General features: G+C 31.5%; 6 protein-coding genes across 7 annotated transcripts in view; 4 read left to right on the top strand and 2 right to left on the bottom strand.

Annotated features, from left to right (window-relative positions):
* LOC137822812 (uncharacterized) overlaps window positions 1-10,988 on the top strand; it is an 11,128-nt gene extending 140 nt beyond the window's left edge. The window contains exons 1-5 of one of the 2 annotated variants that reach the window (XM_068627814.1): window positions 1-417; window positions 8,618-8,654; window positions 8,881-9,117; window positions 9,218-9,265; window positions 10,410-10,988. The exon at window positions 1-417 is cut by the window's left edge and continues 140 nt beyond it. In XM_068627814.1, the coding sequence (XP_068483915.1) occupies window positions 119-417; window positions 8,618-8,654; window positions 8,881-9,117; window positions 9,218-9,265; window positions 10,410-10,676 (888 nt within the window). In that variant the 5' untranslated portion in view covers window positions 1-118 and the 3' untranslated portion in view covers window positions 10,677-10,988. The remainder of the gene's footprint in view (window positions 418-8,617; window positions 8,655-8,880; window positions 9,118-9,217; window positions 9,266-10,409) is intronic. The other variant, XM_068627815.1, reaches the window with a different exon arrangement.
* An 8,239-nt stretch (window positions 10,989-19,227) lies between these two features.
* On the top strand, window positions 19,228-24,452 carry LOC137820788 (two-component response regulator ARR12-like). Its single transcript, XM_068625032.1, has 6 exons — window positions 19,228-20,110; window positions 20,476-20,628; window positions 20,882-21,283; window positions 21,406-21,482; window positions 21,745-22,920; window positions 24,139-24,452. The coding sequence occupies exons 1-6, from the start codon at window positions 19,963-19,965 to the stop codon at window positions 24,211-24,213; spliced, it is 2,031 nt and encodes a 676-aa protein (XP_068481133.1). The 5' UTR covers window positions 19,228-19,962; the 3' UTR covers window positions 24,214-24,452.
* Window positions 24,453-28,019: 3,567 nt separating this feature from the next.
* Window positions 28,020-29,808, top strand: LOC137821670 (temperature-induced lipocalin-1-like). Its single transcript, XM_068626379.1, has 2 exons — window positions 28,020-28,604; window positions 29,521-29,808. Exons 1-2 carry the CDS (start codon window positions 28,230-28,232, stop codon window positions 29,704-29,706), a joined length of 561 nt encoding a protein of 186 aa, XP_068482480.1. The 5' UTR covers window positions 28,020-28,229; the 3' UTR covers window positions 29,707-29,808.
* A 1,865-nt stretch (window positions 29,809-31,673) lies between these two features.
* On the bottom strand, window positions 31,674-42,969 carry LOC137823167 (FIP1[V]-like protein). Its single transcript, XM_068628319.1, has 9 exons — window positions 42,102-42,969; window positions 40,675-40,928; window positions 37,849-37,975; window positions 37,707-37,775; window positions 37,457-37,600; window positions 37,156-37,257; window positions 36,220-36,566; window positions 34,397-36,026; window positions 31,674-32,878 (listed from the first exon to the last, which is right to left on the bottom strand). Exons 1-9 carry the CDS (start codon window positions 42,834-42,836, stop codon window positions 32,315-32,317), a joined length of 3,972 nt encoding a protein of 1,323 aa, XP_068484420.1. The 5' UTR covers window positions 42,837-42,969; the 3' UTR covers window positions 31,674-32,314.
* Window positions 42,970-50,857: 7,888 nt separating this feature from the next.
* Window positions 50,858-53,824, top strand: LOC137821001 (uncharacterized). Its single transcript, XM_068625387.1, has 3 exons — window positions 50,858-51,296; window positions 51,417-51,440; window positions 53,286-53,824. The coding sequence occupies exons 1-3, from the start codon at window positions 51,089-51,091 to the stop codon at window positions 53,585-53,587; spliced, it is 534 nt and encodes a 177-aa protein (XP_068481488.1). The 5' UTR covers window positions 50,858-51,088; the 3' UTR covers window positions 53,588-53,824.
* Window positions 53,825-58,537: 4,713 nt separating this feature from the next.
* Window positions 58,538-62,415, bottom strand: LOC137820417 (uncharacterized). Its single transcript, XM_068624500.1, has 3 exons — window positions 61,675-62,415; window positions 60,735-60,891; window positions 58,538-60,288 (listed from the first exon to the last, which is right to left on the bottom strand). The coding sequence occupies exons 2-3, from the start codon at window positions 60,883-60,885 to the stop codon at window positions 58,871-58,873; spliced, it is 1,569 nt and encodes a 522-aa protein (XP_068480601.1). The 5' UTR covers window positions 60,886-60,891; window positions 61,675-62,415; the 3' UTR covers window positions 58,538-58,870.
* Window positions 62,416-72,089: the final 9,674 nt, after the last annotated feature.

The following is a 72,089-nucleotide window of genomic DNA, read 5'->3' as shown; positions in this document are numbered from 1 at the left end:
ACACCAACTAAAAACAGACGCAAACATCTTTTCCGTTCAAATTCTTTTCCACACGCAAATCTAACAAAAACGAAGAAGATCCAGGAGCGCAAGATCCTTGGAAATGCTGCGTTCTTGAATGGGCAATGTTACGGCACCGGTGGCGGCGAGATTGGCGTTTTTCCCGCCGGAGCCAGCGACCTATGAGATTTCGCGGGAGCCGGGCGGGAAGGTGGTGGTTTCCGGCGTGAGCGGGGACAAGAACTTGGAGGCGCACGTGCTGGAGACGAAGGGTGGGAACAAGATCGTTGCGACGTTCTGGAAGCATCCTTTCGCGAGGTTCACCTTGCTCTATTCCCATGGCAATGCCGCTGACTTAGGTCAGATGCATGATCTCTTCCTCGAACTCAGGGCACACCTCCGCGTCAATATCATGAGGTTTCTTTTCTACCTAACTTTCTCTCTCAAACCATAACTGCTTCTACTTTACCCTCTCTTTTTTTTTTTTCACTCTAAACTTTATAATGGAATCAGTTCAATTGGAGTTAAATCAAAATCAATGTTTAGTGCTTTGTTTGGATTAATTTTGGAGATTTTTAAACTTTACTCAAATTCTACTTCTTTTCTATATTTTTAAAGTATTTTATAATAAAAGGAATTTACTACTTGGAAGTTAGAAAATTCGTCCTTTAATATGTTGACTAATATTTAATTCTACTTTTTTATTATTATAAAAATTCATTCTTATAATAATTATTAAAGTAAGAAAATATAATTAGATTTGAGAAATATGTTCATAAAAATTAGTTATAAAATAAATTATTTTTATAATTTTATCATAAACAGATAGTTTTTTTTTATTACAAGTAGTTAGTTGAGTTTAAATAAATAGTTATAAAAATAAAATAAGATATGTTGAGTAAGAAAAAATTGATAAAACAAAAGTTAAACTATTCGGTTTAGGAAGAAAAAAATCTAAATTAATTTTAAAAAGTTTATTTTGATAAATTTTTCTACAGTTATTATTTTACATTGGTTGGATTTTGAATATAATTTATCAGTTTATTTTAAATGTTGTACTAGACATGTTGTGAAATTATAATATAACAAATTATTCAAGTCTTATTATATGATTAACATTTATTCAATCACATTATTGATAAAAGATTAGTCTTTAATGTAAGAAGAATGTTATTTAAGGTGAGATTTTTAACGAGAAAACCTGAGATTGTTGAGTCATAATAATTTATTCATTCCGATAACTTATATTTTGGAACTCAACTAATGTGATTCTTGATTTATCAATTTTTACCCTACTTTTATTGTCAATCCACTTATACTTGAAATTAAAACAAAAAACTTAGTATAATCAACCTCTCATATCTATTCTATGACACCATAGTACAACATTGATCCAAGTGGAAAATTGCATCGCCTTGGCCTCAAGAGTGACACCACAATTTTGAATTGTATTTTTTTCATCCAAAGATGTAAAATGTACAATTGTTGATTTCGTAACCTGTACAAGAAATGACATTAAACTTCAATCAAGATTTTCGATGTCGTTGAATCCTATAACACCTCATCTTTAAACCAAGCCATGAAAGTGCTATTATATTCCATCAAGACCCATTTCTCTGGTTGTCTTTGGTTATTTTCCTTCACAATGACTTTATGAGCAAATAAGTAAGGTATAACCTCATCAGTGTCATTCAGTATATACAAATGTGCATGGAAGACTTCCAATTGAGATTTTCTTAACGTATGTACACCACCTAAACACTTATAAAACGTCTGTTGTGCCATGAGTTGGCTGAAAGACCTATTGAATTGTCTTTTCACATGTACTCTGAACAAAACTCTATACTTTCTTTTGCTATGTACCTTTCAATCATTGAAGCTTGTGGACGATAATGATTTTTACCATACCCTTTCAAAATTTTCATATATTGTTCAACAGGATACATCCATCATAAGTACATTGGTCTGCACAATCTAGCATCTCTTACCAGATGCAAAACTAGATGAATCATGATGTACCAGATCCACAACTAGATGAATCATGATGTCAAAAAAGACGGAGGAAAATACATCTCCAATTCACACAAGATAACAAAAATTTCATCTTCAAGTTTATCTAACTTTACCGAATCAATGACTTTATAATAAATGGAAGAGAGGAATGAACACAAACGGATTATGGTATGTTTAACATTTTTTTGGTAAGATCCCACTAATAGCTACCAACAACAACTATTGCATTAAGATGTGACAATCATGAGAATTCAATCCAATTAGCTTCAAATCTTGCATAAATAATAGTCTTTTCACATTTGATGAATGTCCTTGAGGCACTTTCACACCCTTTAGACATTCGCAACAACTTATTTTTTCTTTCGACATAGTGTAACAGGCTAGGGGCAAATATATATGTTTACCCACCTGTATTGGTGTCAACTCACCTCGTATATTCATCTCAATCAAATCCAAATGAGCATTTACACCATCATTCGTCTTTCCGTTAATGTTAAGAAGTATACCAATTAAACTATCACACATTCTTCTCCACATACATTACGTCAATACAATGTCTGACTTCTAACTTCGACCAATACAGAAGATCAAAGACTTCATGATTCATTTAGTTGTGCATCTTCCACATGTTTGTCGCAAATGACTTCTTTTTCGACTTTTCAAAGGTGTGGTCTATGTTATTTATCTTTTCATAAATCTCAACACCAGTCAATGGAGTTGGTGCAATGTCAGTCTCTTGATGTCCATTAAAGGCTTTTTTCAATTTCCGGTAAGGATGATGACTTCTAAGAAATCTCTTATGCGGAAGATATATTATCTTTATTCCATGTTTCAATTGTTGAGAAGTAGTGTCTTCTTGACATATTAGACATGCTTTATGACTCTTGACATTATGCCCTGATAAGTTCCTATATAACGGAAAATCCTTGATGGTGCAAAATAACATGACATGCATCTTGAAATTTTCATCAGCAAACCCATCAAAGGCTTCAACACCTTAATCCCACAACAACTTTAAATCTTCAATTAGGGGACTTAAATAAACTTCTATGTCATTTCTTGACTATCTTGGACCGGATATAATCATAGACAACATCATGTATTTTTGCTCCATGCATTATCCAGGAGGAAAGTTGTAAATAACTAGTAAAACAAGCCATGAACTGTGATTCGTACTTAAATTACCAAGTGGATTCATTCCATTTGTAGCTAAACCAAGTCAGATATTTCTTGACTATTTACAAAACTCGGGAAACTCATTATCAAATTTCTTTGATTGAATAAAATCAGCTGGATGACAGTGCATGCCATCACATTTCCTCTCATCTGCTTGTCATATGAGATTTTTAGCATCATTTGGGTTTGCAAACAAATATTTCGTCTTTGGAATGATTGGAAGATACCACACAACATTTAATGGGGGTCCATGCTTTTCCATATCTTCAATATTATCATTGTTTTTTTGTTTCAACTTGTAACGTGATAACCCACACCTCAGACAGTTTTTCAAGAATTCAAATTCTTTCTTAATAATATACAATCATTAGGACATGCATGTATATTTTTATACTCCATACCCATCAGACAAAGAATTTTTTTGGCGTCATAATTACAATTAGATTGAATATTTCCCTTGGGAAGTCTTTCCTTCAACAACTGAAGCAATTTTGTGAAGCTTTTATCGATCCATCCATTTATTACATTCAAATTCATCAATCTTAACATCACCAACAACCGTATGAAGTTAGTTGATCTAGGATACAATGGAGTTTTCGCATCACTTGACATACTTTTGTATCCATGTGCTTTTGTAAAAGACTCAACTACAACATCACAAATCATGTCATCCAATCAATCATCATATAATGCATCATCCATGGTGAATTAAACATATTCTTGGGATACAAACACTTGGTAAATGTAATAATTCACAATGTTATGTCCAAGTGGTTTAAGATCGTAGAAACTCATCACATAGAAGGTGCTCCCTGATTTTGTTAACATTCAATCTCCTCCTGTTCAAACAATTAACACAGAACATACCAAAACTTTACTCCATCACCACTATTGTTGGCATTATGTTGCGCAAATTGTATAAATTCTTCTACTTCTCTTTCGTACTCATCACTTATGTGGGATAAATTAATCCAATTTCGATCCATGTGTATGTTCTGTAATGGTCTCTCAATGAAAGTTTATTGATTTTGGATCTCTCAACCCAAAATGTAACAATTTTCTGAGGGTTGAACACCCACAGACTCAATACCAACACGTATTAAAGAATTATAAATATACATGCAATTCAATAAATAAACAATTTTAGTTATTCATCCTAAAATTATTTATAAAATTTTATTACTGTAATTATAAACCCTAATATTAATTATTAAATTTTAATAGTCTTAATTATATAACTAAAATAATATTAATTAAAATAATATTAACTAAAATAATATTAATTATAAATCCTAAAATTACTTATTAAATTTTATTACTTTAATTATCAACTCTATCAAATCTTATTCACAATATAGCCTTATCTTTCAAATCTTGTTACCATAACTGGGAATATGAAAATTACTTAGAAAAACTCAATTCAATTTTCTTTTGATTGTGTATGTAATTCTTAAAATCACTAAGTGAAATACTTTATTTATAGAGTTCATAAGATTAAAAATTGATAAGACATGTTTAATCGATTATCTAAGGTGTTAATAAATTATTTTTAGTTAAATTTTGAAAAATATTTACAACACTTTCTATTTTAATCCATTTGGCACGTGTTAATCGACTGTTTCCGCTTTGTACTAAATACTTAAAACATACTCCATTGATTACAAAAGATGTTAAACCATTAAAATCTTGAGACAGTGACTTGCTTCCCAACTCATGGTTTAATCGAGTAAAAACTCATGGTTTAATCGAGTAAAAAGGAGATAATCGATTATTCTGTTGTGAACCTCATCAAAATCAATTTAACTTATTATTAAAAAGTGTAATTTATTAAGAAGGCCATAAAACCTTTTAAAAGATTTTTTTTTTTACTTTTTAAAACTCATTTTGTTTTTTACTCATTTTAATAAGATTGTGTGTTGATTATAAATGATTGAACAACATACAATGAAATCTAAACTCTCTATAACATATTCAATATCTCCATCTTTAATCCTCATCATCAAAACATCTTCACATGAGGCTTGAGGCACTTTTCAAGTCCAACAATCTCTCCCATTTTGATGATGATCCACACTGCATGGTCCAGACTTGTATGTTGGAGATGATATCCAACAAATTTTATTGGAATCTTCACATTCAATGAAAACTATATCACATAATAAATCTTCAACATCTTCATCAAAACAACTTCTCTTGAGGCTTGACTTTATTTTTCAAGTCCAACACATTACAATGATTGTAGGAACAACTAGCTCCAAAAGGGGGTAGGGGTTGAATGGAGCTTGAACTCAAATCATGAATTTAAAGACAATATAAAAGTAACGTCTAACAGGCAATGAGAAGAGAGAAAAGACATAGACTTATATTGGTTCACCCTACTACTTGTGCTACGTTCAGTCCCCTTAAGCAAACTACTTAAGAGCTTTCACTAACCAAAACACTTGGTTATAATGAGTTTTAACACCTCTCCAGGAACGATTTTTCACACTTATCTAGGAACGAGTTTTCACACCTTTCCATAAACGAGTTCTAGCACCTCTCCAAGAACAATTTTTAACATCTTTCAAAGAACACCAATCTTAATCTCTCGCAGAAAATAAGACATCTCAAAGAAATGAGATAAACACTCTCAAAGAAAGAATAATGTAAGCTCACAAGGTATACTTCACAATGTGAAGGATTTACAAAGGTTAAGCACACATCCCAATTGACTAGTTGCTCTATCTACAACAAATATGAACTGTTGAAACTCTTTTGAAATATTCTTTATTGGTTCTTGTCTTCTTCTTCAACTTGTAAGCCTTTATATATATTTAGAAATGATGATCGTTGAAGCTTGTAACTTGTACTTCACCTTAAGCATTTGTATGTTAACATTGGACTTTGTATACATTTTGTACTTGTATAAATTCGAATGTTGAAGCTTGAATCTGCTACACTTGAAGTTTTCACAAAACTCGCACTATAGCACCTTTATTTTTCAATTATAAACTCTATAAGGAAACTATATATACAATATTTTTTGTGCGTCTTGAGTGATGTTTAACACAATGAGACCATTTAGCACGTTTAGCATTGAGACTGTCTAATTGGTTACTCAATGTGCGATCGTTTAGCATGTTAAAACTGTAGATTTTATCTTAACTCCTTTGAACACATTGGACATCTAACAAGTTTAACTCTGAGAGACCCTCTAACAGGTGTAACATTGTAACATTGCAGGATTGTCTAATAGGTTTAATTGTATATGAAGTAGCTTTGTTATAAACTTAACACACTTTATAGTATTTGTTATCATGAAAATCATAGACTCTCTTATCATGAGAGTGTATAATGAGGTATTAGATCATCTAGAGGTGACTAGATCGTCTTGCGTCTTAACAATGATTTGGCCACACAAAGAAGAAAGGAAAAATCAAGAATGATATCCACATCAAAAAGGCTTTGGGGCCTATTTTTTTGAAGAACACTTACTTTAATGTGATGAACACCTTCTTGTTTTTGGTTGATCTTCTAGTTCTAATGGCCACTTGATGGAATCCTTGAGTGGAGATGATCTTGATCAACTCAAAAAGTGTTAGAGAAGAGAAACTCCATGGAAGAACATTGAAAGGTTGCGGAAGCATGGATTCCATGGTGATTCATTTTTGCAACAATGGAAGAGAAAGATAAAAACAAGTACAAGTTGCAAAAGGAAATAGAATAAGGATTGCGAAAAGAAATGAAAAAGAACACACCACTTTCGAGATGATTCTCAAAGGGTAAGTGCAAGAAGATTCATCACTTGAAAAAACTTTTCAAGACAAGAACCAAAACAAGAGAAAAAATTTCTCAAGACTCACAATGATTTACAAGAGCATAATAGGCTTCTTTAGATAGAAAATGTCATGGTCTAGAAGAGGAAAAGACACCAAATAAGTGTTTAGAAAAATAAGAAAATCCAAATGTAAACAAAAGACTATACTTGAACTAAAATTAACTGAACTAGTCATAATGTTTAACAATTAATTAACTTCTAGTTAATCCTTTAACATGGGTGGTTCCTTGAAATTAGGGAACGACACATGGTAGTTCCTCAAATTTAAAAAAACTCATAACTACACTTCAAAAAAGTACACGTGACACATGAAAAACCTAAAAGTCATGTGAAATAGTTACAATCATAATTACACTTATAAAAAGTGACATGTGTTAGCTTAAAAACTTTTCGTCACTTATAAACTTATAATTTCAGCGTCCGTGTATATTTGCGTATATTTGGATTGTATTATATTATAAAAGAGTGGTATATTTGCGTATATTTGGATTGTATTATATTATAAAAGAGTCAAGGACCATCTACAAATTTCACAAAATTGAAAGTTTCTTTATTTATTCTTCTAGTTCTTTTAGTCTTTCATTCGTGAAACTTCCTGAAAATATTTCTTAGAATATCCTTTTTTATTAATTTTTTGTCATGCTTCTTATTTGTTCTTGAAGTTATTTTTCTCCATCTTCATTTTATTTCTCTCCAATCCTAGCTCTAGTCAGTACAATATCATAATAACCTACAATTCCTTCCGTGCTAATGAAGCTTAATTAGTAGTTTTTTTTAACCTTTTGCGTTCTGTATTTCAAAGAATTTTTGTGCCCTATGGACCACTCCCTTCAAACACGGGCAACTCTACAGTTTTGACTCAAAGGTGAAGTGGTACTACCTCCTCCTTATTAGATTCCTTATTAGTGTTGTCCTTCTCTTTCCTTTTCTCGTCACCATTGACCAAATTTTCTCCTCTATCCGACAAATTTCTACCTTTTTTTATTTCTAGAAGTAGTAGTTCCTTTATTTCTCTCATGTCTGATATTCTTTCTTTCACAAGATTCATGTCTGCTCACAAGTTTGCAATCTCCTTCTTCTATTCGTAGGCCCATTTCTCCGAGACACTCACCATCATGACACTCGTAGATCGCACAGGTTGGACCAAAATTGTTAGGAATCCACTATTTTTCTATGAAGAACAGTGAAAAGAAAATTATAACTTCTTTATTTCACCAAGTATACAAAGTATTACCAAGGAGCAGTCACCTTTTCATTGGATTATTCACTTACTATTCTCTCTAATCTAAAATATATATTCTTCCTTTTTCCTTTAAGCTTCTTATTAATAGCCTTATTTATACCTCTTAACTATAGTAACTACCATTGAACTGTAATTTTAATTTTTCATCTTGAACTCCTCTTGTGACCAATCTGCTATCCTACCTTATTATTAAATTGTTGTGCTTGCTCCTGCCTAAGAGGTGGTGTTTATTTCCAAACCAGTTGTTTGTGTGGTGAATTATCTATTTATTTGTTCATGCATTCATAAATGTTATTGTACATACTTTGAAGTAAAATAAGTAATATTCCTTTTGGCTTATAATTGTGAAACTTTATGCTACTATGCAGCTATGATTATTCAGGATATGGAGCATCTACAGGTAAGGTAAGTAGCCCTTGATTCCCTTGCACCAACTTCCACTTCTCTTTTTGTTATTTTATTGGGTTGTCCTTAGGTTTGGGATTGTGTATATACCATGAAACATGAAATAAAGAAGCAAGATTATTAGATTAGATAATCCATTCCATTTGAACTCTACATTTTCTCCAACCATTCTATCCACCAATCTAACTGGATGTGTTATGTGTGATTATCTCTGAAACCTTGATAGCCATCTGAGTTCAACACATATTATGACATAGAGGCTGTGTATGATTGTTTGAAGAAAGATTATGGAATTGAGCAAGAAGATTTAATTTTGTATGGCCAATCAGTTGGTAGTGGGCCCACAATACACTTGGCTACTAAGTTACGGAATGTGAGAGGTGTTGTTATTCACAGTGGAATCCTTTCAGGGATAAGGGTCTTGTACCCTGTCAAGGTCACATTTTGGTTTGACATATTCAAAGTAAGTTTTGTCCGAGTGATCTTCGTAATTCTCAATCACTACCTAACTTGCAATATTTATCAAAGTTTTGTAATAACATACGTCTCTTTACTAATTTCAGAATATAGACAAAATAAGGCATGTTGACTGTCCAGTCTTAGTTATACATGTACGGTTATCTTTCTATCTATTTTTCTCATTATAGTTTCTGCATTATGTTCTTGCAATGTTCAAAACAGCTCACTGGTTTCTTTCTTCAGGTTTCCCTTCTTAAGAGATTGTTTCTTTTACTTTTTGGGTATATGATAAAATTGCTCTATTTAGAATTTCATATTTGCATGCTATCTTTATCGACAAGGTACATGTGGAAACTTAATAAGGAGTTATTTCACCAGTGTGCAGAAAGTCTTCAGATGTTATTACAAAAAAATTAGTGAATCGGTTCATATTGTTAACAACAATTGTTTAGCTGAATATCTCTACAAAGTACAAACAATAGATTTTAGTTTTGGAATTGAAACTAAAATGGCTAGCGATGGAGACACAAGTTGGTATCATATTTTAAGTTCTGTTTTCAGGGTATCACTCAAGTTTTCCATTCTAACCTGAACTTAAAAAGCAGTCTATGATTCAGATAAAATTTGAAACATATGCTGAATGTTGAATATGAAATGTTACATTTGAAACACTTGTCTAATTATGCTTTTATTTGTCACTTGAGTTCTGCTGCTATTGGAAGAGGATGGATCCTTACAGGACTGTTTGTCCTAATTATTTTTTTGAAGAACTTTACCATGGTTGTTAACAAAGAATAAGATGTACATAGGTAGAACATGTTCATCAAGTTTTTGTATATGTATCTTTTTCTGCTTATGTTAGGCTATTTTTTTGGCTGTCTTCAATACTAATTTACATTAGAAGGAAAACAATTAACAGAATTTTAATTACAATAGTATTCTATTATGCTCTTGCTTTTGTTTCTTCATCTTGAAGCCTATTCATAATTTAATCAATGCATATATTTTGGAATATCAACCAATTTTTGTTTTCTTAGGTTGTTGTGAAACAATGCCCCAAGATAAGACCCTGCTGTACATAAGTTCTTATCAGATAAGGCCACAGGGCACAGTAGCCATCACACTATCATTGTAACAAAACATGAGTCAGAAAATTTAAAACTTAGATGTTAGGGTCTGGATTATGTGTCACTGTTGATGATTTGAGTAGGCTGTACAAAGACCTTATCTTTTATCAAATAATAAACTTTCCCTTCTAATAGTAGTTTTGTTTGTCTGGTTGTGTTTTATTGGCAGGGAACCAATGATGAAATCGTTGACTGGTCCCATGGAAAACGATTGTGGGAACTTTCCAAGGAAAAATATGACCCTTTGTGGGTGAAGGGCGGGGGTCATTGCAACCTTGAGGCTTTCCCTGAGTACATCAAGCACTTGCGCAAGTTTCTAAATGCCATGGAGAAAATCTCAATCACAGGAGAGACAAACAAACAACAACCAACCCAAAATCCTAGTAATACTGAATCTAAACAAAACAAATGTTTAAGATTTGGTCTAATAAGATAGTTGGATCCGTTTGAGGTTTTAAACATAGGAAATCAGAACCATGGTTTTTTACCAACACTACTTTCACTCAGGTCCAAGATTTGGAAGATATTATGTTTCTTAAAAATTGAAGGATGTCTTTGATCCAAATCCTGTTGAAATGACCTTTTTTTGATGGAGAAAGTAACAAGTGGTGTTTGCCTGGGTTAATTATAATGTAAATATCTAGCAAAGTTCTTTATAGCGAGGGCACTTAGGACCATTGAGAGTGGATAAACATGTTCTATGTATTCTCAGCATGCAATTATTATAAGGATACTCTTTGCACTCTAATATCTCTCTCGTAATCAGATTTTAATGATTCATAAATTTTAACTAGTGCTGATTAAAGTTTATTTACAAAAAATAATTTTCTTTTTAAAAATAATATATATATACATATATAATTTATATTTTAATCAGTATAAAATTACGTATTTTTTATGCCGTACAAATCAAGCTAGTAAGGGTTGCCTACAATTTAAGGGATAACAGAACAGCCCTTTTGATGTGAAATCATTAATGATTTCAAAATATACAACTGAATTTTTAAAGTTATACATTATTCGATGTTGACTTCCAAAAGTAACATTTATTTTGAAAAATCTTAAGTGGTAATACTAGTGGTCATAATTTATATATACCTCTTTCTAGATAAATTATAGATGAATGAGTGGTGAATGATTTATATATACCTCTTTTTATATGAATAAAGGTATATATAAATAAGTTATCAATAAAATAATTTGCCAAAAAATTAAAAAAAACTAATTAGTAACTCTAATTTTTAGCTTTTACTTACAGAAAAAAATTAATACTAGAGAATAATAATAATAACAATAATAATAGTATAGTAATAATTGTAGTAATATAGTACTGATATAATAGTAGTTCTAATAGTAATATAATAGTAGCAATAAAAATAATAGTAATAAATAGTAGCACTATCCAAAGAGAAACAATACAACTTTTTGGGAAAGTAATATGTTAATAGGGTGATGATTACTATATATTCAACCATATACAAATATCATTTCAACGAATAACTCAATTATAGTGGTTTTTCTACCTTAAGGAAACATGTTTATTATGGATTATTTAAGCAAGTTAACACTTGGCACTATAACACTAGAACAAAATGAAAGAGTTTTCTAGACCTAATATCCAATTGATTAGGGATAACAATCATAAAAAATTACCGATGTTGCACCTCAATGAGAGAGAAGTAATATAATAAAGAACATAAAAACATAATTTATACAAGTTCAATATAGTTGTGACTAGTCAACCTTTTCTAGATGAACTTATTCAAAAAGTCAAAGTCATCTATTAATATAATGTGATATGATGAAATCTAAAGCATAACTTAACTTTAATATCAGTATTACCACAAGCGAATTGCAGTCACATAATATAAAACGACCATGTAAAATTGAATTGCTCAATTCATAATTATATAAATTAATTGTGTGTTGATGAGGTTTAGTACAAGAAAGTAAAAAGTAATGAAATAGAAATCAATAATAGAAAAAAAAAATCAATTGTTATATTGACTAAATTAAATACTATTTTAAAAATTAAAAAAAAAATTTAAATTAGTTTCTATTATTATTAAATAGTTTCTAAATTGATATCTAATTAGCTACTAAGATTTTAACTACCAATTATTTAAATTCTAAATTTGGTAGTAAAAATCTTGGTAACTAGCTAATTAGATACCAATTTAGAATTCATTTAACAATAATAGAAACTAATTTAGAAACCAAATAATTTTATAATTTTTAAAATGGTTTCTAATTTAGTCACTATAGCAACTAATTATTTTTAGTCTCTAAAATTGGTTTTTATTTCATGATTTTCTTGTAATGTTTATACCTTCAAAAATATTTTACTAGGTTGTGTATGAGTTCATGTTTTATGAGAAGAATAGCAAAAGGCTTAAAAAATAAAGTTATGCTTCTGCCAAGTGAAAAGTCTCCATCACAATATAAAAAAGTGTTAGAATTTTAGGAGAATATAAATAATTATGTTGGTTTTGATTCGTGAGGAACTTTATAAGGAGACTATGGTTGGAAATTTTGAAAGACAACTAGTACATGATTTAGTGTATAACATAGCACAATTGCAAAGAAGTTTATATTGATTATTGATTTTTATATATACACTTTAAGAGACCATGTTTAACCTTTTGTTTAGCCAAATATTCATTACAAGATGGCATTATTTTATGACAGTCCTCAATCTATGTCACTATTCCATGACACATAATTCTCAATCTAGGAAAAGTGATTTTACATGTTGGTCATCATCCATATTATACACATTGAAAATTTGATCTTTAACTTCTCATCTTAGGTATACATTAGGGTCATAGTCTCTATTAAAAGAAATTAACTTTAAATCAAAATTATAGGGTTTGAATGGTGGTATTTGTGTCAGTCCTCATAGTGTTGCATTCTCCCCTATTTCTTATCTTCATCTTAACTCCCACAGTACATGGTGTTTCTTGGGTCTCTCCTTGCCCTCCCATCTACGTCCATGTTCATGTCTTCCTTGGGAGTCCTCCAATCTCTGCAACCTCTCCATAATTTTTTTTTGCATATTTTCTTTTTTTTGCCAAGTCTCTTTTTGTTTCCTCAAGCTCCAACATGAAATTTTCCTTATTGGAAGATGGGGGACTTTAGGGAATCCTTGATAAGTGCCTTGACATGTTATAAAAAATAAAACAAAATTAAATTAATACAAGAAAATACAATCACTCCCTAAGTGTATCTCTTGGTTTATTTGGTGAAGATTGGATGGCTCTTAAACATTTAAATGTAGAAGAGAGGAGTTGTTTATGTTTTCAAAGATTTCTTCTTGAGAAATAAATTCAAATGAAAGAGACGCAACTCTTCTAATCACTTAAGAGGAATGATGATGAACATAATTTTATTCACACTTTAAAGTTTTAATCATAGATTTTTGGACTATAATAAAAAATAAATCCACTATTTTAATTAAGATTCATATAATTAGATTTATTTTGACCTTAATTGTTATTTATTATAATCTTCTGTTTTAGTCGTAGTAGACGGTCTAATATTTCTCAAAGCAAACAACCTGACTAGAAGGTCTGATTGTAGCATTGATGGTCTAAATGAAGCGTCTATGCGAGTGGGCCAAGTCACATGAAAGTCACAGTTGCTTCTTTGAATCAAAACAAAAAAATGAAATCTAAGTTAAAGAATTAGATAATTAAATCTGCAATATCTCATAAATAAAATTGGAAGCAAATATTCTACAATGATATTCTATCAAATTTATGAAATTAAAAATCCCCTCTTAAACGCACCAAAAATAGAGCAAATCTCCTTCTAAGATATTGTTCAAGTAAATCTTCTGCAAATATCTCTGGCAGCACCATTGAGTTTAATTATAATGAATGTGCAAATCTGAATCGAGTTTGGAAAAAAAATATTTGGAAGAGAAGCGAGAACGAGATCTAGAATAGATAGAAAAGGAAGATAACTATTTGATAATTCGAAAGAGAGAAAATAAACATTTGATAATTGTAAAACAATATCCTGAGGTGGATTCTAATTTGTGCAAAGAAAATAATATTATTAAAGTGACTTCTAAGGAAGAACATGGCATTGCATTTCAACATTTTTCATAGTCGAATAAAACTCTTAGACCTATTTTTTTTTTTTTTTGTATTTTCTTGTTTTTGCTTTTGCATGGAAGGCCAAAACCTTTTGGGTTGACTCCCTTGTGATTTTCCATTGAGTTATGAGGTTATGATCAATAGAAGTTTTGTTTTCAATTCTGTGTAGTAGTTTGTTTTAAACTTATAATCTTTTTGAAATTTGGTTTTTGTAAAAGGTTGTTCTTGAATGCATGATGAATGTTCAATTATTTTCTCTAATTTGTATTTCTTGGTTATGTCGCATTGTTTTAATTAATCTCTTAGAAACATGATTTAAGATAAAAGAGAAGCATCCCATAAGTAGACACATGGATACAAGTGAGGTATTAAATACATCAGTAGACACATACTTTGTTGATAAGATTTGGTTGAATTGGATTAACACATGTTTGATTCAATTTAACCCTGTGTGAGAATTGAAGGATGATAAACTTTAGATAACCTATAAAGAATTCATTGGTGGAAAAACTTGGGACTCACATATTTTTCATTCATCTTACAACATCTACTCTATTTTCTTGTTAAACAACCACAAACCCCCATTTTACTTTACTGTTATTACTAATTTTCATTGCTTGTAGATACGTTTTGAATACCGATTGCTTTGATTCACTATTGGATTTGTTGGAAGATGGTTTAGGGTCATCTGACCACAATTATACTATCATCTATCTTACATTAGACGGTCTATCACTATGTTAGACAATCTACACTAGAATAATTTAAATTTGACTGATAAACGACAACTATCAAATGGTCACTCCAAAGCCAAAGCTTAAAAAATTTAAAGACAAAGAAGAAACATTTAAAGAAAAAGCTAAACCAAAAATATAAAAGAATTGTAAAGACAAAACTTGAATGAAGACAATCAAACAAAGCACATTTAAAGACTCAAAGAAAACTTACTCATACTAGACATGAAGATTTCAAATAGAAGTTTAGTAGAGTAAAGAAGATAGAAAAACAATCCTCAAGGATAAGCCCAATTTGTCACACTTCAAGAACCAAACTAATTAAGATTTAAGTTTAGAAAGTTACTTAGACTTGTACTTTGATTTTCCTTTTTCACTTGTTCAATGTTCACATTCGAATTTTAGTAACACAGTTCACTTTCAAACTTAAAAAAATGATTTAATTAGGTTCAAAGAAGTATGAAAACTTGCATTCTATGTTTAGATTTTAAATAAATTCTTTACTAAAGTAAATTCAATTTAGACACTTTCACAATTAGCTCATCAAATGTGGGATGACTCTCCTCAAACTCAGCTCATGGGTCGAGGTTAACCCTTTCTTTGACTGAGTCTAACAAATGTTGTTCAAGTTCAATGTTATGACATTGTTGTTTAACGTTGTTTTCTTCATCTTTAGTACCATTTGGAAGTTCCAACACTTCAGTCTGAGTCAACCTATGAATCAATGGCACCTTTAAATAATATACAGTGACCTTTAAAATCTAAGCATAACATTCACATGCTTCCTTGAGATCGACCTTGATTTTGATGATAACTTTGTCCTTGCTAGGGAACTTCATCGCCATGTGTTGACTAGATACTACCACTCCAAGTTGGTTGAATGTTTGCCATCTAATAAGGGCATTGTTAAAAGTATTGGCCTCCATAAGAATGTATGTGATTTAATGCTCAAGGTTCAAAATTGATCCTTGGCATGTATTCGCAAAAACGTGTTTATGCATTCACACATCAACACCTTGCCTCTAAAACTGAGGCCCCGATGGTTTTTCTCCTAGCATTCTTAGTAGATTTTTATGTCACTAGGGGCTCCTACTAGGGTTGAGATTTGATGACCCATTCTATACATTGAGCTCTTCTTTGTTGGTCCTCCTTGAAACTCTATGTGTGTTGATCCCAAACAAGTGTAACACAATGATTATGTAGAGTTTGCAACTTGGTCTTGTGAGATTCTAAATTGATCTGGTGTTGGTTGCACATGAAATCCAGGTCTTTATCAAATTTTCATGTAATCCCTCTTGTAATTGATTCTAGATCTATTGATTCTCTTTTGCTTTTTGTTGTTGCCGGTTGGTCAATGGACACCAAGTATTCTTACAAAAAAGAATATTGCACGTTACAGGTGAAAAAAGTGGTGCCTCTATGGAATTGAGTTTATCTCTTCAAGATATGGAAGTCGAGTTGTTCTTTGAAGATCGGAGTTGTTCATAGGAGACTAAGGAAAAATCCACCTACAAAAGATTATGTATCGCTCAAATTAATAAGAATTTTAATTATCATCTATTTATATATTTTTGAGTCCTTAAATAAAAGTTTAATAATTAAAGGATATATTTAGTCACACGAAAACTCCAATAATATTTCATAATTTTAAGTAGTACTAGTTACATAATATTAACTATGACTAACTAACTATATATGATTATTAACTACTTATTCTGAATTATTCAAATATAAAAAAAATATTATCAATTATATTGAGTTATGATCATATTTCTAAGCTAGTTAAACGAGAATGGTACAATTATTAATATCTAATTTTTATAAAGAAAAATATGTATGAATTTTCCCATTCAATATGTTTTTCATTATAATCCTTCAAACCTTTAAACATCTCATTTACACAATAAAAAGAAGAAAATTGGCATTCCATGTTAAATTTGTATTTATAAGAAGAAAAAAAATTAAAATCTAAAAAAAATTTATCTATTTGTAATTTTTATATTTAAAAACTCAAATTAGGTATCACCTTAAACTTTGACATTAGGATGAGATACTAAAGTTCAACTATCATATGCTTGTGAACCAATCCACTAAAAAGAAAAAACCAAGTACAAAGGTATGGGGACCAAACCAAACTATACTTGATATTTATCTATTTTAGTGTATTTCATGATATTTGGTATATAAAATATCCCAATTTGAATTAAAATTTGATATTGGAGTGCATCATCATGATCTATATATTTTATTTGAAGACATTAATGAGAAAAAAAAAGTAAAAAATATTAGCATATTAGTAATATTTAATATAGTTAAGTGATGTGATATATGAATTTAGTTGTTGGAAGTTATAAATGGAAATGGAGGAAATAGACTTTAACAGCGCAAAGGGAAAATGGTAGTTGCTGCTGCTGAGTGGTTAACTCTGCAATCACCACTTTCAATTTGGAATACTTCATAACAACCGACAAAGGTACCAGTTTAACTTTTACTTTAATAGGTAATTTCAAAAAACAGAATTATTAATAATATTAAATTGGCATAATTACACATTAATTATCATCATTTGCATTTGTTTAATAATTTGTGTAAGAGCATATGCCAAAGGAACACATTTGTGACTCACTGAGAACTTTCCACCTGGTTGCACTTCAGGAGAAAAACTCACTCTTCTAATTGAAATTAAGAATAAATTATATTCATGTTTTCTTTTTTTCTAGAAATTCATAAAAAATATCTACTTGCTTTATTAACAAAATTACACTGTTATCTCTTCTAAATTATACCAGTCTTTTAAATATTTAAAATATTACATATGTCTCTATAAAAGTTTTTCATGAAAGTAAGAAAAACAAGAAAATCATGAAATAAAAACTAATTTTTAGTGACCCAAAATAATTAGTTGCTATAGTGACTAAATTAGAAATCATTTAAGAGATTACAAATTTTTTTATTTCTAAATTAGTTTCTATTATTGTTAAATAGTTTTTAAATTGATATTTAATTAGTCACCAATGTTTTTCTACCAAATTTAGAAATTAAATAATTAGATATCAATTTAAAAACTATTTAAGAATAAAATAAATTAATTTAGAAATTTTTTTTTTAGTTTCTAAAATAGTCTCTAAATCTAAAATTGGTTTTTATTTTTTTTTAGTGATGGACAAGCTCAAAAGTAAAATTAAGATACTTTCACTGTAATTTACTGAATCACAATATTTTTTTAAAAAGAAAAAAAAATGTTTTTAGGATTTAAATTTATTAAAAAAGGAAAAAAAAAACATTTATTCCACTATTGTTTAATAGTTTCATATAACAATTTAAATACACATTTTTTTAATGTATTTTTTAAGGATAAAATTATGGTGAAATTTTGAATTCAAGAACAGAAAATTTTACAAATATAATGATTCATCTGTTATCTCAATAAACTTAAATTCATAATATTAAATAAAGTAAAAAATTAAAGATGAATCACGGTTTCCTATATAGAAAAAGAAAATGAAAGAGTAATTTCCCTTCAAAATAGAAACTGTGTTAGACTCTTGAATTTCAAAACAAAGAATAATTGTCAATTCAATAGATTAAATGGGAAATCGGTCCAAAATTTAGTTTAAATTTTCTTAAAACTAATTTTTTATATATAGAATGAGATCAGGGGTTCAAAAATATATATTTTTCTATTATAGTTTATCGTTTTAAGAGATGTTTTATTAGTAATGAATTTTATTTGTTGTTGAATTTAAATAAATAAGTTATATTTTTTTAATTACTTACTTTTGTCAAGTGTTACGATTTATGAGGTTTTTAAATAAAATATAAATTTTACAAATGTATGTTTACAATTAAATTTAATATTGGTTAATATACTATGCTATAGTATGAAAAGACAAAGTAATAATACCTTATTAAAACCAGTTTAATTCTGATTAAATTTTAACCTGTGTATTCACCATTTTGATAAAAAAGCATGGAATTAAAAGAAAATGATTTTAAAGGAAAATATTCTCCTGAAAAGTTTTTGACCATATTCCGTGTACAGAAACCTTAAAATGGTATATACATTTAAAAAGAAACAGTTATAGGAGATTACCATAAAACCAAGAAGATTCTTGTTGAGATTTTTCTTAATTTCAAGACAGGGTAGTTTACTGGGTTGACCACAACACCTACTTTGGGTAATCAATATTTAGTAGTAAATTAAAAAGCCATTAAACCTCAATAACCACGAAGAAGTTGTGACATTTATGTTTTGGATAATCATAGGAAGCATTGATAGTAGGCATGATTGAAATCATTTGGGAAAATGATGTCGTTAGTTTTTGGTTGACTAGGGCATAGGGGGGGCATTTGCATGGATGAGTTGGGCACATGAGGATTTCTCTATGAGTCCCCAAAAGGGTTTAATTGGGAACATGTCACACTGGCATTGGCGTGAAGAGGAGAGAGAAATTTGGGAATGTCATGTATTAAAAACTAGAGAGGGTGGAAGCAAGCTGCATTATTGTATTGTTTTTTGCATTTGCATCAGCGATTAACTAATAATTAAAGTCAAAGCCTTTTTTTTCCTGTTTCTTTGGTGGAAAAAGTGAAGGACAAATAACAGAGGAGACAGAGAGAGAGAGGGAGAGAGAGAGAGAGAAAGAGAGAGATTTCACTAAAATACTAAATGATTTATGTTTTTGTTTTGCTGGCTTCAAATCCATCACTGTCCATTTTGTACAGGTTTCGTAACCTTGTTCTCATTTCCCCCTTTCTCTCTTGCCCTTTTGATTCTTGGTGAAAGAGAGGCCTTGAGAGCAAAGTTCCCGTTTTCAAAATTGAAGCTTTTGGGTCTCTGAGTTCTGATCTCTGCATAAGAGTCCTGTTATTTCATCTGGGTCCCGACATGGCTGTGGAAAATCAAAGGGATCATTTGGGGGATGAAGATGGGTGTGTTGACCGTTTTCCTGTGGGTATGCGTGTTCTTGCTGTGGATGACAACCCAACTTGTCTCAAAGTGTTGGAGAATCTGCTTCGCAAATGCCAGTATCAGGGTTCGTTGCTTTTAATCATTTTTGTTAAGCAAAAAATTGTGTGTCCTCTGCTTAGGCCCCTGTAGGCTTGCCTTGTAAAAATTGGCATTGCGTATGAATACAGTGTTTGGTGGTTTGTATGTATTTACCTTACCTTTTGGTTTTTTTTTTTTTGCAAGATACACAAATTCTTACTTCTCAAAAAGTTGAAGGCTTTGGTTCAAATTGGAATATTTTCTTAATGAAGTTATTGGATTGTAACATTTAGAACTATTAGTGATCAATCTGTGTAGGCCTTGGTTATGGGGGAAATTGATCTGCTTTGATAGTTTACGATGTCTTTGACTTTGCCAAATCTCATATTTGATTTGTGGTTGTTGTTGCAGTTACTACAACTAATCAGGCAGTTGAGGCTCTGAAAATGTTGAGGGAGAACAGACATAAGTTTGACCTTGTTATCAGCGATGTGGATATGCCTGACATGGATGGATTTAAGCTTCTTGAGTTGGTGGGACTTGAAATGGACCTTCCTGTGATCAGTAAGTTTTCACTCCTTTTATCTTATCTTGCATTTGACATGAGCTTTTCCTAATCATATTATGAGAGTTTGGTGTATAATTGATGAAGGTTATCCCAATTACAACTCAACTTGTGTAAATAGTGTTTCTTTTTGTTTTCCCCAAAATTAGGGAGTTGATTTATCCTAAGGAAATAACTTTTATCATCCAAATCTATCGATAATGGGTTGAATGTATTCACTGACATAAGCTATTATTGTTTATGATGTTCCAGTGTTGTCAGCACACAGTGATACAAAGCTGGTGATGCAGGGTGTTACACATGGGGCTTGTGACTATTTACTGAAACCTGTTCGAATTGAAGAGCTGAAGAACATATGGCAACATGTAGTCCGAAGAAAGAATTTTGATGGCAGGGATCAGAGCAAGGCATCCAATGACGAAAAGGCTCTGAATATTGCTGGGGAAGGTAGCCCAAGCCTGAGATCAGAAAACAGTGGTGACCAGAATAGAAGGCTTGGTAAAAAAAGAAAGGACCAAAGTGAGGAAGAAGAAGATGATGGGGAAGGGAATGGAGATGATGATGACCCCTCAGCACAGAAGAAACCTCGTGTTGTTTGGTCTGTCGAGCTGCATAGAAAATTTGTTGCTGCTGTTAATCAACTCGGCCTAGAAAGTAAGTTAGTGAAAGCAAATAAACAACGTTCCCAATTTGTTTGACTTCGGTACATTGTAACTTCATATCACAAAATGAGTACTATGATCCCTAATGCCATGTTTATTCACCTTTTACTGCAGAGGCTGTTCCCAAGAAAATTCTTGACCTGATGAATGTTGAAGGGCTTACAAGGGAAAATGTGGCAAGCCATCTACAGGTATAAATTCTTGGTTTTGTAGTTACTATAATTGTTTGATTCAGTTGTTGACAGTTCAAGGGATGAAAATCTTCTAGATCAGATAATTCCTTAAATTTTTTGTGATGGAAGTATTATGAAAACAACGAATTAATAGCAATGCCAACTATGAAAGTGTTAAGACTTTTACTTCTTAAGTAGCATGTGGATGGCACCTATGTGTGTTTGGCTTACTTGACAAGTTCTGTGCCATATTTATCTTGCTGTTCTTTTTGTATTGCAGAAGTATAGACTCTATCTGAAAAAGGCAAACCATCAGGCTAACATGGTTGCTGCATTGGGTGGTAGTGATTCTTACCTACGAATGGGTTCAATAGATGGATTTGGAGATTTTTGCACTGCTTCTGGTTCTGGAAGAATCTCAAACACTACATTACCATCATATGCATCTTCTGGAATTTTCAGTAGGCTGAATTCCCCAGCTGGCTTGAACATGCGAGGAATTAGTTCTTCGGCACTTATCCGTCCTGTTCAGACTCAAAGCATCAACAGCTCCTTAAACACACTTGGAAACATTCAGCCATCCATTTTTTCTGCAAATCAGAACTCAAGTTTGTTGCAGGGCATTCCAACATCAATTGAGCTTAACCAATCTAAGCAAAACAACTGTTCAACTGGTTTATCGCAGCGAAGTCAAGTTGATTCAAGTGGATTTGCAGTTGCCTCTGGCTTCCCAGACAGTAGGGCTGCAGTTAATGGTCCAAACAATTCTATATCATGTGGTTCAAATAATCATATAATTTTACAAGGAAATCCACAGCAAACACATAGCCCAGGAGCATTTAGAAATCAGTCTTCTGTTAGAGCAGCTTCCTTGAGTGCAGAATCTTTTGGCATATGTGGTTCTTCCAATATGTTGGATTATAATCGGTGTAATGAAGACTGGCAGAATGCAGCACAGTTGTCCAAATTTCCGGCCAATTCCTTGCCATTGTGTGAGGCTTTCAGCAATGACCAACTGCCTCCCCCTGGCATCAATGTTTCCAACTCAGGTACTCATATTGGGAACAGTCCGGTTGGTTTTTCTCCCAGAATGGCAATGACTGTTCCTTTGGAAGATATACAGCCTTTAAGCTATACACCACAACAAAGGTGGGAAGAACATAAATTGGATTATGACCAAAACATGAGTCGTCCCTTCAATCCTGTAAATTCATATGCTTCTTCTAGTGCAGCAACAAGTTCTATGGGGCGTGGCTTAAATCAAAATAATACAATTTGTAGCAATAGAATTGATGCATCTTTGGTTGGCCCATGCACTGAAGTTGATAAATTCTCTTCTGACATTCCACTGAAGTCGAATGAAGCCTACATTTTGGAGCAACTAAAGTCCCAAGAAGGATTTATGCATAATACTTTTGGTACCTTGGATGACATAATGGGTGCAATGGTCAAAAGGGTATGATTAAATAGCCTACTCTTGTTTGTTCCATTCTTTAAAGGAAAGCTCATGTTTCTTCCCCGTCTTTCAAATGATTTTCCTGTTGCATTTGATCCTAAAAGATCGGTTTTTAGATAATCATAATAAAAGCACAATTTTACTATTTTCACAAACCAGGAACTAAGAGATCGTCCCTTTCATTCTGGCATGGCAGCAAGATAGTATTATTCGAGTCTTTATTTCTTGCTTTTCCCGGGCTCTGACTGTTTCTTGTTGATGTTTGTGTAGCTGTAGTTTTGTCAACTTGATCTAGATAATCATCAACTTTAACTTTATTAGTTAAATCCACATTTCAGAAATAAATAAAAAATTCAATATAACTAGTAAATGTTTGTTACCTTTCAGTTTGTCACCTTGATCTAGATATATATGAAGTTTAGATAGACTGTGTACGAAAAATATGTTTGTTAGCTGCAGTTTATCACTTTGCCTAGTTTTTATTTCATCTGGTCTGGCGATGCCATTTGGTAGTTACTATCAACACATCAGGTGATTTTTCATATGCAATGGAAAATATGAAGGTTTATGCAGTTTATATGTGTAGTAAACAAGATTTTAGGTTGAGCCTTCTGTCACTCGTTACATATTTCTGATCTAGTTCGTTTTAGAAAAAAATAAATTTTATGTTTTTAACTGTGCAACTTTTTTCTGTACTTTTGCTGTTTTGGAATGAATTAGCAAATGCAAATCTTGTTGAAAATCCAGCATCAATATTTTTAGTATATAAGTAGGTCCAAACATCATCTTTTCAACCGGTTTTATAAGATTGAATTAGGCTTAATGTACACTTTTTAATAAATCTTGTTATGCCAACACAAACTAATGCCAATTCAGTTAACAGTACATGAGAAATTAAGTGATTGATTATTATATAAAATGTTACCAAATGTAGTCACATAATCTGCAGTTATAGATGCCGTGTGATTTGAAAAAGGGTCATTTACATTCCTCTCCTCAAACTTTGTCTAAACCTTGACATGTTATGGAGAACTTTATTGTCTTCTTACAATCCTCTCAAACTTTGCTGCATCATACAATCATCCATTCATTTGTTGAGGTTGAGGTAGGTTCTAAGTACATATTTAAGCAGTTACATCCTTTGGTTTCTTTAAGAATTGATCTCCCTAAGAATTTATATAATTTATATCATGTTAATGCAAGAGTACTATGATGCAGGAACAAAATGAGTTGACATTGTTGGATGGAGAAATTGGATTTGATGCCTCCTACCCTGTTGGATCATGCAACTGATTTCTTATTCAGGATCATTTATCTGTCTCTGGAGCTGATTGATTGTGTAGTTTCTTTGATGTACTTATTTTTATGTTCTGCCACTAAATTTATCTTTGTGGTCAACATTGTTTCTTTACTTGAGGACATGTGTGGCCATCTTCTTCTATCTTGTTTTCAATCTTGTAGTCCATACAAATTTTCTGTATTGGTTTAGATAAAATAATTGTAATATGAATGTGTTTCTTGGTGCTCTCCCACTTTTGTTTGTATAACTTTTAATATACACGTTATTTTGAAGATGCTTTGATATAAAAGTGTGTGAATACTGAAAGTGGAAAGAAAATATTGACACTGCTGACAATTTCAATTGCATGAAAATGTGATTAAACATTAGTGTTTTTTTTGGACTTTTAAGGTAAAGCTATTTTTGTGGTGCATTTATCAATAGTCATTTATTAATTAATGAGAAGTTTTAAACTTTTTTAAGAAAATATTTACTTATTGTAGATTTTTTAGACATTTCAAATTAAAAAAGACTAATTTTTTTTGTCGGTGTATTTTTTACAGTTTTGAATTTAGTTTTGGTACACATACTATTCATTTTTTTATCAACGATTTTGACAATAGTCCTTTGTGTGATCTTATTTATTATATTTAGTTTGTTTGTTCTTTTTTTTTTAATTGGTTATAATAAGGGTGTTAGATTTTTTTGGGAAGGGATCACAAATAAATTCATATTCGTAACTATTATCTAAATCTTTATGGATGTTGATGAAAAATATTTAAAATTAAATAAGTATGAATTCATATTCTGTTATCTAAATCTTTAAAGAAAAATATCATTTTTAAAGAAAAAAAAAAAAAAGATAAGACACACCTCTTGCATATTTGGATTCATTCAAAAAAATATTTTTTAAAACATAAATTTTATTATATTTTTCAATTAAGTGGATAACGTGATTTGTTTATTGTTTTTACATGTTAAAAAATGTGAAATTTTATAGATATAAAATAACATTATTTTTTATTATTTTTATTGAAAATGTCTTAAATAATAAAGTTGCTATATTAATAACAGTTTTTTATTATCCAACACATTTATAATAAAATAATAAAATTCATTTATTATATTATTTAATCATAACATTAATTATATTAATCACAAAATCTTATATTTATTAACATGAAGATAACAATCATAAGTTAACGAAAAATTTAGAAACAGAAATCAGAAAAATAAAAGTTTTAAATACTCAATAAAAATAATAATATAAATTGAATTAAAAATAACCAAATTTACGCTTAAAATTTTATTTATGAAAGAAGTATTTCGAATTTCCTTTTTTATTTTATTTTCATCATGGTTTTGGAATAAACTATAAAAGTAAAAGCTTGTTTTTAGTATTAATTTTTTCGAATTTCCTTTTTTATTTTATTTTCATCATGGTTTTGGAATAAACTATAAAAGTAAAAGCTTGTTTTTAGTATTAATTTTAATTTTAGCTTAATTTAATTTTATGATTTTCCACTTTTTTCTTTAGTGCACGATTTAAGAGGATTTGTTATATAAAAAAATATTTACATAATTGTCATATCTAACATTATGCACGTTAGATAAATGTTATAATATAATAATGTTAAAGAAAACATATAAAATTAACTGAGAAAAATAATATCTATAAAGATGTTCGTTTTTATACCTAATATTTTCAACTTTATTATATTTTTATTCACATAATTTTTATAAATGATTTTTTTTATCATAGTTATACTTACTTTTTAAAATTTTCTATTAAATAATTAAAATTAATAAAGTTATAATGAATTCCTGCATATAAAAAAAGATAGTATCGTGCGCACCGAGTGCCAATTATAGTTATTTGGGACAAATACATTGTGTTAGGATGTTTCTTGTCATAAAAATAAATTCTCTAAAAATATTTCTTTCATGAATAAAAAAAAACATTATAGTGTTTAAATTAATTCTCATTAATGTTATTATTAAATGTCTAAGGTATATTAAACACAAACTTTAAAGACTTGCTTATTTGGCCAAATTTATTGCAATTTATTTTCAATTTATTACTTTACATGATATGATAATAATTTACATTAATTATAATAAAAAATAACTACAAAAACATGTGTGCATATGTGGGCAAAATATTGCTAAATTTTGAGGAACAAAAAATGAAATTTTTTTCATTTTGTAGCGTGTCTTTAGCTCCAAGCATCCACTTGAAATGGATGGATTGGTCTAAAGCAATTTCTTGTTCCTTAAGCTTTATCTCTTGCCCTTCAAGCTATTACAATTGGTTAAGTTTGGCATTTTCCAAACAATCCAAATGTTGTATAAAAACTATATGATTTGAAAAAATTAAGAAGGTCTCTTTACAGCTACAAATATTTTTGTTTAGTATAATATAAGTTGCAAATATTATATAAATTTAATTATAGGAGATTTTTTAGAATTATTAAAAGTTCTCATAATTTTTTTATTAGAATAAAGATTAGGAATGATAAACTAGGATGAATTCGGTGACCTTGATAATCCATCATTTATTTTGGATGGGTCAATTTTTGTTGGTTTCATCCGTTTAATTCATCAACTCACGAGACAAAACGAACTAATTTTTCCTTTATTATTTCTAAATCTTTTAAAGAAAAATATCATATTTTTATAATTAAAATGATAATAAAAAATACACTAAAAAATAATATTAAATCCAATCAACTTTACAAAATTAATTTATAAAGATAATACTTTTACCAGTTATATAGTATAAGTTTATTATATCTCTAGTCGTTTCCAAAATATTATAAATTTAATAAATTAATAATTATTATTCATAAAAAAAAGTTTTGATTTATTTAATTCAAAATTAAAAATAACCATATGAGAATTGAGGAAACTGTAATAAAACAAAAATAAAGTAAAAATTAATAGCCCATTGGGTTTCATGGTAACTTCTACTTCAATGTAAAGTAACATTCTAATCTTTTATTATAAGAATAAAACCCTAATTTCATAATAAGCTTGATAAAATATTTTTTTCAAAAAAATATGAAAATATTTGTATTATTTTTTTTTACTTAGAAGAACTAATCACATAGAAACACACTCTTGATCCCTTTTTAGAATTAAAATACAAAAGGAAACAATTAAAGAATTTATAATTAATAAAGAGAACAAATAATGAAAAGAGAAAAGAAAGGGTTTTAGAATACTAGAAAGTTCTATCTTAGATGGAGTACGTGGTCCAAACACATCCACAACTTTCTTAGCCAAATGTTTTGATATTCTAAAAGATTCTGGTCTACATGAGAACAAAATATCTACTTTAGGTGTTGAGAAATCATTATTTGATAAACTATATTCTTATAAATAAATTTCATCAAAACTATTCTTTTATATTTGAAAAAAAGAAAACATATAACCTTTTCACCTCTTATTTTGTTTGCTTATACATACCAATATAATTTCAAAACCCAATTTATGATGTTAAGATATCATTTAATCAAATGAAAAATATTTTAAAGTGAACATAAATATTTCAAAATAAAAGTTATGCTTACACATGCATACTTTTGAAAATTACTAGAAGATTTGAAACCAACAATTACACACTTTAAATAAGATAAGAGTGATAAATATTATTATTTAAACCAATTTAATATCTATCATGCCAACTTTTAATGGTATACTGTTATAGATAAGCTTCTATGTGACATAAAAAAATTTAAATTGAAACATAATTCATAAAATTTAAATAAATAAATAAAAACAAATATTAATTTTCATAAACAACATCAACTATTATTTAAAGTTATTATGATTAAGTTCTTACTTTTACTTATAAAAAAATGCTCCAATCCTACCCTTTACAATAATAATTATATATATATAGGCTAATTCTAGAATTGGTGAACAAGTTTCCTATGTTCTATATATAGAGATATACACTGATCAGAAACCTTAAAAAAGGAACAGAAATCATTGTGTTGTTTGTGTTTGGGTGTTGTTTAAGGTAGCAATGGCGAAGAAAGAGATGGATGTTGTGAAGGGTTTGGACTTGCAAAGGTACATGGGTCGATGGTACGAGATTGCTTCATTCCCTTCGTTTTTTCAGCCAAGGAATGGTGAGAACACCAGAGCCACATATACCCTTAACAGCAGTGAGGGCACTGTTCATGTGCTGAACGAGACATGGAGTGATGGAAAGAGAAGCTTCATAGAGGGTAGTGCTTTCAAGGCTGACCCTAAAAGTGATGAAGCCAAGTTGAAGGTGAAGTTTTATGTTCCACCCTTCTTGCCCATCATCCCTGTCACTGGCAACTACTGGGTCCTCTTTGTTGATGATGATTATCAGTATGCTTTGGTTGGCGAACCAACCAGGAAAAACCTTTGGGTAACTAACCTTTTCCACTCTTTTCTATTGCTTCCTAACTACTTATATATCCATATCAAAATAAATGATCATCTGACTATTCTAAATATTACCAGTATTTATTATTAAGAAATGCAATTTGATATTTATAGCCTAATTATGATTAATAGCTCATTTTTAGGTAATGGGTCTCAAATAATTAACAAATATTTGAATAATTAACAATTTTTTTTTTAATAGTATATTTTAAACAAATATTTGAATAATTAATAATTTTTTTAATAGTATATTTTAACATATATGAGTGTGTGATTATTTGATACTCAAAATTTTCTTAACACCTATACTAAAAATACGTGTCGAATACATTTTGAATACATAAACAATAAAAACACACGGAATACGTGTCGAATCGAATACATAAATAGTATGTCTGTTTTATGTGTGTTCGTGTGTCAGAGACACATAAAACGGACATACTATTTACGTGTCACTGATGTTAACATGATATCAATGTTTCACATAGATACTGATACATGTATCTGACACCTATGCGTGTTCAAGCCTCATGTATTGAGTTCAACTAAGTTGAAGCTTTAATTACACCTATCCCTAAATTTAGCACGGCTATAGATTTATTATCATTCAATCTTTTCTGAACTCTCAAAGTAACCTTTTGTCTCACCTAAACCGTGACTAGAGAATCACCACACAGTGATATGCCAATTGTGGGTAGAAGATCTGTAACTGATATAACGAATTTATACTTCCAATCCCATATGATCAAGAATCAGTTGGAACTGGTGATAATGCGTCTTAGATAATTAGCACATGATAAGTTTAATTATTGGTTTAACTTACAAAATATTGTTGCAAAATGATAGTGATGAGTTCAAACTTATTTGGTGTTAATTTGATTTTGCTGTATGAATCATAGATTCTAAGCAGGAATACCCAAATAGATGAGGAGATCTACAAGCAGCTTGTTGAGAGAGCCAAGGAGGAAGGTTATGATGTGAGCAAACTGCACAAGACTCCACAGAGTGATCCTCCTCCACTAGGGGAAGAAGGACCCAAAGACACCAAAGGCATTTGGTGGATCAAATCCATTTTTGGGAAATAGACTTCAACTTTTATATATATATGTAACTTATTTCTGTTCAAATGTATTTCAATCTCATGTAATGTGTATGTTGACTGATTAAGAATGTTCAAATCTCTATAAGGCATGGATGTGTGTGTGTATGCTTGCTCTGTCATCTGTACATAAACTTTGGCCTGTGAATATTTTGATGATCTTATTTTAGTTATAAGATTGAAGTTATGTTAGAGAGAATTGAGCACATATTAAAGAATTTAGAACATATCAAATACCTTATTCACATGGAATTTAATGAGAAGATGAATTCATTAAAGAGATAAGAATCAATTGAAAAAAATTTCATATAAAATTTGTAGTTTGTACAAAGAGGAATTCCTTCCTTATAAATACGGATTTTGATCCTTTTCAAAATAAGTAAAAAAGACAACTGACGCAGATGTTAAGATTAAATATGAATACAAAATTAATAAGAGAAGCAATATGAACACATAAGTGAACCAATTATTTATTTATAGATGATGTTGTCCACTTTTCAAGATTCCTCATTTAGTCCTATTGAGAAAAAAAATTGGAAAATTTGGCAAATTAAAAAAAACAAACACTTATTATATTAATTAAATTAATAAAAAAATTAAATAATATAATCATTGGTGTTTTAATGAAAAATTTAATCACTAAAAAATGGTCATTATCAATGGTTACATTTTTATTATTATTAAATTCAATGACTATTTATTATTTTTCTAGCATTAAAGAAATATAAGTTTTGTACTTAATTTTAAACTTTATTCATAACTTGATTCCAATTAATTCTACATAACAATTACTTTGGATTTAATGGATTGTAGGAGAGTAGCCACCTAGTGGAAGAAAGCAATTAAAGACAGTGAAAACATGACTTGAGACAAGAAATGGAGAAGAAACACAGTTGAGAAAAGGACAAGTGCAAAGTGAATAATTGCCACTTGAATATGAAAATGCTCAAAGAGCTCCTACAACAAACTAATATGCATTAAACCAATCTAATGTTATCACAAATGAGGTGACTATACTTAGTAAGGCTTTCTGTAAGCTTCTTTATAACCAAACATATCTCTTATTGTTCACATAACCAAATTAAAAAGCTTACTTTTAAAATATACCAAAACTAAAAACAACTCTATATTTACAAGGAGAACCAAAGCTTCTAGGAAAGGGTGACCATACTCATCCAGAACAGGTTTTCCAACACACTTCATGTATTGGTGGCATAATATTATTCCTTTATGGACAGGTGTTTATGTCAGATGTTTGGATAGATGTAGCTTGAGCTAAAGATGATATCATTATGCATTTATGCAAAGTGTGTGGAAATTCCTTCTCTTTGTCAGCTTCTTCCACCTCTTATTATTGTTGAGGGTCAAGAATAGGGCTTCTTTTACACTGTAATAGTAAAAAAAATAAAAACCTACAACCATTTTTTAAAATAAAATAATTTTTATAAATGTCAAGTGGTATTAAGGTATCATGATTAACAAACTTGCAACCGAGCTTCATCACCACAAGATTTTTTTACTGAAGGGCCTTTATTTATATTTGTGAATGATAGCATTCATTTCTTATTTTGTAGAGTACTCTAGAAAACTTGATAAGCTTCCTAGTTCCAAACAGGATATTTTGGACTTAATGGTCAAAATTTCATTTTTAACATTTTTTCACTTATTTCATGCCACACCATCTTATTAGGATTCCAATTTGCATAATTTCCCACGTCATTTTTCAACATCAAATTAACAAAACCACAAGATTATTGCACTTAAAAGACTCAATCAATTCACTGTGTTGAAACTGTGAAAGATCAATTTCATACAAGCACAATACTTGAAGAACCAAATGTGCATTCAAGTAAAAGACAATATATACGCTTTTACTTCTTTCTTTACCTGTTGAAATTCATAACCTCTAAACTACATGTCATTTGATCTCTAGATACAACAAAGGCTCATGGCTAATATTCAAGGATTCCTGCGTAAAATTTGTAAAGATAGAAGAGAAAGAGTAATCCACACTTGCTTACAGTCTACAACAAAGAAAATAATTCATGCCATCTGTTTAATTCAATTAGAAAAAAGAACATGTTCGAGAAGCAGACAGCATACATCTCTTCGGGTAAGCCCCTGACCAAGAAGTTTTCCAAATGCTTTGAGCCGCCAGACCTGAAGTGGAAGGTGCCAGTATGAGTCTCAGTGCCCCACCAGCCATGCCAATGGTTTCTGAATGTCATTGCATCCAGCCTTGGTCATGTTCACCAATAATAATTGTTACCCAGATGATCATCTGGGTAAGAGCCATATTTGGACACTGAAAATATGTCCCACCTGTAATGGCAGTTCATGTTTTACAATTTACTTGTATATATACAGTGTACGTTGAATGTTATAGGTAGTAAGGTTACAAGATGACATTACTGAAGTACAAATTGTCACAAAATCCTATATATGCCCTTTTTCAACATTCAATAGATATGCTAAGCATGGCTGGGCTTGCAGGGTTTTAGAATTATAAAAAAAATAGGCCATGCTGAAAATTTCCCAGTGCCAAACTAGATTAGTAGACTTTCACCAAATAATAATGCCCTCATAGTTCTTATTCAGTTAGTGACCCATCTTCTTTTCCGGGCAGGTCGTTCTTGTTTGACTTCTGAATCTACTACTGGATTTTCACTTTTGGCAGAAGGCAGAGGTTCACTTTCTAACTTCTTGATGACGAGGGCCTCTTTATCACTTGGCATAGGGAGCTTGAACCTTTCGCTACGCTTTTTCAACCTCTCAACTGTATCAAGGTGCCGATCCCCCATTTCTTTTGTATCAGCATCCTTGTTCTCCGTATCTGCCGAATCCCTTGCTTCAGCCGACAAGAGATGTTGGTTATTAACATCAACAGTTTTAGCAGGATCATCCACAGGTTTTGCAGCTTCAGAAGACCCGCCGTTATTATTTTCCTTATCGATGTCTTTAAACTTCAACGAAGAAGAGGATTTGTTGACACTGAAATCTCTTTCTTTATGGCTTGTCCAGCGTTCTAATTTAGAACGTCCTCGGCGAGAATCTTGCTGTTCATCATCTGAGGAAATGTCTTCCCGCTGTTTTCTGGGTAAGTGATGCCCTAGAATTTCATGCTCAGCACGCTCTTCATCACCGGATCCTTTCAAGCCCTTCACAAATAGAAACTAACAATTATAGAAAACAAGAGCATACATCTAATGAATGATGATAGTTTTCCAACATCAGCAACAGGCAGAACAAGACATTGAAGAGCACTCCACAATCACTTTATTGTTCAGGAGACAGGGACAGTCTACGTCAAAATTTAGTTAAAATAAGAATCAACTTTCCCTAGTAAGCAAAGTCTCAAAAGATCCCTGCTACCCAGGCTTGCTAAGATCACAATATTCCTCATAGGATTGCATGGTTTTACAATTTTGTATGCGAGCTTCAACTCCTACTATAAAACCAATTTGATATAATAAATAAGAGATAACTGGGTTAGAATATAACTTTCTATACTTTTCCCACCAATTCTCATGAGAATAAAAATGAAGTGTGATTAGAAGGATATTTCGTCTAATTTCATTAATATTACTATTTGTTTTATGAATAAAAGACTATAATTTTGTATTTTAGATACAATCTCAATTCTGTTGAGCTTACTACTAACAATATTAACATCCACATCCACTACGTGCAATTAATTATGAACTCAATTTAAAAGTGAGTCTTAGATTTAATTGCTGGCAAATAAACAAAACAACAACCCTTGTTAGGCAAAATCATCTACATTGATAAAAAGATACTGAAATTTCATATAAAATCGAATGCTCCATTATCAATTTCAAGCAACGGCATTTTATGGTAACTCCTGAGTAGCAAATTATTTCCAGGTAACAACCAAGAATTAACGTTTGATTTGTTAATACATGCCACAAGTTTCAGCACGGCTTATTCCACTTATCAATTGGCTAACAGTCCTCTTTAATCAACTCTAGTTACTTACGAAAAGAAATAAAAAAGGATTTTATATAGTAATAATACTGTTCTGAGAAATCAAGACAAAAATATATATCATAATAACAAGGTTTCTTCCAATCACCAGTCACAAAGATGATATTTTTACTGCAGTCGAATAGGATCACAACAGCAATCTCTCAGCCAAACATCAAGATAAACAACAGGATAATACACAATAATTTTAAGAAAAAAGCTTGTCATAAACTGTCAAGATACTTAAGAATGGATCCCATAATAGAGTATGTCATAAATTTCAATTAACACTGGGTGGATTTATTAAACCTCAGCATACATTATGTTTAAAAGCCACCTAACTACTTTGCAGAAGTTGAATCTTCAAAGTTGGCAATCCTAGTCAGACAAAAAGAAAGAAATCATGCCTTGAAAGGACATATCTCTTTAATTTCTACCTCCTCCCAACATATGAAAATGGGGAGGAACAATGAAAATGAAAAAGCTAGTTAGTTATTCATGGTCAAGAGTGTCATTGCATACATTATGTGGCTCGAACCAACACTTCTAATATTACTGGTCAGTAAATTGCAAACTCAACATGGTTCTAGACCTTTGTGATTCTAAGAGTCACATAGAGAATACTTAATTTCATGTAAAAAGATTGTTTTACTCTCCTTATAGTTTCACGTTCTACATGCAAGTGTGCATACCTTCTCATTGGTTGGACCACTTTGATTTTCTTGATTTCTCTTGGACACGCCTAAACTATTAAGGTCACTAACATCACGTTCTTTGCTTTTCCTCGAGCCTTCTCTATGCCTAACTTTTTGGTTATCTGAAGCATTAGCAACACGATCACTACGACTACTTGATCTTTCCTGCCTAGATCGCCTTTCCTCAGTAGGATATTGATTTCCACGTGCAGAAGCATCATCTCGCCCCTTATGATGTGGACTTTCATCCTGAATTCGGTCCCTTCTCTTCAATTGATCATTGTGACGCATTGCTTCTCTGGATTGGTATTCCTTCTCAGAAATTTTATGTTCATCTTTAGCCCTAACATGACCAACCCATGATTTTTCTTCAGCTCCTCGTCCACTTCTTACAGAACTCCGTCCATCTTCTCTTTCACGCTTAGGTAGGAGTTCTTCATGTGACTGTTTCATCCGATGCCATTCTTCCCTATCTCTCTGCCTATCACCCCTCTCCCTCAGTACCCATGCCTCATCTTTCTGCCTAGCCGCATATTGATCATCAGGGTTATCTCTAGTTCTTTGCAGGTCATCCCTCTTTCGTGGATCCAATACTTCATCTCTTTCTCTCCTCCGCCGACTAGCATTTTCCCTATAGCCATGCAGAATTTCTTCTTTATCAATATGCTCCCTCCTAAGATATTCCTCATCCTTCCTCCTCTTGCCATGGTAATCCTCCACTGCTTCATACCTCATCCTCAAGCCGTCATCTCTTTCCCTATGTCTTGAGTCTCTAGACCCAACATCCTTATCATATGAAACCCTGTAGCTACTACCATTATCCATTAGTTTTCTAGAATGAAGGTTGTCTTCTTTGTCATTTCTCTCATTTTCTCGAACCTTAGCCCTATCCCTCTTTCTTGGTTCATCATTTCTAACCCTTCTGTTATAGAGATCATCATCTCTCCGTGCCCAATCCATGTCAGAATTGTCCCTTTCTTTTTGTCCATCAAATCCATCAGTATTTGTGTGCAACTGAGGAGCTAAGCTAAGATGCCGGTCCTTGTAAGTGTATGGTCTCTCTCTACCTTTAATTATCGTGCGATTTCGTTCAGGTTCTTGCTTGGCATCATGCTCTCTTCTATAAAATCCCTGCTCAATTTCATCAGGGTGCTGTCTGATGCTACTCAGATGTGCTGATCGTGGATCCTGAACTACCTCTTCTTCAAAACCTTCCCGCCGCTTATGGTTATCCCTGCTGCTTGCTGATCTTGCTTTGCTGTTATCACTACTTTTTGCAGCTTTCGAGTCCTCAAAATCATCAAGTTCGTCAAGCAAATGTTGCTCAACTCGGGATGTTAATTTCTGTCTCTTTGCTACCCCGTCGTCAAGAATATCTACTTTATCTACTGTGTCCTCCTTTTCCAATTTGGAACTTCCATCAGCTGTCCCAGTGTCCTCAAGTTCAGTATCTTTGTCCTCTACTACACTGGACTCCCTTACATCTTTAATGACAGGGGATGAAACAGGTGTATCATGTCTACCTTCCATGCTTTCGACTGACTCTTCTTTTTTATTGTTATCAGCTGCTAATTCTTGAATAGGAGTAATAGGAGGAGACTGACCACGCACTCTTCTTTGCATCTTCCTGTAAATACAAAAGTAAAATATTCATGAATTTCAAATAGTCTCTAAAATCTAATGAGAAATTTTTACCGATTTATGGATGCCTATCAAATGAATAAGATATGATAACAAAGTAAAGCAGAGGAGAAAATATAAGCATACAAAAAAAGGTTGACATTTTAAATTATTGTTAAGGAATCTTCACACTCGAGTACCTTTCATCTTGAGAGGAGCTAAAATTGCCACCATAGGACCTATGGTTTTGGCCCCTAGAGCCAGAGTACTCAATTGATTCTTCCTGTGGGAATAACAATTTTTCATCCCCGTTAGCCGTGTTCGCAGGACTGGAATTTATAAATGGCTTTCTTCTTCCTGGAAGCACTTTCTTTCGACCACTATAATCCTGTGAGAAACCATCAAAATACTCGGGCTCCAGCCTTGGAATTTCATCTCCAGCTACATGGTCTTCTCTAAAATCCTCTCTATGGGGTTCTCCACCCTCAGGTGGATCTTGGGCAAATCCAGCAGAGGAATGGTCATCTTCTGTATCCTGTAAAACAATCTGCAGACAAAAATATTTAGCAATTTAGCAATGTGTACACTGCACATTAGAGCTGTCAAAACGTGAACAACCATGTGGCCAAATTTGAGATAAATTGTATAATAGGTCACAGAATTGGACCAAGCCCACCTCAGTGGTGGGCCGAACTGGCCAACCAACCCACTTGAAAAGAGAAAAAAACACCTAATTGCAAAAATAATGTTAAATTAAAAATTTAATTCTTTAATTCATTATGTATTATGTGAAAAATTGGAGCTGATGGACAAAAATAATGTATTATGGGAAATCTTTAATTCTTAGTTGTGGAGTCTTAATTTTCATGCATTGTTTTTGTTAAATATATAAAAAAATGGAATTTTTTATTCTTAGTTTAGAAATAATTAATTTACATTTAGGTTGGTCGATCATTTTAACTTATCAAACCGTGGTTTGTTTACTCATACCAATAATTTTTAGATTAAAAGTCAAGTGAATAGAGTACGACCAGGCCATTTACAAAGAGGACGAGGCCTAATGTGGGGCTATACTGCACATGCAATAAAAAAGAGTAATAATAACACATATGGTGTACATGAAAATCATCAAATACCTCAATGATTGCATCTGAATCACGGATTCGGGGAGGACGGGTATCAATGGAAGGAAGCCTGTCCCCATAACCACCTTCCACCTGTATTGCTCTACCAGTTGGCTGTACGAAAGAAATATGTGCAAGCCAAGAGACAGAATTAGATCAATAAAAGGGAAAACTATCCACCACATACATGATATGCTACATCAACCAACAAAAAGAAGCCCGATAAGCATACAAAAACCAAGTATATTGATGAGAGAAATTGCAACAAACACAAGTATCTTGTCAATAGTTTTTTTACAAAACAAATACATACCAGTGGTGGTCGCACACGTCCAGTCCCAGAACCTTTCATAACATCTTGTCTGATATCAGACTTGTGAGAATTTGCATTTTCAACAGGAACATCATGTATGCCAGTAGCGGCAGCTAATTCAGGGGGTAAGTCTGGATCATACTCCTGGAATGAAATCAAATAGATTATTAACTTCATAAAATAATCAGTACAAAAACACTTTGGGAAATTGACAGGGAAAACTAAATCTAAAATACAAGAGCTCCTCTACCTGCTCTGTTCGACCACTCTCATAAACACGGATCTTGCTTTGCATTGTAGACTCCAAGCGTAGTTGCTCCTAAAAGGCAAAATAAAAAGGTTTTTCAATCTACACTAATTTGTGGAGAACGTCAGAAGTATGTTAATTTTACCAGCTGCTTGCAATAATCTTTCCAGCTCTCCTCATTCAAACCAAAGTTGAAAAAATCTGATGTATCAACACTTGGATATTTCCATGGTTTCTCCTCAAAATTCTCAATATCAACATCAAATATAGTCCTGAAAACAATTGGCAGGTTTAAATATAAGCACTGAAAATTACAAAGAAACACAGTGGAGAAGAAGCTTAGAAGAGAAAAAGTTCAGCAAATCAGCATAGAAGACGAACAGTGGTAAATAGGAACAACGAAGAAGAGGAATAGTGAGCAGAGTCTGGAGAAGACAAACAGTGAGAAGAGAGTTCGTGATAGCTTTTGCACTTAAGGATAATATTTTACAATGTGAATATGCTTTTTCATCTTTTGCACTGACAGCATTAATAATGCGAACCTGCTTTTATATTCTGCACTGGCAGTAATATTTTATATTCTATTCTTTGTTTTTTTTCTCTATAAAAAATTAATATTATTTAAGGTTCTGTTTATTTTATCTCTTGGTAAAGAAAAATTAATTATTGTTTAACTTAGTACATGAGTGTTATTATATTTTATTGATATGAAATTAGTTGTTTATTAATATTTTTTATTTCATTTCTTTTGTAAAAATTGCAGTTATTACTTAAATTACTATATAATTATTCTTATATTTGTTTATTTTCAATATACTTTTAATGCAAAATTAGTTATTTTTAAAGGATTCTTTTTATTTATATTTTTAAAAGAAAATCAATTTGAATTAGTATATAATTTTTATTGTAATACCTCATTTCCATCTTTTCATCCTCTCACCCAAATGCACACCTTGTCTTTCCTTCTCTAAGTTTTTCCTCTACCTTCGTCCCTTCGAATCTCATCTTTTTTTCAAAATTTGATCGCATTTTGCAATAATTGGAGTACTAAGGATCATATCTGCTGAATAATCTTATCACAAAGCTTCTAGTGCTAGAGTTTTCATAGTAAAGCTAGGAGCTTCTCAAGAGCTTGAGAGTTTTAGGTAAAGGAAGCTACCTTAGATAATCTTAGTAGAACAATCTTGTGTTGCATGTTGAGTTTGAGGTTCATTGGTGCATACATGTCTGAAACTCTTATGCATGAGTGTTTAATGCATGCTTTATGTGAAGCCCAAGTGAGATAGATTCGTTTCTATAAATTGTCTAAATTCTGGAGCAGGAGGTTTCATCTAAGTCACTTAAGTGAGAGTATCGTATGATACCCTCACTAAAGCGAAATCAAAAGCACTTAAGTAGAGGTATCGTCTAAGTCACTCTAGTGAATGCTTCATCTAATGCCCTCACTTGATAGAACTATCTTCGCTCAATTGGAGATATCGCCTAACACCCATTTTCAAGTGGTTTTTCCTAGTTTTTTTTTTAATATTTTTGTTATGTTTATGCGTAGAAATTTTGAATTGTGTGCTTGAATAAGTTATGACTTTATATAAGGTGAACTGTAATGTATACATAAGGTGAATGACATGTTTATGTATGATAAAAAACTTATATGATGAAGGAAGAAATATGAAATACATATATATGAATAAGAATATATGTTGAGTATGTCGTGATATATATGAATGAAATGTCTGAAAGTTGAGGTCACAAATCAAAGATGACATATGAATCATGGCTAAATGTATGTACTATGCAAAGATCTATGTTGTAAGAGAGATCTAACTTCACTAATGGTCTACATGAGTTCACTAATGGTCTAACTCATGTAGACTAAGACATCAACTGGTGAGAAGTTGAAGGGGAGTTTATTGTATCATCAGAACACATATTGAGGTCTGGATATGGTTTGCATACTTGAGGGTACTAAAATGGATCAGATTTTAGTCTCTAATAGAGAATGCTTAATATGGGTCGTTCAGAAGACGTCAATAGATATCTTGTTTCTGAAAGGCATCAATAGAGAATGCTTAATATGGGTCTTTTGGAAGGAATTAGACACTTCATATTGTTTTCATAAAGCATGTATATAAATGCTTTATGTGAATACTAGAGTCTATTTCGTACATTTGAGTTTTGTACATACCTCTCTTTCTTTTAGGGTGTTACATTTATTATATTCTTTATCTTTTATTTTTCTATAAAAATGAGTGGTTGTTTAAGGATTAAGTTTATTTTATGTCATAGGTTACACAAGTTTATTTATCATGTATCTTATGATTCATAATAAGATTCTAAAATTTAAAATACATGAAAAACAATTCACAGTTTGAATCTCGATTCGATAACTAAGGTCTAAGATTCTAGACACTACTCTACTAAATTACAATACTACTTATCCACTCAAAAAAGGACTTCCATTTTGTAATGCTTATGTCATAGGAAATAATTAATTTAATTAAAAAAGCTTTCTCAAAAAGTTCACAGCAACAAAAGAAAAGTGATTATTCCCCCAAAATAAGCTACTCTAAATCACTTTTGTGGTAGGTGGCATCAATTGTCTCGTGCAGAGGTCAGGTGGACCAAGTCACAATCAAATCATAATGTCTGGGGTGTTACACTCTTAAGTAGAAAGAGTTGCATCCTAACTATCCTTTTAGTCTAATGGCAAATGCTCGATCCAACTGTTGGTATTAGAGCTAAGGTCAAAAGTTCAATTTTCAACAAGACAATTGCTAAGAGAGAGATTAATTGTCCCGTGATAGAAGTTAGGTAGGCTAAGTCACAATCAAATCATGGTGTTTGGGGCGTTATGCTCTTAAATAGAAAGATTTGCACTTTGGCTGACAACTGTATCAATCCAACAACTTCAAATCTAGGGGCTAATACAACTAAACAAAATGAAATTTAGTTCAAGAAAATTTAAAATTACTTGTGAGAAGGAAGTGTGAATTCCAATCCACCACCAAAACCGCGCCCTGCAGTAGCACTGCCCCAACTAGGTAATCCAGGACCTCCATGAAAACCCTTTTGCATAGCAGTAGGCCCTTTTAGTCCAGGTGGTCTCCAATCCCCTCTACCTCGACCAGCCATGTTAACGAGTGGACGAATCTGACCAGGAGGCCCTCCTGGAGTAGAAGAAGTAGCTCCAGGCATTAGTGCTGCACCAGGCCTAACATACTGATACTGTGCAACGACAAAATAAAAATAATTAGATTTTCCATTTCAATAAGCCACAATTTATCATATGTAAGAAAACCAAGAACTATCGTGAAATCAACAGATGAAATACTAAAATGTCTTGAAAAAATACAGCTAGATTCTTCCCTTCTTTAAAAATTGCAAAGAAAAACCAATACCACTTGTTAAGGTCAAAAACTTCACTTGAAAGACCCAGTTCAATTCAAGCTGTCAACAATCCCCCTTTATGGACAATTTGTAAAGCCACAAATTCCACCCGCCCTGGCCTTTGATTTCAATAGCCGCACTTCTATTAATTGTGCCAATGATTTACCAAAAAACAGCATCTAGCCAAAACTAGTTTCTCTTATTACAGATATTCAAAGACTAAGATGGACACAAAAGTCAATTTTTGTTCAAAAGATCTAAAGATGAAAGAAATACGTACAAGCATGAAATTTTTAACATGGCCCCACCAGAATAGTTCACAACAAAAAAGGTGGTCAAATATATTTTACCCACACAACAAATAATATATCATTGCATTAACATTAGACTAAGCTTGTCCCGTCTTTGAGCCCAAGCTTCAGATAATATACAACAACAGACTGAGTACAACAACATGCACAAACTAGTAAAAAACATATACACAAATACCCATGATGAACCGCTGCTTAATAATTTAACGACATAAAGAAGCAGAAAATATCTTCCTAAACAAAAGACAATTAAATTAAAGCTAACTGGAATCACGCTCACACCTAGTGATACAGGAAATCAGTACAAATTTCAACACACAGTCATCCAGATTTCCATGACCATATCATTTTTAAAGTAGTTAAATACTATTTGTCATAGTTCAGAGTTTTCCCTTTCTTTCGTCCTTTTCAAGTTTTCGTAAAAAAAAAGTGTATTTTTTAAGCTGTACAATTACAACTACAGTTCTACCAACTGCAAACATGCAATTTTGCACTTCGATTCACACTACAATGTACCTGAACAAACAGTTCATTCTGCACTTCAAATCATCAAAGTTCATTTGACAAAATAAAATAATCTCCTACAGCAAGTTGTACAATTACAACTACCATTCTACCAACTGCAAACACACAATTTGGCACTTCTATTCACACTACAATGTACATGACCACCAGTAATGCTCTTTTAATCAACACTGACCTTAAACTGGGAATGAAAGGGGTGATATCCATGATTGCTATACCCAATCTTCGGCGCCACAGCACCCCCAGCCTTGGCCAATTCGCCGGCGGCATCCTTCCTCTCACCCTCCCCAGCAGCCACGGCAGCATTCTCCCCCCACTCCTGCTCCTCCACACCCTGATTCGGATCACCACCAGCCACAATCACAAGCTCTTCATCCCCGTCTTCCTCTCCCTCGTCACCCTCCACCATCCCTCCCCGTTCCATGGCCATGTGGTTGTTCTCGTTCAACACTATCTTCAAATCATCCTCGCTATCCGTGTCCCAATCATCCCCCTCACCGCCTTCTTCAGCCGGTGCCTCGCCGGCCAGGCCCGGAATAACCGGAGAGCCATCGCCACCGTCGTCCTCCTCCTCGATGTCGAATTTCACCTCCCTGTCGATCGGATCAATTCCCGCGTCGGCGCCGGCGAGGTTGGAATCCGTCTGCGGTTCCCCCTCGGGAATTTTTGCCGGCTCCTCGGCAGCCGAGGACTGCGGTTCTTGCGCGTCGGAGAGAGGAAGCTGGTTGCGCGCAGGCGAAACATCGAGAGATGCATCGCCGGGGATCTGTGCGGCGTTTAGATTGAGGTTGAGATCGATGGAAGGAGGCGCAGGAGAAGATTGCTGTGGCTGCGACGCAGAGGATGAAGGTGAAGCAAAGGGACGGAGAACGTCAGTGTATAAATCTCCGAACTCATCGTCGTCTTCCATTGGATGAAGAAGAGAGTTTGAACGAGAAAAAGAGAGAGAGAAAGTGCGTGCGTCTGTGTTGAAGAGAGGGTTTTGTAGGTTTGGCAACTGATGCCACAGCTTCGGTGTTTGTTCTATGGACTCAGCTTCATATTTGCCTAGGTTAAACCACCATTTTAGTTCTTTTATAAATTACCACTAACTGCATTTTCACTTCAAAAATAAAACCTCAAATAATTAACATACATTAATTTCATTTCATTCTTAATTTTTAATAATTATAAACTTAGGTTACAAGAATAAATAAAAATTTAGGTTACAAGAATAAATAAAAAATTTATATAAAAAAGTATGTGAAGTTATAACTTCGATATTTATTTAATATTTTTTGTTTATCTAATTTTCTATATTTTATTATTATGTCGAAATTTATACGTACATGACATCACTTGACTAATAAAAACACAAGTAGTATCACCTCGGGCTTCGTATTTCAATATGATATTTTATTTAAATAAACTAAAAAATAATAATTTAACTATCTTGTATTGTATGATAAGAAGATAATTGAACCACATATATATAGTTGTATTATAATAAAAATATTGATTGCATGACACCAACATTAAAACTATACAAATATTAGATTATATTAAAAACTACATAAATTTGTTAAAAGAATACATTATTCATGTAGAGTGTGTTAAGTAGAGAGTTTGAAAAGTATCTGAGTGGTTATGTAAGTAAAATAATATAATTTTTCGTAAGAAAATGTGATTGTAACGATAATAAAATGTGTGAATAACAAAATTTATGATCAAGAGAGATTGTATAATATAATATTTGATGTTTTGTTAAATATTAATTATATTAAAAAATGTCATATAATTGTTTTGTTGTAAGCATATAAATTTATATAACAACTTAATTAAACTAAACAACTTAATAATGTAGCTTTATTTTGAAAAATCTCTTCAAATTTTTTATCTCTATTGAAGTAATATTGAACTTAAATATTTTAGAGAGACAATTCTTATTTTTATGTCAAGAATTTTTTATTTTTATATTAGAGAATTTGAATTCATGGGACATTCATATCATCTTAAAATCATTTAATGGCAAAAACTTGAATAATCTTTTAAGTGATATGTTTTCAATAAACATACTTTACAATTTCTTTCTCAATTAACTCATGAACCATATATTATACTTAAAAATTTAGTTTGTTAGAAGCAACATTACAAAACAAACAATATATTTCAATAGTTCACATAAAATTTCATAAAACGTAAGCATATATTAAAAAAATTCTCTATATACCAAGAACTATCTCAAAAGAAAAACAATAATTTTAAAAATAGTTCATAGGGGAAGTTCAAAGACAACATCTTGTTGAATCAATGATCATATTATTAGATGAATCAAATTGTTCCACGTACTCTCTTAAATATATTTGAAGATCTTATGAAAAGTCAATATTTATGAAGACATGGAGTGTGCTAATAAGGTTTATGTGGTGTAAGATGATTATTGTAAATTTTCTACATTTGATTAGATCTTGTATTGCATTTAAAAAGCTCCCCAAAATCACAAAGAACCATTATTGGTAATAGGTAGAATTTTAGCCCATTGAAATGTGATTTTAATCCATTAAAATGTGTTTGATTATCTAGATAAGGCTACAATAAATATTTTAATCGATTAAAACACCCAGTTAATCTATTCAAATCAATAGTTATGTTTGAACTTGTAATGTTTAATCATATTTTTTTTTTCTTTAATCTATTAAAATCATTATGATTTATTTGTTTCTTGAAGACGTTGTCTTGAAGGTTTTGTTTGTATTTTGAAAGTTTTGTGTTTCTTTCGAATCGTTCTATTTTAATCAATTCAAACAATAAATTAATATATTAAAATCAATTACAAAGTGATTTTAACAAATTAAAACGTGTTAAAACTTTGAGTGCTTCTTTTGGGAATTTATTTTATGTAATTAAAGAGGTTTTAATTGATTAAAATACTCCTATTGTGATTTTATAAACTCTTTCTTTCGCTAAAACAAGTGTAGAAAATCAATTGAGATTTTTTGAATCTCATTTCTATTTCTAAGACAAGATTTATATAAGTCATATTTTTCTTGAAGCTTTCTTTGAGCAATTGTAACAAATATCTTGGTTGGAGCTGGAAAACATATTTTCTCACCTAGTGTATCTTATTATTGTTGTTCTTTTCTTGTCCAAGTGATATTGTTCTCAATTTTTCTGTTTTTTTTTTTTTGTGTTTGTATAGTAACTTGGATAGGGTTTTCGGATTGATCTTGTAATAGGGTGTTATAAGGTGTGAAATTGAGTTTTATAAGGTTCAAGGTCTAATTTCTTGTGTGGTTTTCTTTCATTGTTTTGCTGAGTGTTTGTAAAAATATGTTTCCAATAAAGTTGAAATTTGTTATAATTTTTATATCAAACATAAAATAAAAGTTACAAAAACTTTTGTTCATAAAGAAAATCATTCATTTATCCGTTCATCACTTGTTTCTATTGTATGAGGAAAGGTCATACCTCTAGAAATTGTAAAATTATAAAATTTGATGTGTCAAATGGTGAACTAGAATGGAAACCAAGATGTGTTATAGAGAAACATAACATTGTTGGACCAAAATTAATAAATGTACCATATTCTTCTGCAAAATCATTTTTTATAGGTGCACTTGAAGGCCAAAATATCACTTTAATATTTGAATAGTAGTTGTTCAAGGCACTGGAGATATATAAATTTTTGTTGATGTTAACCGAGAAACATGTGGCATGATATAGTTGCCTAATTTCACAAAACTAACCTGCCATATTTTCAAAAAACTTGTTTACGTGGATCACTTTAGGCACATTATTCAGGAGATCTTGATATAGAAATTTTTATTACGAAATCCTATTCAAAGAAATGACGAGACAAACATTTCACACACACAAAGAATAAGCATTGATAAGTCTTTAATGTGTACTATGAAGTTCGTAAGGCTTATTGTCAAATATACTTATTGTTTGTCCAAGAAAAAAGTTATTAGACAAAAAGTATTAAATAAGGATCTTTCCTTTGTTCGCCCAAAACAATTATGTTTAATCGGCTAAACAAGGCACTTGCATCGACAAGATCTGGTTTTTATAAGATTATATTTTTATATTTTATTGTTTAAGCTCAAAATCAAAACAAAATTAAAGATGTTTATTGAACTTTGATATAACAAAATGTCACGACCAAAGAGAGGAAAAGGCACCCAAAAGTGCTTATAAAAATTACAAACCTAAATGTAAAAATAAGACTACTTTAGTTAATGTTAACTCAGTTAATCATATATTTATCACTTAGTTAACTTCTAATTAATCCTTTTGCATGGATGGTTCTTTGAAAATAGGGAAAGACACATCGTAGTTTTTAAAATTAAGGAAAAGTTCATGATGGAGTTATTATCCTATCTTTGTAGTGGAAACTCTAAGGAGAGATTGAAAACTATTAAACTCGCCAAGTTTCTAAAAAAAGTTGGTTTGCACCCTCTTATAAGGAAGATTCCTTGAAGATAAAATAAGACAAGTACTCCTTTAATGAATTTCAAAGAGGACCAAGAGAACACTTATGAACAATTCAAATCCTAATAAACTCAAATGTGTTAGACTTGAATGACAAAGTCAGGTCTCAAAGAAGTTGTTTTGATGATGATGTTTAAAGAAGTTGATGTTGAAGATATATTGTTTGATATTGCTTTGATTACATGTGTTTGTGAGTATTGCGCACAGGTCAATCACAAGAGTTTTAGTTTTAGTACAAAGCCTAATCTTAAACATTAATAAAAAAATTGTTATTAAAATATGTTGAAAAAAGTTTTAAGTTTGTTTTAATTTATTAAGATTTTATGTATTTTATTGGTATGTTTCATAAGAGGATAATCAATTATCCACCTTGTTAATGGAATAAAATAGAAAATAAAAACAATATTTTTTTACTGGTCTTAGAGAATAATCAATTAACATGATTGATAACCAATTAAAAAAAAAATTTAAATAATTTTCAACTTTTACTTAGAATAATTGATTAACAGCTTAATATAATTGATCAAATACGTCTAAATTTGTTTTTAAACATCATTTAAGAAGCTATGTAAATAGAACCTTTGATTCACTCTTCAACACATTTGATCATACTTCAAAAAGTGAAATTACAAACATTTAGGGAGATCTTTCTGAGTTTTTCTCATTTGTTCAAGAGTTCTTCCAAGATTTATCGAGATTTATTGTAACTTTATATTGATTGTGTCAAAGAATTACAAAGGTTGTGTAGTGCTACTAAATTTCTCTTGTGACTGCTTTTGGTGTGTAATTAGTAACATATTGGGACTAAAAGAAACAATTTGGGATGTCCAAGGTGATAAGTGCTAGATTTCAGTAATACTTCATATTATAATACAAACACTTATGAATATTAAAATAGCTATAATATAACCCCTGATTTATAAATTTATACCTTTTGAAATATTTTGTGATTTTAATTTAAATAAGAATGATTTATTTCCAAATTTGTGTTAATTTCGGGATTCTAATGAAGAATGAAAAGGAAAGGGAAAAAAGAGAATATATAGTTAAAAAGGGAAAGTTGGAACGTTTCAACACTCACCCAAGCTCGCCCAAACTCACCTAAGCCAGACAAAGGATCTCGCCCAAGCGAGATCACTCCAGTGACGTTGGACCTTTTTTCGTGCAACTTGCCCAGGCGAGCCCAATAACGCCCAGGCGAGAAGTCACTTAGCCCAAACTCAATTAGGTTAAATATGAGGCGTGAGGCACAAACCTAAAGAAGATAATTGAGTGGATTGGAATCCAATTGGGAGAATAAAAGGTGTTAAAAACCTTAGAGGAGGCAACCGTCAAGGAGAAACATCCTGGATCTTCTTTTCTTACTCTCCATGCTTATAATAGCCAACATGAGTGACTAATTCTACCATTTGGGATTGAGAGTAATCTATTCAAACTCTTATGTATTGAGATGATATTTAAATATAATATTTTGTTCTTGATTTATGATTGGTATTGTCATTTTATTTGTAATCCTTGTTTCTATGATCTAGATCCTTAGATTTGACTGGAAAGTACTTCTAAGTTTCTGACCCAAATGATACTCGAGTTTTCAAGCTCTTCTTCCATGTGTTTATTCGATGACTTAAGTGTTTTCTTCTCATGGTGTAGTTTTCCATATAAGGATTTGTGGAAGCCCAAAATTGGCCCAAAACATACACATATACAATTTGTTCAAGACTAAGAGAAAAGAATAAAAACATATTATACTCTCCAAATCAATAGAGTCTTCTTCTTGGAGGCTTAATCTTATTTTATCCTCTTAGCCATGGATTTTTAGATGAATGGTTTCCATTTCATCATTACATTTCCATAAGCACATGTAGCACATGGGAAGGTTAAAAGTCATATGAAATAATTACAACCATCGTCACACTTATGAAAGTGACGTGTTATTTAGAAACTCTTCATATGACCTTTAAACTTCAAAATTTCATCAAACATACATCTATTTGTATCTCTTGGATTATAGAATATTCCAAGAAAATCAAGGAATATTATATGATATAATAGTTTGAAAAAAAGAGTTTCTTTATTTCTTCTTCAACTTCTTCCTCTTGTGAGTGTTCCTTAGAATCTTATTATAATCTTTTTCTTTATTCTTTTATTTTCCATGCTTCTTTTATTTATTCTTAAATTCCATTCTCTCCTTCATTAGATTTCCCTTCAATCATATTCACACCATCATTCCAACTTAGAAGAGAATTCATCCATAAATTATGAAGAACCTATATCACAAGGTGATAAGTCACTATTTAAGCTATGGTTATTATTTATTATACCTACCTAAGAAAACTATTTATTTGTTAACTATCCTCTAGGATAAAATCTAAACTACTTGGAATGTTATGTGAACATGTGGAATGTATGTTTATATCCAAGTTTTAGATCCTATGGAAGGAATTGCTTTTTTTATTTTTATTTAATTTTATAACATGCATTAGATGATGTATACATTTATGTTTATGCATGTTCATGCTAATTATAGAAGAATGTCTTAAGTCACCTATTTATGCATGTATAGAATCTAAAGAATGTTCGATTAACAAAGGTTTTTTCTCTTGAATAATATATGATTGTTGCAACTCTTTCATCCTTTGTAGAAGTTGGACTAGAAAGAGATCTAAAACCCCATGAAGTACTTTGATTCTCTCTTTTAGAAGTGTTATCTCCATCTTACCCCTACTTTTTCCAATTAATAAGGAAAAAGGAATAACAATGGAAGAAAAAACAAAATATTTAAGAAGTGAAAGGTCTATAGATTATCTTATGCTTATTACCTTCTTGGATAAGGTGGAACTTACTTTCTTAAGAATCGAACTATCTTTTCTTGGTTTCACCCCTTTATTTTCTCTTCTTCTCTCTCTCTAACTTTGTCACAATTAGATCTTAATCCATTTCTTTAGGAGATAAAGGTTTTAATGTGAAATAGTAGGGTATTAGCAACACTATAATGTATGACATTTATATCATATTGTCATGATTTTCCTAATAACAAATGACTCAATTTTATAAGCACAACATCACATAACACTTTATCATAAAATTTACTAATAGAAAATGATACAAGTACTTGTTGGTTCACAGCAGTATGACCTACCTTTTTCACTTGATTGTTGTAGCTTATGAGATTTAGCACGAGGAACAGTGGTAATTGAAAGTTTTTTCATCACCCTTTGACTTACTATATTGGTGCAACTTCCAACATCAATAATAAAGGTGCAAGTTTCACTCATGATTTGACATCTTCAAGTGAATTTTTTTTTCTTTGAAATCATTTTTAACATGTTGAAGCATGTGCTTAATCATTAACAAATCTCCTTCAATTGAAGATAACTCACACTCTCTATCACTTGGGGATCTTTCACTTGAAGAAGATGAAGATGAGGACGAAGAATGTTGTGAACTTACTTCTCCATTATCTTTCAACATCACAATCTCCTGCTTTTGACACTCAAATGCAATGTGTACAAAATTCAAACATTTAAAATATTTTGTTTTACTTGTCCTTTCTTGAAAACTGAGTTTAAATGGAGAAGATGAAGGATCTTGTGTTTTGTAATGTGAAAAAAGAAAAAAAAGAAAAATGAAAACTTTTGTGAGGAGAAGAAGAATGAATGAGGAATGGCTAGTACTTCACCTTATCCTTTTTATTATCTTTCCATGTGAAATATGAAGAGTTTCTTATGTAAGAACTTTGCTCTTTTAAGTTGATTCTTCACCTTGCTAGCTTGGTGGACACCCCCACAACTTGTATTTTTTTTTTATATAATATAATTTGTGTATTGAATATAATTAAATATTTTCATTTATTATTTTATTAATACCATATATTTACAAATATAAATATAAATTTTATTTTACGATCTACTTTAAAAAAAATTCATGTTTTTATTTGTAATAAACAGTAAATCATTAGTTTTTAAGATATATTTATAATTGTTATACATACACAATAAAACCTAATTTTTTATAAAATACTCAAATTGAAGATAAAAAATTATAAAGAACATTTTTTTTAATTTATGTGGACTGACCCACTAACCTTCTTCGGATCTGATTAATTAACCTATAAATATTGTGCAGGTGAACTCTTCCTGGTCCATTTACTTCATAAGACTTTATAGATATATAGACATATGAAAATTGAAACTTCATTAATTACTTATGTGTTGTGTCGATGTCATAAAATTAATATTTTATACACTTTAACTTAGCTTAAAAATCAAACTCTTATTTTCTTTAACCATTAAAGAAAAACGGATCTCATAAAAAATACAAAAACATTTAATTAAAGTGAGAATATGTTAGTTATAATTAACAGCACTTGATGGTGGTTTGTTAACTGAAGTGGGTGTTATCCCACTGCAAGTAATTACAAAAAAAAAAAGCTTGAAAGTAAAATAATTAAAAAAAAAACATGTTGGAAGACAGAGGGTATGATGAGAGAGACACGCGCAGTGTACTTGCGACTTCTTCAAATGAGTGAGCAAAACGCACTTGCATAGCACATTGTAAGAAGGGTGGGTTTGGGTCCATCAAAGTTTTTATTTTTATTTGTTCTTCGTTCTGATTTGCAGTGGGAAAATAGAATTGTTACTGTGAATAGTGTGAATTGGATTGGATCGGATCTGGGTATCTTGTCGGAGAGATATGTCACGGGGGAGATCTGATTCGGGAGGGTGGTTGAGGGGGTGTTTGGTGGTGTTCGCGGTGGTTTCAGCCTTGGGAGTGTGTGGGCCTGCGCTCTACTGGCGATTCAAGAACGCCATCTCTCTCCGCAATTCCCACAACAAATTATCTTGCCCTTCTTGCCTCTGTAACTGCCCTCCCCCACTCTCTCTATTCCAACTCGCTCCTGGTTCGTACCTTTTCCTTTCTTTCAGATCATGCAGATCAAAAACATGTATTTAATCAATGAGTAAATGGAAAAGACGCCCACCAATTGTTTGCTGATTTGTTTCTTTTTGTGGGTGCACAGGGTTGGCCAATCTCTCCGTCTCAGGTTAGAGTTTCTCCTCTACTTTTTCCATTTTTACATAACTTCTCTTTTGGTATCTTTACTATGGCTTTTATGATCAGATCAGTGGGGGTAATTATGCTTAACCAATCCCCTCTATCGTCTTTATTGGCAAAAAAAAGAAAATTAAAAAAATCATGTGGTTTTCTCTGTTCTGAGTTAAATGTTGGATTTTGAAACCATGGTGTGAGTTGGAGATCTTACATAGTTGAGGGATATGATATATTTGAAGAAACTTCTCCATAGAGACGTTTAGATGAAAAAAATAAGAAGAAAAAGATGAAGTTAGTTTTTCCTTTTGTTAAAACTAGTTTATGCATATGTTAAAGAATACAATTTTAGAGAAGGACATTATGGAGCTTCTGCAGATTCATTTATGCATAAACTAATTTTAATTTATGAAGAGATTTTTTTTTATTTTTTTTCTTATTATTTTTATCTCTTAGAAGTCCTTGTTCAAATGTGTCTCTCACCTACTTATAAGCTAGTTTTGTAGGATAAATTCAAATTCTGAGTGTCTGAGCATGTAAGGTAAGGACAAAACTAACACTGCTAAATGAAGCTAAAATCATTTGAGCAGTTGTTAAGAGCTGACTATTAAGAGCATGAATAACTTAGGGCCAAGTACTCCAAATATGCCTAGACAGATACATATGGCTCTGACATGACTAACCACTCAAAGATATGGCTTGCCAGACTAACATACAATATATTGACATTCAACCCCAAATCTTCTTTTACTTTTTCGCTTAAAAGTGGGAAAGGTATATAGGGAACTCAGTGCTCTCAAACATTTTTTTGGGTTTCTCGTATCACACATAGCACTTGTTCATCCTGCATTATTGCTGGTCTTGCATGCCCTCTAGCATCACACATCACATCTGTTATTCTGTTAAGATCTTATTCACTTCTTTGAAGTATCATGTGATGATATCCTGTTTGTTTTACAGCATTTTTTGTATGTGAGCAGTTGCATCTAAGTTGTGACTTGATTTTTGAAGAATTTTCCGCATCCTTGTATCTGTGTTGTATCATGCCACATACCTATACTAAGTTTTTTTTAGGTTCTTAGCTAGACTTGTATGCCATGTGATTTGATCTCTTGGCTCAAGTTCAGATGTGACTCTTTTCTTGCTAATTAGTTCTTCATGTTTTGATAATTAAAGACATAAAGGTTAAATTAAAGTTTTAGTGCCTAAACTTTGTTTTCTTTTTTAAATCAGACTTCACACTTACAAATTTGTTAAAATAGTCCCTTTTGTCAGTTTCTGTCAGAACACTTTCATCTGGCTAACCTGGTAGAAATTTCTTTTGCACTGTGTGAGCTTGTTTACATATTACTTCTTTCTTGAAAAGGCCAGTTTCACCAAATTATGTGCACCTTTATTAATTTGGTAGGTGCTTCTTTAGATGCTCTGTCAATCAATGTAAAATGTCCTATATGGACTATATTAGCAGTAGGAACTAATTTCAAAACATATCAGAGTGGGAGAACTGATTTAAAAAAAATATACGGTGATTAAGTTAAAGATGAGTAAAAACTATACAGCTTTATGGATTAAGATTTTAATATAATCAAATATATTTACTGTATATAATGTTCAAGATTAAATAAGTAGGTGAGGAGGTGCTATAGCTTTTAAAATAGGAAATCTAAATTCACATTTTCTCAAATTTCTTATTTCTGATCAGTGTCATGATGAATATAAGAGTATGCCAGCTATTAATCAAGTTCTTGACACTGTCATGCTCAAACTTGTTACTAATTCTGCTACTGGTAATGTAACTGCATTAGTGCATGTGAATAAAATCATTTATGCTGACAAACAGATTGTGGAAGTAACGACCCTGATCTAAAGGAGGAGATGGAGAAGCAGTTTGTGGACCTTCTAAGCGAAGAGTTGAAGTTGCAAGAGTCTGTTACTGAAGCAAGCACACGGCACATGAACATAACATTGGGTGAAGCAAAAAGAGTGGCATCTCAGTATCAGAGAGAGGCTGACAAATGTATTGCTGCAACTGAAACATGTGAGCAGGCAAGAGAAAGAGCTGAGGCCATACTCATCAAGGAGAGAAAGATAACTTCAGTGTGGGAGAGACGAGCTCGTCAAATGGGTTGGGAAGGAGAATAACTGCATAAGTTTCCTTATTTATATTCTTTATGGCTATAATCATGATTATGGTTTTATACAAGAATGCAAGCAAAATGCTTGGTTTGTCCACCAATTTAGGTTAAATCCTTACTGTGTTTGTAACTGTATCCCTTATATGCTAGTATCAAACAAATTTTACTTCAGATGAAGGTTAAAACTCATGTTCATCTACTTCATTATATTTATACACTATATTTAGCTCTGCTTTCAAATCAATTGCTCTCTCTCCCTTTGTTTGTGGGTCATTACTTACATTTTTAAGTACTCAGAGTTTAGATTCTGCAGATTTTACCAAATGAGCACTGATTGCTACAAACATGTATGTTCAATGACCACATAGTTATTTTACTTAATTACATGTTAGGCTCTGTCAAAGAAATGAGAACAATCAAATTGGTTCTCAATTATTTCCAGAAAATGTTATAGTCAATTTTATGAAAAAAAAAACATAAAAATACAAAATCACTTTATTTTCAAATTAATTTGAATGAAAATTAAGACTATTCAGACGTTGCTACTCGATTTTGGAGACGTTCTAGACTACAGGGAAAAAAGGTTAGAAATAGAGTAAAAATGAAAGTTATTTGTTAAATCGAAATTAAGTTTAAGACAGATAGTTGAGAAGTAGATAGATAGACATCAAAGACATTTGTTTGAAAATAAATAGGTAAGAAATAGAATAAAAAAGGAAATTGTTCAATGGAGAAAAATAATATAAAAAATTGTTTTTAAAGATAATTTAATTATTTATTAATATTAAATTTATTATTACTTATTTGTTATTGTTAATAAATTATTATTTTTTATAATTTATTTTTATTAACATTAAAGTTAACATAACATAGAATTTTACAAGTTTAAATAATTTGTTATGGTCAAACCAATTTCTTTCTAATGTTCATTTGAGAGGATTACTCTATTTGTTTGTCCACGTATAATAATGATGGGAAATTTTGGTCTGAACTGATTCAGATTTTAAAAAAAGTTGTGTTCTTTTAAGTCCGATCAGATTTAATGTATGTAAAAAATAATTCATTGATCTAAAGTGTAATTTATATTAATATATGAGAAGAGATTCACTTATCCTAGTAAAAATAATTATTTTTAATTTAATTTATTTAATTTCAAATTACTAAATGAATTAATAATAACTAGTTTGTGTCTCATGGAAGAAATAACATTTCTTGGAGTGCGATGAATAAAATATATCTCAATTAAACATTATAAAAAAATTATTAAATAGAAATTAATTTTAAAGATAAAAAATAATTAATATATATATCATTAAAAAAAGTTATTAAATAAAAAATAATTTTAAAAACAAAAAATAAATAATTATTATATTAACTAAATTAGATATTATTTTAAAAATTAAAAATATTATTAATATTTACAGTAGTTTTTATTATTAATAAAATTTATAAATTAGTTTTTAAATTGGTATCTAATTAACTATCAAAGTTTTAGCTATCAATTACTTTAAATTTTAAAATTGATAGCTAAAATCTTGTTAGTTAATTAGATACAAATTAACTAATCAGATACTATTTTAAAAACTATTTTATAAATTTAGAAACTAAGTTAAATACAATTAATTTTTGTAATTTATAAAATAGTATCTATTTTAGTCAATATAGTAATCAATTTTTTTTAAATTAATTTTTATTTAATGATTTTCTAGTAGTACATGTACAATGTAAAAAAATAAATTTTAAAGACTAAAAGAAAAGTAAAAGTTCTAGACATGAAGAAACATATGTTATAATTTTTACTCCAGAGCTACCTATGCAGTTTTTTCTTCTTCTCTTGTAGGCCTAAAAGTTATTCTAATTTTGTGTTGAACAAGAGTTTTGATGTCTTCAAATTTGTGTGAATTGCTTGAAGGTTTGTTGTTGCTTGTGTGTATGGGTTCTGGGTAGTTTGAATTTGTAAATTCACTCTTAGTTAGGATCCAAAGTTGGTTTAAATCAAATCCTTTTGAAAAAGAGTGTTTTATAAAGGAGTGGAAAAACAATCAGTTGTTTTATCGTTTCAATCGGTTGTTTTACACTTAGTGTTTTTGAAACAGGTTTTGATAAAGCTTGAAATTGGTTGACTTTGTTGTCAAGCCAATTCAATCGGTTGTTTCGACATTTCAATCGATTATTTTTTGAAAATCCTTAACAGAATTTGTTAAGTTTGGTAAATCTGTTTTAATTGATCCAAAACTGATTTGGCTCCTTCCTTAAATGTTTTTAACTGCCTTTTCAGAGGTTTAAATATTTTGCTTTATGTTCCTGGTAGTTATGATATCAGATTAAACCTTTGAAATCAGTTTTCTCCAAGATTTACATCAAGTTTTGATTTGACTTGTCTAAGAGTGGAATAGGATTGTTGTGTAATCTTTGAATTCAATCTATATCAGGTGTGGTCTTTCCTTATTCTCTATTTGATTTGTATTTCTGTATAGAACTTATTCTCTATTCTGATCTGTGGTATGTTGTTTGCCAAAGAGAATGTGTGTTCTTGAGGGGTTCAAAATTACTTTTTTGGCGTGTGATTTGTAATTTGTGGTTGATTGCTTAGTGAAATACCAGTGGTTTCTAGGGACTGGATGTAGCTTTTGGTGTAAGAGTGAATCAGTATAAATTTGTTTGTGTGATTCTCACTTCTGTTTTAACTTGTTTTTATTAACTACTGATAAAAACAACTGATTGAATCGCATAAACAACCGGTTGATCTTCTGGAAATCAACTAAACAGTTTTGTATCTTGTATATCTTGATTCCTTTAGCTTTGATTCTTCATTGGCTTTCTATATACCTTCAAAGTTTGCGAAAAAACGTTTATAAACAATTCACCCCCTCTTTTTTAAGGCCTACAATTCCAACATTTCGTGCTATGTTCCTATTCTTGTTGGCTAAATAATCACAAGAAGGTAAAAATTCTTTTGAAGAGGTTACATCTTCTAATATAACAACTTCTTTTTATGCCACTACATTCTCTAAATGTTGATGAAGAATTTAAGATTTAACCTTATGTTGGGATGAAGTTTGGGTCTTACAGTTCATTTTCCAAGAATAATGGTTTTGGAATGCATGTTTGATCAAGTAAAGAAATGATACTTATATTACTATATTGTAGTGAAGGTCAACACAAAATGAAAAATTGTGTGAATGGAGAAAATCAAGATAAATTTTGTAAAAGAAACAAAATGATCAACTTTTTGAAAAGGTTGTCAATCTTTGTTTATCATTTCAAAATGAAACATGGAAAGAAATTAGGTTATTAAATTATTCAACAATTACCACAATCATGTCATTCTTAGTCCCAAAAGTGTGTGTTATATAAGGTTTCATAAGAAGATGAGTGTTCAGCAAAAACTCTAATGTAAAAAGAAGTTGAGGAAGAAGGATTATTTAAAGGAAAGATGTATGTTATTTTAAACAATGATGTTTCATCATTCTTTAACAGAGATTGTTAAACCGTACGAGGAATGTTCAAAAGAAAAATTTATATATTAGAGATGTTGAAGAATTTTTTCAATTATTGCAAGCCAAAACAATTTGAAAATCCACTTTTTTATGCAATCTAATGTAATGAAGAGTCTTAGATGGTAAATATTCTCGCCAACAAATCTGGGTCGGATCTTGGAAGTGGATTCCAGGTCAACCTTTCAAAACTGCCGCTTTGAGATACTTGAAGATCACAATGTGAGGAACTCCACCTGTTGATAAGACTATGAAGTCAGCAAGAACATAAAATATTAGTGTGGTATGTATTGCATGGAATAATACTTACCTTTTATTTAGGGTCTTAGGCCCTTTTATAACACTCATAGACCCCTTTTCAGAAGTTAGTAACCATAATAAGTTGTTAAAATATTCTCTTTATTTTTGGGGTATTGATATGCAAAGTATCGTTTTCGTTTGTTGAGATTTGAAGCAATATATTTCAATTGATTCAATTATATTAGATATTTAAGTCGTTTTGTTTTTATTCCTGACGCATTTAATTTTTTCGCTATCTTCTTAAGCTGACCTCTTTCAAGGTCATTGGGTCTGCCTTGATTTTTGGTCGATTTCTATCTGTTGGTCCCTAACTAAGTGGGCCAAAGAGGTATACTTTAAGTGATCGAATCATGACCCGTTCACGACCTAAACGATATAGTAAATTTTGTTGGGTGGATAATAAATCAAGAATAGCTTCCCAATAATTTGAAGATGTTATAACTTTTGATACCACATAAAACTAATAAGATGAGTTAGATAATTCTTTTTTCATACTTGGTTAGAGGCAATGGATGAAAAAAACTTCTATCCATAGTAACAAATCAAGATTTAATTGTTGGAGTTGTTATGGAAAAAGTATTTTTAGAAACGCGTCATCGCCTAGAGGTTTCCTGAGAAGTTAATTTGTGATTGAGTATAATTTGGAAATAAATTAAAGGCATCAAGAGCTATATAGCATCTTAGAATCATGGGTACTTGATCAATGCTATACTCAATCAAATTAAAGAATTGAACAATCAACAAAATTAAGTATAGATATGATTATGATTAGTTAACCCAAAATTTGTTGGACATCTCAAAGTCTAAGTCTAGATAGTATTTGTTTTCTTTTGTCTTGTGTATCTGTGATGTATTTTTGCTTTATGAGATGAAATAAATAGGAATTAAAATTATGAAAATAAAATTAGTACTCTGCGCCTAAATTCTAATAGATCCTGAAGAGAATAGAAGTCACAAACATTAATATAATATTGGCCTTTTATGTTTATTCTGGCTATTTAACAAAATCAATGTAGAGGATTAAAATTGAGCAAAATCTTAAATAGGCAACTGAAAATTTACAATTTGAATCCAAAAACAAACATTTCACAATTTTCGTAGATCTAGAAACAAACTTTGGAGTTTAAAATAGAAATATGGAAATGTAAGTAAAAAAGATAAAAAAAAAAAGAGAATTTTCATTAAGGATAAAATAATGCCAAATTACATGATAAAATCAGAACTCTTGCATCAGAATTGGTTTCTTTTCCACCAACCATTTTCTCCCTCCAATCTTATATGCCACCCCAAAGTGGAAACTTATCATAAATTAAGGAATAAGAAATTTTACAATTCCAAAAGGACTTGAGAAGAATATGAGACGACAAAACTCAGAAAGATTAAATTACCTTCCAAAACACTATTTTACAATGAAGGCTACTTTTTGAATCTTATGTCAAATATACAAAGGAAAAATCGAAGTGTCATCACACTTAGCAAAAATCCTTGAATGCTCAAGCTCTTCTCATGTCTTGCCTTCGTCCATCACCAAAAACCTCTTCTATCATGTTGCATGTTGGTAAAAAGTCCATCTTATTCTTAGAGCATGATACAAAACCAGAATCCCACACTTTTGCATCACAAGGCTCCAAAACATATCCTTGGTTATAACCATTGCTTACTCCATTATAGTTACCACACCAATGATCCCCATTTTCAGTATTCACCTTAGTCTGCTGTGAGGCAACTCCTGTGTCAGAAGATGTGCATGAATCATCTTTAACTTTTTCATCACACGAATCCTGCCAAACAGGTTGATCAGGGGGTTGAATTAGAGGGCAACGACCAGAGTGATGCAACTCTACAGGATCGTATTTGGAACCATCATCGATGTTCCGACTAGTAAAATCCACTGTTTCATTAGCTGCACAAGTTTCATCAGCAGCATACTCATCATAGGTTTGCAAATCATTATCATGGCAGTCAGCCATACAAGACTCATCCTGACATACAGGGGACTCAGCAACAGAGTCCTCATCTTCCTCTCGAGTTGCAATATCATTGCTGTCACTACCTTGCCATTCATCATTATCACTGTCAATGTTTAATAGGTCATTCCTGTTTTGTTCTGCCCTCCTTCGAAGCATAAATACATTAAAGTAGTAACTCACTATTTCCTTTTTGGTTCGTGAAGGAAAAGCAATAGAAAGATAGTTCCAGAAATTCTTGTCAAGAGATGCTGGATTATTGAAAACAACCTCATGAAATAGTTGTTCATCCTCAACACTCCATTTTTCTGCCACTTGTTCTCCCATGTTAGTGAAGCCCAATTCAGTGAATTTCTCAGGTCCAAAGGTTTTTAAAAGTTTATCTCTTTCTTCTGCAATATGTTGTCTAACACATCTCATGGATCCCTGATCTTCGCAGTTACACTCAGTTCTTCCCTTTCCAACTTCATCGTCACAGCTAGATAATTCCATCTGAGGCAAAGGAATGACACAGGTCCCCAACAGTTTTTTCTCAGTTTCATCCCGGTCCCCAACAGTAAAGTCTGTATCCGAATCTGAAGCTGAGACATTTGATTTATTAGTGGCCCCCAAACAATCCAAAGCTGGAACATCAGCTTGATGATTAGCTCCAACTGATACAGGTTTGCGAGGAGAGTGTTCTAGGAGTATGGAATAAATGTCCTCGTAGCGAGTCAGGGTCCTTATTGGTCGCTCTGGACTAAAATACTCTGGAAAAAGGGAAAGATGTAAAGGTGGTTCTAGGTGGAGATCTTCAGTTGTGCTACATGTGGCCCATGAAGAAGCAGGAATATCAATAACAGGAAAGCTTGTTTCAGAGTTCCCAGCCTCTATAGGAGGGTCGCCAAAACTTTCACTTTCAAGCTTCTCAATACCTTCACTACTAACTTGCGTACATCCATCCTCTACAAGTTATAATTCAGCTACATCAAAATGTATTCGGTGAAATCTAAAATAAAATCTAAAAGGCATATTTATAAAACACCAAACAGTCCTTCAATTCTCCCATTTCCAGGTTCAAGCAGTCATATATGAATGATACTAAATTTTAAACTACCAAAAAATAAACAAGAAAACATATTGACAATACTATAACCTACTAGGAAATATAAGGAAATCACTAAAAAATAGGGGACAAAAGATACAAAAATCAAGAAAGTTGAATACCTCTAAAACCTGAAGCTCAAACATAGATTTTAAACTGGTTCACTAATAGAATGGAGTTGAGCTACAATGATTATCTAAAGTTTCACTAAAGCACAAGCTTGAAACTCGTGGAAATGCTTATTTTTTTAATTTCAAATATACAGTTGATGCTCAAAATTGGAGGGACCGTCAACTAAACACCCACCCGAAGGTTTTGGCATGTGGGTATGATAGTCATCATCAGGAAAGACAGATTCTGATAATGAAAAGAGCTCATGGCTGGGTCCCGCATGTTTTGGGTGTTTGAAAGACCCCTCAAGTATTTCCTCAGCATCAAAAGAACGCTTCTGCACCATGATTACCTGCAGGACAGGATTCAACCAAGAATAAGACAACAGAAATTAATCGGAATAAAATGCTTATAGCAGCAACCAGAAAGATAGGTAAAAAAATCACGAGGCAAACAATTTAGGATGAGGGATGATGCATGCAATATAACATCGAATATTTGAAAACAAAAACAGGTCAGAACCATTTCTAAACATTGAATTAAACATCTTCAACATATCTCAGTAATTCTCAGTAACCATGGAAATTCATCATGGATAAATACTACATAATCAATTCAAAACTTAATTCACCAGTATGTTGTATTGTGTTAAAAACCAAGAACCTGTATAAAAGCTGGCTGCAAAAGCAAATGACATTAACATATTGCAGAACACTTCTCTATAAACACATGCATGTATACTTCACAAATACTTAAGAGCAAGATGATATCATACAACAACAACATTGTAAGGCCGCTAAATAGAACACTAGATGTTGAACCCCAGTCCTGAATAACAATGTCTTACATTTAAATCACTGTAACTAACTTATATTATATATTAATAAAAGGCTAGTGGCCCCAATAACCAACGCAACATTTCCTTGTACAATCAGAGCCCAGTGAACACCATTAGCAATTGCAACATTATTTACTCCGAAAAGGCAGACACTCGTACCACTGACAACTTTAACCAGAACATTAAAAAAAAATTGCCCCCATTTATATTGAATGAAGTTTCCATAATATCGCAAACACAAACAATAAATGTCACAAATAATAAAAATAACAACAATAATTATTAAATATATTATACCTTAAATCAGTCTCCTTCAAATTATATGCAGCCGGCTGAATCGGACAATTAAGAGCTCCAATTGAAAGGAATCAAACAGGAGAATCCTAATTTTTCAAGGAATTGAAATTTCCCGAAAGAAATTCAACAAAACAACAAAAGCCCCAATTTGAAAAAACCCTAACCCTAGATCTTTACAAATCCAACGAGAAAGATGGACAAGTATTACGATTCGAAACGAATCGAATCACCCGAAGCGAGATCTAACAACCGGGACAGACTTTCAGAAGGATCGAAGCCAAACCAACACGCGTCGAAAATAATTTACAAAATTCGCAGAAACCGAACGAGGCAACAGAGACCCAGAACCCAAATCGAATAGAAAATCTCCCCTTCCAGATCCCGTATTGGGAAAAACAGATCCGGAATATTCCTCTACGGAAACCCTAAAAGCGGATCCCGTGAATCGACAGGGCCAAAATTGGGACCGGTGGGCGCAGAAAATGGAGAGCTGGGTGAAGGCGGAGTCGATTGGAGGGTTGGCGGCAAAATTGGGGGTGGAATCGAAGAAGGAAGGAAAAGAAATGAAGATCGGAAAACGCGGCTAAAGACGAAAGGGGAAAAAAGCTAGGGTTAAGTTTTTTTTTTTTTGGTTGGTGCGGAAAAGGAATAAAAGGAAGAAACGACACCGTATGGTTGTGTGTGAATTATGGGAAATGCCCCTGGTGTTTGTTTGGGGTGTGAGGGATGCGAGTGCGGTATATATGGGACAGTGTGGGAACGAGTTTGAGGGTAGATTCCGAATCATAATTATCATTACTCAAGCCTCATCTGACACGTGGCATTCTCTCAAAGGATCATTTTCTGTTTTCTTTTCTGACTTTCCCTTTTATGGGCCAACGTGAATTTTGTGGGTGGGGGAATCTGGGGACAATAATCAAACCCTTTTTTTTTAATTTTTTATTTATTTTATATACTTTATATTTTATAATATTTATAATATATATATATATATATATAAAATAATTTAAAAATTCTCTTGTTCTTCATTTTTAACACCGTCTTATCATTAGTCTATAATGCTCTACGTTCATCCATATTCATCTTTAATTCTAGTTGTCTTTGTTTTGCATACGACACTTATACATATTTTAGCCTTTTTATTGTAATTTTTCTCTATTATGAAAAAAAACTATGTTTTTATTCTCTCTTTGTAATTTTATTACTTTAGTCATACACAGTTAATTCTACATGTTAAGTTGATAAATTTAAAATCAGGTTTTCATCATGAGAATTGCCTTATAGTAAATAGTAGATTTGATATTTTTTTTTTCTTTTTTCTGTTTAAGACAACAGGAATTTTCTTTGCTTATAACAACAATATATTTTTTTCTTTCTCTACTATATTTATGGTAGTAAAAGCTATTGTATTGGAGATTTAGCTAGAAGAAGAAGTCGTGTAATTTAGTTAGAGGAGTAGGGTAAGTCGGTGAAGCATTCAAATATATCATAAAAGAGGAATTTTGTTGCTTCTATTTATAGGTATTGTAAAAAGAACTATTGTAGTAAATTGTTTTTGTCTATTTTTCTTGTCAATTTTTTTTTAAATGTGTTTTACTTTACGCTATCAATTTTTATTGTTGAGTTTTTTTTTTTTTTATGATGAACAACAATTTTCTCCATAATTACTTTATTAGTATGACAATATTAAAGGGAGCATACAAACTCAAGTTAAGGTGTGTATTTATTGGAATATTTCTTGGAGAGCATAAGGCTTCTTTTTTGAGATAATACGATGCAAAATACTTCTAAATATATTATGTTTTTGACATTATCTTGTGAAGTCACAAGTGTCTTTCTCTTGTAGTTTTCCTCTAATTCACCTTAGAACATGTTTGGTCTTGATAGCTTACATCTAACATTTTTTTAGAATTTTTCAGATCTTTTGTTAGACTCCATCTAGTGTTTTCATTTGAGACTTTTGTCTAAGATATTTTTCTAACTATTGCTTTATGGATTTTTATGTTATGTTCACAAAAATCAACTTCTTTAAATAATCAAAATTTTGTATTTTTTTTTATCACAATGAAGGCTAACTTTAGACAATATACTCACATGTAAACTTGCATCTAATCATGAATGAATAATTTGTACCTTAGCACTTCAGATTTTCAAAAGGCTTTGTAAGAGTTTTAATAAATTTCTTCAACCATCTTCTCAAATTAACTTATCATTCCAGTTGGTATCGAAGTTAACCTCTCAAAGTTAGTCTGTTGCAAACTAGAGGAAAATATCATATAAAACATGGAACACGAAAGACAAAATGGCGTCAAGTCTCTCTTATTCAAAGGAGTCAAGTTCGACTACTAGAAGCTAAGAATGATAAATGTTATTTGAATCATGTGATTGGACATAGTAGATAACAACGACTACATTCCCCTGTATAGCAACAAATATGCCTTTCAAAAGACCATGTTGACTAATGATTAAAAGCAAAAATGTTTTCTCAACTCAAAGGCCAGAAATGCACTTATATGCACCTTATTTGAGGAAGATTGTACCAAGGTCCATGCTTCAAAGTGACAAAAATGTGGGACACTCTAGTGGTAGTGTAAAGAAGTTGTATTGTGGTAAAAAGAAACAAACTTAAGATATTCACTAGAAAATACTAGTTATTCAATATAGAAAAAATGAAAACATACAAAATATGCTTAATAAATTTCAAATCACATTAAATGAACTTCATTAACTAGGTAAGCACTATGATATGATCATATGGATAAGATTTTGCATAACTTACCTACACAATAAGGATTGTAGGCAACGACATTGCAAATGCTCAAGAACTTAGACACTCTTTTGCTAGAAGACCTTGTGGGAATTTTTAAAGTCTGAGTTAGATCTTGATAAGGTTATATTTTTTATTGTTAGAATTTATGGTCTTATACAAGAGGGGGGTGAATTTATAAACGATTTTTGCAAACTTTGAAGGTATAATGAAATCCAATGATGAATCACAGAGAAAGAAATAAAGGAAGCCAAAGAACAAAACTGATTAAGTTGATTTCCAGAAAATCAACCGGTTGTTTTTGCGATTCAACCGGTGATAAAAACAACTTAAAACAGATATTAAAGAGTTCGGGAAAAGAGATAAACACACAAACAAATTTATACTGGTTCGCTCTTATCCCAAGAGCTACATCCAGTTCCCAGAAAGCACTGAGTATCCACTATACAATCAATCACATATTACAAACACACAACCACCAAAGAAGTGATCTTGATCCCCACCACAAACACACCACAAATCAGAACGCCTCTGACTCTGTGAACACCAGTAATTTACAGAATTACAAATCAAGAAGAAATAGGATTGATCACACTTGGTACAAATCAAATCAAAGTACAAATCAAGTCCTACTTCACTCTTAGAGAAAATATCCAAAGCCTTAAGCAATCTTGGAGAAAACTTGATTTCAAAAACTGATCTTGTAAGTTATCTGCTATGAGCTTATAACATAACATTTATACTCCAATTAGCAGTTGAAAACATTTATTATAAAAGCCAAATCAGTTTCAAATCATTTAAAGTAGATTTAACAAACTTAACATAATTATGTTAAGGCAGTTAAAAAAACAGTCGATTATTTTGTCGAAACAATCGATTGAAACGATAAAACAACTGGTTGTTTTTCTGCTTCTTCATAAAACACTATTTTCAAAAAGATTTGAATTAAACCAACTTTGGATTCAAACTAAGAGTGAATTAACAAATTCAAACTACCCCAGAACACACTCAACTAAGCTACAATTAGCCTTCAAGCAATCCATGAAGATTTTCACCAATAGATTTTTAACACCTCTCAAAGATAAGTATTTTATACTTCTCTAGGAGAAGTATAAATCTCTCCAGGTAAACCATTATTAATCTACCCCTAAAATGAATATCACTCTCAAAAAAGAGAAAGACACCCTAAATAAAGAACAATGTAAGCTAACAGGGTATACTTCACTTGTTTGAAGGATTTACAAAGGTTTAGCTCATAACCCAAATCACTAGACGCTCTATGAAGCAGATAGAATATGTACAATGCAAAACTCTCTCGCAAACTCTTATTTCTCTTTGAAATAATTTTCACCATTCTTGTTCATCTTCATTCACTGGCTCTTTATATAGTACTCAAAAGATGTACGTTTGAAGTTCTTGTAATGCATTGTACCATATAATCGTTAGACGCTCTATATGGAAACTTTTACATTGAATCATTCTGTCTGCATCTTGGACACTCTATATGGGTTTCTATCTTTATCCAAATGTTTATGTTGAAGCTTTAAAACTAGTTGACTCAAAATATCTATTCAAATATGCACAACTGTTCTTTCTTCATGCGCTAGACGTTTTTTTAAGGAACTTTGGCTTTGATGTATTATGTGTGTCTTAATCACATATTTGAACTTTTAAAATGCTTCCTTATTTGTATCAACTTAAGCGTTGAAACTTTAATTAATTTATACTTGAATTTCCAGAACTTTGTATTGTTCATCATCTTTCTCATACTAGACACTAGAAAAAGAATGTTATGATATTGAAGTTTTAATATGTCTGAATCACTCATTGGACTTTGAATATTTGTCTATTTTGATATCTTCATTGATAGAAGTTTGATATTGCTTTAATTATCATTTGCACAAATCTTGTACGACAACATCATCATTTTATTATTAGACACTTGAAAAGGGAAACTTCTGATCTAATATTCCTACCTACGTGTCTTTAAGTGTTGTAAAATTTTCTAATTTTTTTTTTTAATATCAGAATCAATAAGAATCATCATTTAAATGCATGGGTATCACTGTAACATAATTTGTTAATTTCAGAATTATCCCAACCTTTTATTCTATAATTTTCACTATAAATATATTTTTAAAAAAAATTCTAATTCTTTACAAGTTTTAAATGTTGTAATACTCAAACTTCAACCTAAATGTATTTACTCAATATGTTTTTTGAAAAACGAGTTAATATAGATGAAAACTTTCTAATAATGTCTTAATCTAATCTTTAAGGCATACCAAAATACTTTTTAATCATCATAAAAAAAATATACTTCATTCAAAATTCATTAAAAAGATGCTGTTTTATGTTTAGAAATACGAAAACCTCCCATAATTAATCAATCAGTTATTTTAATAGAAAACTTTGATTTGTATGGATTAATCGTATCTAGGAAGGTAAACTGTTAAAGCAATGTCAAAAAGTATTCTAAGAACACAAAAATCAACTATATACATTCTCCGACACATTAGATAGTCTAACATGTAGAGGAGGAAGTGATTGTCTAGCATGTATAAGTTCCAGTGACCATCTAACGTGTTCATTAGCACTGTTTCATTTTACTTGTCTTGTGCTTTGGGGTCATCTCACATATTATGTTATTAGAGACTGTCTAGCAAGACCATCTAGTAGGTCTTTGTATTGTAAGATCATCTAGTGTGTCTATGCATAATTAAACTGTCTAATGGATCAATGCTTTATATGTTGACTATTCTTTTTTTTTAACACAAAGACTATCTAATTCACTCAACACTAAAAGACCATCTAACAATTTTAATATTGTAGGATTGATAAGTGTCATAATTAAGTAATATTTCATACAAAAAGTTAGATACTTATGAACTTTAATTGATAAAATAATTATAATTCAACCTCTAATTTAGGAATTTTAATCTTTTTACATAATTTTGGATTATGAGACGAATAAGAATGATTTATGCCCAATTTTGTATTATTTTCAGGAATTTAAGGAGAGATGAAACATAGAAATGAATTATGAAATAAAATGTCACTTAGCCCAAACCCAATTAGGTTAAATAAAAGGCATGATGCATAACCCTATACATAATTGGGAGGAACCAAAGGAAGGAAACCCTAAAGGAGGTAGTCGTCAAGGAGAAATGCTCTAGATCTTCTTTTCTTGTTGTCCATGCTTGTAGTAGCCATCATGAGTGGCTAATTCTTTCCTTTAAGATTGAAAATAATATGTTCAAACTCTTATGTATTGAGGTGATATTTATCTATAGTATTCAGTTCTTAATTGATGATTGGTATTATCTTTTTTTCTCAAACCTTGAAACTATTCATGATTTTGATCCTTATATTTGACTGGAAAGTACTTCTAAACATTTGACCTAAATGATAATGCTTAGCATATTTAAAATGTTAATTGTTTTATAACATTTGTTCGTAACGATAAGAGATTTTTATAAATATGCGAGGAATTGATATTTAAAAGATTCTCTTAATAAATGAAGAATGACTAACTGTGATTCTAACGCTATAGTCAATGTTGGCCAAGTATTCACCGCAGCCATTTCATGAAGCATTTGAAATCATGGAACTACCTTTTTTTTTTATCAAAAAGCATCACAACAATATCCACTTTAGATCCATTTGGAGTGTAAACATCCATTCAAGCACCAAAATGGTACCATCAAAATGCAGAAATCCCAATAAAATATCGTTGACCAGAAGAGTAACATTCACCAGAATACCGAACAGGGAACAATTGTTTGAAGAACTTTCACGAAGGTAAGAATTGTTTGCAAAAATAAAGCCAAAGAAGCTTAAATATGTTCCATACAAATATTTTGCTCATATGTAGATCCATCATTTCACAAATGCGATGAATTTCATCAATATGAGCAGTCATCATATTTTGCAAATATTGTAATCTCGTGCTCTTGCCAATGAAACATATATAACTTTTATTGGATATAATTGAATTGTTCAAATTCAACAAAATAGAGTAAAATTATAACAACGAAAAGACATACTTCCGAGAAATTTTTAGAACTCACAGTGTTAGCCCAAAACATCAAGGCCCATTCGAAATAGAGAAAAACCTATAAGGTTTAGAGATTTCATCTAGAAGAAAATGAGCTATCGTAATTTTGTTATGTTTTTTGTTAGAAGTTACAGTTGTCTCATAGTTATTAGCTAACAAGGATATTATAAAATGTATCTATGCATTCAGAGGAGGTAGAGAATAATATTGTTAGAATTTTCATATCTTTAGTTAGCTCTTTCTCACAGTGGTTTCTCTTACCTGCATCTTTTACTACCTTTCCCCCATCAACGTAACATTTTGGTGCTTTCACTTACTGATGAGCATATATTTATTCACACTCATTAGTCTTATTCATAGATTATTGGACTATAATAATAAATAAATCCATTGTTTTAATTAATATTCTTATAATTGGGTTTATTTGGGCCTTAACTATTATTATTGTTAATTTTGTGTTTTTAGAGTAAATTATTCGGAGGAAGCATCTACCTTTGTGAATGGGCCAAATATGCAAAAGTCCAAATTGCTTCTTGAACCAAAATAGGAAACAAATTCTGAGGAGAAGAAAGAGAAAATAAAATCTACAATATCCCAGAAACAGAATTGGAAGCAAATCTTCTGCAAAATACAAGAATTCTAGAAAGATAGAAACTTGGAAACGGTTAACAAAATATAAACTACAATATTCTCTCAAGATCCTTGGAGCAGAAAATCCTATAAAAGGACACAAACATCAAGGAGAAAAGAGAGAGCTTCATAGGGTTTTCTTAGTTTATTTTCTTCTTAGTAATTCTTTTGTTTTTCCTCCGCATGGAAAGCTAAACCTTTTTGGTTGATTCTTTTGTAATTCCCCATTGAGTTCTGAGGTTTTGTTCAATAAAAGTTTCGATTTTTAATTCTCTATAGCAGTTGTTTTTATTGTCTAATCTCCTGGAAAACTGGTTTTTGTGAGAGGTTGTACTTGAACGCATGATTGAGAGTCTTCCTTATCTTAAACTTTGGTTTCTTAGTTAGTTCACATTGTTCTAATTAATTTATTGGGCGCATGATTCAAGGGAGAGGAGGTAAGCATTCCCATGGAGTATACGCATGGAACAAAGTGGGTATTGATTAAACTAGTAGACACATGCTTTACTAGTGAGTTTCAGTTGAATCAGATCGGCGCATGTTCAATCTGGTTTAGCTCTATTGGAGGATTGAGAAAGAATTAATCTTTAGAGAACCTGTGAAGAATTCAATGGTGGAAGAACTTGGGGATCAACTTCTTTTTATTTTCTATTTCAATCTCTTTTATATTTTCTGCACAACTATCTTAACCCCATTTTTATTATTATTGTTTTTGCTAACTTTTATTGCTTACAGATAGATTCTAAACCCTGATCAACTGATTTTACTATTGGATTCGTTGGGAGACGACTTGGGGACATTTGTCCACAATTATACTATCATCTCTCTAGTGTTAGACAAGTCTACGCTAGAATCATATTAATTTAACAGCAAAACGACAGTTATCACTGACCCACCTCTTTGCCTTCCAAACGAATCAAAGATATGGAAGATATCCTTCAATCCATCCTTGACAAATTAGCCAACCTCCAAACCTAATTTCACACCTCACAGGAAAACCATGAGGTTCGTTATCAAAATCTCCAACAAACTTTAGAAGCACACCAAGCCGCTTTGGAATCAAAACAAAAGACAATCACTCATACCCTTAATGGCCTTTTCACTAACTTATCATCTCAAACCACCTCTATTTCCCTTAATGTCGACTCATTTTACCAACTTCTCCCTTGATGTCACATTCTCCGTCCCACCCCCTGTTATCAATAACATCCACGCTATTTTCACTACCTCAACAACCGCAACTATACCTCCTCATTCATCTTTTCCCCTTCCTTCCCCACAATACGAGCACCCAAAATTCAACTCTCTTTCTTTGATGGTTCAGACCCTTTAGACTGGTTATTCCATGTTGATAAGTTTTTGCAATTTTATAATATTCCTTGGGACTCTCGTTTAAATATGGTTGCTTTTTATATACGAGGTGATGTACTAAGTTGATTTAAATGGATGTATCAAAACCACAAACTTAGTGATTGAATTTCTTTTAGTAGAACCTTGGAACTATGTTTTGGACCCTCAACATACGCTAATCACCAGGCAAAGTTTTTTAAATTGCGCCAACACAAGACAATTACAAATTACTAAAAGACATTTGAAAAACTCTGCAATTGGGTTATGGGATTCACTACTGAGATGATACTTAATTGTTTCATCTCTGGTCTTATCCTTAAGATTCGACGAGAACTTGTTGTCTTACAACCCACCTCCATCACACAGGCCATGAGCCTAGCCAAGCTTCTGGAGTAAAAAGTCATTGATTACAAACGTTCATTACGGTTTTCACCCACTTTACCCCAACCATCAACTCATTTGTTACCTTCACCACACCCTTCGAGTTCCACTTCCACACCTCCCCCTGCACCCCCTCCATTCTTATAAAAAAGCTTACATCATCCCAAGTTCAAGAATGTATGGTTGCTGGGTTGTGTTACAATTGTGATGAAAGGTTTTTCCCGGGTCACTAGTGTTCAACCCACCACTTTCTTCTTTTATTGAGTGAAGAATCTCCGTTAGTAAACCATGTAGAAACTTTCAACAACACCCTCTCAAACCCTGAAACCGATACCCCTACACACATTCACCTCTCCTTTCAAGCTTTATCAAGCACTCCCTTAACCCATACTTTTAACTGAGCTTTAAATGCTTTAACTGTATACGCTCCAGTCATTAAATGCTTGACCAATCTTGTAATGCAATTTAAGAGTTTGTTAAGATTTGATAACAAACTATATCTTTGTATAAATTCAGAAAAACATATTTGAGTATTAAGAGAAATCTTTTTGACAAAGTTTTTCTAAGAGTTTTTCAAAGAGCTGATATTGCTTAAGAGTTTTGTGATTGATCAAGGTGCTGGAATAGGATTCTACTTGTATTGATTTCAGATATTCATCTGTAACAAGTGTAATCTTTGTAATCTGTTGAACAATTCGTTTATGTGTTTGCTGAGATTGGTTGTGTGTTCTTGAGGTGTTCAAGATCAGCAATCTTAATGTTGGCCAAGGAGAGTGTGTTTCTTGAGGTGTTCAAGGTCATTCTCTTGGTTGTTGTGTAAGTGATCAAGGTGTGGTTGTTTAGTGGATATCCTCAGGGTTTCTGAGAAGACTGGATGTAGCTCTAGTTTGGAGTGAACCAGTATAAACAACTGTGTACAATATCTCTATCTCTAACTCTTTAAATTCGGTTTGTTTGTTGTTTGCTGGTATAAACAACCGATTGTTTCTACGAAACAACCGATTGTTTTTCTGGTACTACAGCTTTTGCTTGCTGTTTTGGCTAAATGAATTGCTGAATCAATTGGTTTCTGAAATAAATTCATTCTAGTTTTGAAAAGTTTGCGAAAACCCTTTTAAACAATTCACCCCCCTCTAGTTTAAAGCCATCTTTTCTAACAATTGGCATCAAGAGCTTGGTTCTTGAAAGTCATTCAAGTTGATCCTAAAAATCTTTTTAAAATGGCTGATA

This window comes from Phaseolus vulgaris, chromosome 9, assembly GCF_000499845.2.
Source record: "Phaseolus vulgaris cultivar G19833 chromosome 9, P. vulgaris v2.0, whole genome shotgun sequence".
Lineage (NCBI taxonomy): Eukaryota > Viridiplantae > Streptophyta > Magnoliopsida > Fabales > Fabaceae > Phaseolus > Phaseolus vulgaris.
The sequence above is the reverse complement of the archived record's forward strand: the minus strand, read 5'-3'. Positions and strand labels throughout refer to the sequence as shown.

Coding starts and splice junctions, on each gene's coding strand:
- LOC137823167 (XM_068628319.1), bottom strand. CDS start 42,836: ATGGAAGACGACGATGAGTTCGGAGATTTATACACTGACGTTCTCCGT. Junction 36,027..36,219: donor AGCTCCTCTCAAGATGAAAG/GTACTCGAGTGT, acceptor TTGTATTTACAG/GAAGATGCAAAGAAGAGTGC. Junction 32,879..34,396: donor GTGGTCCAACCAATGAGAAG/GTATGCACACTT, acceptor CTATTTGTGAAG/GGCTTGAAAGGATCCGGTGA.
- LOC137821001 (XM_068625387.1), top strand. CDS start 51,089: ATGTCACGGGGGAGATCTGATTCGGGAGGGTGGTTGAGGGGGTGTTTG. Junction 51,297..51,416: donor TCTATTCCAACTCGCTCCTG/GTTCGTACCTTT, acceptor GTGGGTGCACAG/GGTTGGCCAATCTCTCCGTC. Junction 51,441..53,285: donor GGCCAATCTCTCCGTCTCAG/GTTAGAGTTTCT, acceptor GCTGACAAACAG/ATTGTGGAAGTAACGACCCT.
- LOC137821670 (XM_068626379.1), top strand. CDS start 28,230: ATGGCGAAGAAAGAGATGGATGTTGTGAAGGGTTTGGACTTGCAAAGG. Junction 28,605..29,520: donor CAACCAGGAAAAACCTTTGG/GTAACTAACCTT, acceptor TATGAATCATAG/ATTCTAAGCAGGAATACCCA.
- LOC137820788 (XM_068625032.1), top strand. CDS start 19,963: ATGGCTGTGGAAAATCAAAGGGATCATTTGGGGGATGAAGATGGGTGT. Junction 20,111..20,475: donor TCGCAAATGCCAGTATCAGG/GTTCGTTGCTTT, acceptor TTGTTGTTGCAG/TTACTACAACTAATCAGGCA. Junction 22,921..24,138: donor TGGGTGCAATGGTCAAAAGG/GTATGATTAAAT, acceptor ACTATGATGCAG/GAACAAAATGAGTTGACATT.
- LOC137820417 (XM_068624500.1), bottom strand. CDS start 60,885: ATGGTGCAGAAGCGTTCTTTTGATGCTGAGGAAATACTTGAGGGGTCT. Junction 60,289..60,734: donor CCACATGCCAAAACCTTCGG/GTGGGTGTTTAG, acceptor TATAACTTGTAG/AGGATGGATGTACGCAAGTT.